Source organism: Lynx rufus, unplaced genomic scaffold, assembly GCF_022079265.1.
Source record: "Lynx rufus isolate CCGP_SWC_20201006 ecotype Redwood Valley unplaced genomic scaffold, mLynRuf1.p SCAF_8, whole genome shotgun sequence".
Classification (NCBI taxonomy): Eukaryota; Metazoa; Chordata; class Mammalia; order Carnivora; family Felidae; genus Lynx; species Lynx rufus.
In genome coordinates this window covers 31,862,803-31,934,891 of record NW_025814896.1, presented here as the reverse complement: position 1 = coordinate 31,934,891, position 72,089 = coordinate 31,862,803, and the positions used below count along the sequence as shown (strand labels likewise).

General features: G+C 38.2%; 1 protein-coding gene across 3 annotated transcripts; it reads left to right on the top strand.

The window, feature by feature from the left end:
• The first annotated feature begins 15,647 nt into the window (after positions 1 to 15,647).
• GPCPD1 (glycerophosphocholine phosphodiesterase 1) lies at positions 15,648 to 66,076 on the top strand. 3 transcript variants are annotated; one of them, XM_047067875.1, is made up of 20 exons: positions 15,649 to 15,746; positions 20,682 to 20,758; positions 23,260 to 23,356; positions 27,369 to 27,453; positions 33,246 to 33,321; positions 35,197 to 35,238; positions 37,102 to 37,225; positions 41,278 to 41,509; positions 43,381 to 43,543; positions 43,860 to 43,992; positions 44,742 to 44,796; positions 47,207 to 47,299; positions 49,967 to 50,044; positions 50,770 to 50,809; positions 52,206 to 52,267; positions 53,961 to 54,026; positions 55,557 to 55,693; positions 56,199 to 56,334; positions 56,769 to 56,929; positions 62,633 to 66,076. In XM_047067875.1, the coding sequence occupies exons 2-20, from the start codon at positions 20,710 to 20,712 to the stop codon at positions 62,820 to 62,822; spliced, it is 2,019 nt and encodes a 672-aa protein (XP_046923831.1). In that variant the 5' UTR covers positions 15,649 to 15,746; positions 20,682 to 20,709; the 3' UTR covers positions 62,823 to 66,076. The 3 variants fall into 3 exon arrangements, with proteins under 3 accessions (XP_046923832.1, XP_046923831.1, XP_046923830.1); XM_047067874.1 differs by having other exon boundaries at positions 23,242 to 23,356; XM_047067876.1 differs by lacking the exon at positions 53,961 to 54,026 and having other exon boundaries at positions 15,648 to 15,746; positions 23,242 to 23,356.
• The last annotated feature ends 6,013 nt before the right edge of the window (positions 66,077 to 72,089 follow it).

Sequence of the window (72,089 nt, the reverse complement as noted above, 5' to 3'; positions counted from 1 at the left end):
TCTCTCTCTGTCTCAAAAATAAATAAAAACATTAAGAAAAAAATTTTAAAAAAAAGAAAATTGCAAAAAATAATGCAAAGAACTTCTGTATATTCTTTATCCAGATTCTTTTTTTTTTTAAAGTAAACTCTATGCCCAACATGCAGCTTGAACTCACAACCCCAAGATTAAGAATCACATGCTCTAGTGACTGAGCCAGCTGGGTGCCCCCAGATTCACCATTTTTAACATTTTACTATATTTTGCCCTGCTCCCTCTCATTCTCTCTGTACACACACACACACACACACACACACTCACACGAATTATTATCTCAGTAAGCTGTATCCATTATGCCCCTTACTCTTATCCCCATTTTTTTAATGTGGAGCAGACAAGGATCATACCATATTTTCACAAACTTGTGATTTGAATTTTATGATTTGGGAGATTATCCTGATTGTTTAGTAGGAAAAAAGAAATTCAAAGTTCTCAACATTAAAAAGCTTGCCTTGTCCATGAATTCCACTCTTAGATTAATTAGGCTTTTGTTTTGTTTTTCCTCTATGCCTGTTTACATACTCTATCATCCTTGAGAACAAATAGCCATGTTTAAGCTGTCTTTCTAATCATTTTTATATGTATTTTTTTGATATGTCTGTAGGGAAAACTAGCAAGAGCTAACCACATTTTGCATTTGAGTGTGTGTGGGTTTTTTTTTCCCCAGCTTATTGAGATAACTGGCATACAACATTGTATACCTTTAAGGTATACACATTGTTGATTTGATACACTTCTATATTGCAAAATGATTGTCACCATAGCATTAGCTAAAACCTCCATCCTATCACATAATTACTATTCCTTTTTTGTGGTCAGATCTACTCTCTTAAAAACTTTTTTTTTCAACATTTATTTATTTTTGAGAGAGAGCGGGAGCGGGAGCAGGAGAGGGGCAGAGAGAGAGGGAGACACGGAATCCGAAGCAGGCTCCAGGTCCTGAGCTGTCAGCACAGAACCAACATGGGGCTTGAACTCACTAACCGTGAGATCATGGCCTGAGTTGAAATCAGACGCTTAACCGACTGAGCCACCCAGGCACCCCACTCTCTTAACTTTCAAGTACACAATACAGTGTTATTAGTTTTAATCACCATGCTGTACATTAGGTCCCCATGTACATCAGATCTCATAACTGGGAGTATGTTCCCTTTGACTAATATTTCCCCATCTCCCACATCCCCCAGCCCCTGGTAAACACCACTCAATTCTGTTTCTCTACTCCTAATACTTTAGTGTGTATTTCCTAAAAACAAGAATATTCTCTTACGAAATTAAAGTATAAGTTATCAAATTCAGAAATTCAACATTGATAGGATACTATTACCTAATCTATAGTCCATATTCCAGTTTTATTAATTGTCCCCAAATGTCCTTTATAGAAATTTTTTTTCTGGAACAGGATACAGTCCGGGAGCACATGTTATGTTAGATGGTCATGTCTCTGTAGCGTTGTTTAATTTGGAACAGTTCCTCAGCTTTTAGACAAAGAAAGATGGGGTGACATTTTAGAACAGTATAGACCAATCATTACTTTTACATTATTAGACTCAGATTATACATTTTTGGCTTGAATACTCCACATGCTATTATGCCCTTCTGCCTGTGTTTATTCTAAATGACAATCGGGAAGTTTTAGAAAGCTCACACAAGAGATGTTTTAACAACTTTGAGTCTAAGGTTTCAGTATAAAAATTTCAGATTCTCCATATCAATACTCCTTTCCCTGTAGGCTAAAATATTTTCCATGCCCAGGTTGGAACAACCACAAAGTTCTGTGCAATAGTGGAAATGGTCTGCCTTTTAGATATCAGCATGGACTTGGGAAATGCAGAAAACTTGTGGGGCCAGACTCTTAACAGACATGACTCGGCAAGGCCATGGCCAGGCACTGGCCTCTTAGGAGGTGTCTTGGGGAAGGGAATATGAAGATTAATCAGAAAGGGTAGGCCCTGGTAGTAGTTAATATTCTTCAGGCTACTAATAACAAAAACCTGACTCTTCTTATCTTGTAAGAAAGGGAATATATTGGAGTATACTAACGAATATATTAGAGCCTCACTACTTAAAAGTGTGGTCCCTGCACCAAGAGCATCACCATCACCCGGGAGCTCGTCAGAACTGCAGAGCCTCAAGCCCCACCTTGGAACCACTAAATGGCAGTCTGCCGTTTAACAGGATACCCAGGTGATTCACCTGCATGTTCAAGTGAGAAGCACTGACATGGGTGGGGCAGGGGTCTCAAGGAGATGGAAATAGCTGCAAACCAAGCGCTAAGAGGCAAGAGCCAAGGCAATTCTGGAGCTGTAGGGGCACATGACTCTCCTGTTGGAGTTCACTGTCAGGAAGACTTAACACAAAGTCACGGAGATGAAAAGCACAGCATAGGGAATATAGTCAACGATATTGCAATGATGTCGTATGGCGACAGATGGTGACTACACTTGTCGTGGTGAGCAGTAATATACAGAGAGCTGTGAAATCGTTATGTTGTACACCTGAAACTAATATAACATTGTATGTCAACTACACTTCAATAATACGGTTTTTTTTTTTAATTAAAAAAAAAAAAAAAAAGACTCAGCCCAAGTACTCCCTAGCTCTGGTCTCTGTGTTCAAAACTCCCAGTTCCCAGTGAAGTAGTTTCTGTTGATAGCCTAACCATGGTCCTCAGCTTCTCCCAGAGATCACCTGCACACCATTCCCCATGTTCATGGCTTCCAGTGCCTTCTCTTTGTCCGGAGGTGTTCTCTGGCCACCTGCTTCAAGTGTGGCAGGCCAGCAGGTATGCAAAGCTCATGCTCCCAGAAGCAGCCCTCAGAATGAGAGATGGGATAAATGAGAGTCATGAGGCTGGGGATAAAAGCCTCAGCCTCCTCACCCCTCAGCAGGACAGGGTGGTCTTCTACACAGCCTCTGTGCACCCCAGGAGGATTGAGCCCTGGTTGCCCACAGCGGTCACTCCCTCTCATGTAATGGGCTGGAGACATGTTCTACTGGCCCTTGAGAGCGAATTGTTAAATTTTCAGAAATGTGGCAAGCTTAGAACCATGATTAAAATAAATTATATTAAAAACAAAGGTAATACATACTCAAACTCACTTCCTAATTGCTTTTGAGGTTATTTACACCTATTATATTTGTATGACGGAAATGCTGTATAAGGGCATGCAATTGTGCATTTCATCCCAGCTTAACATTCAGTGATGTTAAGTTGGTAGGTGAAAATGGCCATGGTGGGGGTATTGATACTATGGAAATTGGCAGAAGCTGTAAATTAGATTTTTTTTTTCCTTCTGGGGGGTCAATACCATGAACTTACACATTCTTTACTGGCTCTTCTCCATTCCTTGTCCCCTTCCTCACTCCCTCTTAATACTTTCTGAGATCACTATGCAAACAAACTACTTGCATACAAATCTTGGTCCCAGAGTTTGCTTTTGGAGAAATGCAAACTCAAACAACAGGAGAGAGGGGCGCCTAGGTGGCTCAGTCAGTTAAGCGTCCAACTTCAGCTTAGGTCATGATCTCAAGCTTAGGTTCGTGAGCTCAAGACCCACATCCAGCTCTGTGCTCACAGCTCAGAGCCTGGAGCCTGCTTCGGATTCTGTGTCTCCCTCTTTCTCTGCCCCTCTCCCACTCCCCCTCTGTCTTTTTCTCTCTCTCAAAAATAAAAATAAACATTAAAAATAATTTTAAGCAACAGGAGAGAAAAAATTTTTCCAAGCTGACACCGCTGCTCACGTCTGGATCAATTAGCTATAGCCAGGGAGGCTGGGTCTCTTAACACAAAGCTGCGGCCATGTATCCACCCTTACAGTTTCCAAGCAATGAAGAATCAATGTGAGCCCTGTAGTCACTGCAAAGGAGGCCTGACGGAACTCTCAGCCTGGTGAAAATGTATTTCAAATGGGGCATTAAGGGGAAAAGGAGCTGATGTGGGCTTCATTAGAGAAAGGAACTGAATTCCCTACTCGGCAAAGCTTGTGGGTGTTATGTGTATGGAATTCATGGGTTTTAGCACAGGTCAGTGGCTATCAGATTTTAGAAATTTTAATCCAACAAGGTCAATTTAAAATAAAATTCTGGATCTAGACATAGGATTGCCAGCTTTTAATATTGCCAAATAGAGCATTATGAAACATCTGCCTTTTACTATCCATGTGACCTCAACCTCCTTATGCCTCAATTTCCACAGTATTATATGGTAGTAACAATCTACCATTGGTAAAAGAAAAAAAAAATTATAAAACAAAACAAACTACTGTCATTTCAATTTTAATGCTATTTTAACGTTTAAAAAGTAGAATAAATAGTATTTATTACAGGATATATTTTTGTGGGATAAATTCAGCTTCATGGAGAATTAATGACACTTCCTTTGGATTTCTCATTTTTCTTCTGACTAGTGAACGTGCCTCCAAGGAATCATTGCTTGGGGAAATCATTCTTCTGATCAGAGTTCCAATGGTTTTACAATATACAAAGAGACAGTCTCTGAAGTGAACAAACATAAAGAAGGAAATGAATGGTTTAATGGCAAGGATGCAGTGGAGATCACATGGTCCATATTTCAGACATTGTTCCCTCTGCTTCCTTCTGTACATCTATCCTGCCTGTCTGTTCTTTCTACTGCCTTCCCCTGTTGACTCATCTTGGACTCGGCCTGAGTATTTACAACCTCCTGGCCTAAATGTACAGCACTTGCTGAGGACTTCCTCCTCAGTGTCTGTTATGGAATGAACTGTGTCCCACAAAAAGATGAGTTCAAGTCCAACCCCCACATCTGTGAATGTGACCTTCTTTGGAAATGGGGTCTTTGCAGATAAAATCGAGTTAGGATGAGGTCGTTAAGGTTGGTATGAATCCAATATAACCCGTGTCCTTAGAAAAAGAGGAGAAGAAACACAGACAGACACACAGGGGAGCATGCTGTGTGAGGACAGAGGCAGAGACGAGAATGAACCACCTACAAGTCCACAATGTCGAGGATTGCTGGCAACACCAGAAGCTAAGAGAAAAACATGGAACAGATTCTCCTAGTGCCTTCAGAGACAGCATGGTTCTTCTGCTGGCTCTTCTGGCTTTCGGAACTGTGACAGAATAAATTTCTCTCGTTTTAAGTCACTAAGAGTGCAGTACTTTGTTACAGGAGTCCTAGGAAACTATTACAGTCTCCTAGCTGAAGTTGCTGAGAGAAGCCTCTCGGGTGTCTAACTCTGGTCCACTCAGAGGCTAGCTTTGCTTCCCAGCCTGAGTAACTCTGAGTGGGGCAGTTTGACCTACGTGTCTAATATAGGAAGGCTGACAGTCTAGGACCCACTGGAGAAAGACCAGTGAGTGTGGCCAGTGGCTTGAAGACATACGGGAAAGCAGGACTCTTACCCTCAATCTTCATTGACTTGCAACTTGGCTTTTAGAAGGGGACAATGAACCCCAAAGTCTCTCATTTCTTCAGCCATAATGAGAAACTCTCAATATTTTATCATGGGAGAAAGGGAAGCTTTCCAGGGTTGAATACCAAGCGCTAAAATAATGCTGACCAATACTGCCTTATTTTGATAAAATACCTTAATTTCTCCATGCCAGGCATTCTTGCAAGATATGGTTCCACAGGAGAAGAAACACAGCCTGGTTAATGAACTAGCTGTTCCAAGGCACAAATATGCCAAACAAAATGGACTATTCATAAAATTATTAATCTGGGCCCTTTCTGGCACCAATAAGCAGGGTAGAGAGTCAAAAGAAAAAGAAGAAAAAAAGCTCACATCAACACCCAAAGATACTGTATGTGGTGTATTGTTTCTCTAATCAGATTGAAGCAGCTGAAATGGGAAAAATCTTTTTCTGGGGCTTTTTTGCCATTCTTGAAATTCCTCCACATTGCACTGGGAAAATAGACCTCATGACATGCAGAGCCAAGTGATGAATCATTTGCCATAAATAAATAAATAAAACCTGAATTTGAGCCAAACCAGTAAATCCATTATCTTTCAATCTAGGAGCTGTGGTGTGTTGGTAAATATCCAACAACCAAGTCTCCAGAGGGAAAGGCTCTGGTTTGTAGCCCTTGCTGGTTTCTTACTCCCACCATGACTTCATTTCCAGTCACCACCCTAAAGACAGTGAACTTGAAGTTGGGAAGAGGTGTCTACAACTGACTTGTGAGCTAGCTCCTGCATGCTATTGCTTAGGAGTTTATTTTAATAGTTGTACTTGACATCTGTAGAGAACCTAAAAAAAGATGTTTTCTTTATATGGGGTGTTTCACAGAAGAACTCCTTCACAGTTGACGTCCTTTTTTAATCCTTATACTTGATGAGGTCGATGCTATCTTAGGTTTATAGGCCATAAAATTGAAAGCCTCAGAGAATGAGGGGTTTAGATGAAGCCAGGTAGCAGAGCTGAACCAGGCAAGTTATTTAATCTCAATGCCGTTTGTTTCCTTTGCTGCAAAGTGGTTTAATAAGAGCATCTCAAAGATGGTGGGGAGAGTTTAATAAAATAATGCGTGTAAAATTCTTAGCACATTGCCTGGTATGCAGTTCTTCTCTATTTCAAATGTGATAAATATTCATTGTAGAACATTAGAAAGTACCAATAGGCAAAAAAAGGAGAAAACTTAAAATATAAAAATTCCCATTTAAAATATTATAACAACGTTGGTGCAGAATTCTGGTTCTGGCTTCATACGACTTAGGAAGGGCAGGCTGAGCATATGAAATATTTTTTCAGTGATGAAGTATCTGAACAATCGTTGAGTGCAATTCTGTTTGGTTCATCATGGGAGCTTAGGTCGCATACCGATGTATGCAAATTACTTTTTAAAATAAATTAGAGCTGGAATAATAATGTCGTTGTCACTGGAGTGTGCTATGATGTCCTCTCTGGAGTGGGAATCCTAAGGAAGGAGATGTAGCTGGGGCCACGGGCTGGGACATGGGGACACATGGTGGTTGTAAACTATACCTCCCATGAATGTTGCAAGAGAGATGGGGAGAGAACAGAGTCAGCTAAATTCATAGTTAGGGGGAGCTAATGTGTTTCTTCCAAGCCTACTCATTGGTAAATGCTCTGTATGCTGTGTGCTATGTTGCAAAGGACAGCAAGGCCTATCCTCTGAGGGGGGCAGCAGGCTGTGTGTACGTCAAGCTTACCATGGAGAGGAGGGGGAGCGGTGGTTTGCATGCCAAGGACATGCTATTTTTGGTAGGTGGCAGTTCTCTCTCTGAGTTGACTGAGGATTTTCAGTGGAAACACGAAGTGATACTTTTCTTTTGTTCCCCAAATTTTACATTCTCTTGTCTCGCTTTTGTTTCCTTTGTTACCGTAACTCAGTATTTAGAAGATGGGCTGGTAGTTTAGTGTGCTTGTGTATGAAAGAATCTTTCCTGTCGTTCTCAGGCATGATAAAAAAATTAACACATATTCACATCTAATATTTGAAAAACTGAGAAAAATGAAAAAAAAAAGCAACAATGTCACATAGCCTCACTGCCTTTTTGTGCATTTCTTCAGCCTTTTAAAAAGTGCTGTAGCCACCAGGAGGAATTTATCTAAGGGATACAGGAGTGCTGATTCATAGGGGCACATGCATCCCAATGTTTATAGCAGTGCTATCAACAATAGCCAAATTATGGAAAGAGCCCAAATGTCCATCAACTGATGAATGGATAAAGAAGATGTGGTTTATATATACAATGGAATACTACTTGGCAGTGAGAAAGAATGAAATTCTGTCATTTACAACGATGTAGATAGAACGGGAGGGTATTATGCTAAGTGAAATAAGTCAGTCAGAGAAAGACAGATATCATATGTTTTCACTCATATGTGGAATTTGAGAACCTTAACAGAAGACCATGGGGGAAGGGAGGGGAAAAAAATAGTTACAAACAGAGAGGGAGGGAGGCAAACCATAAGAGACTCTTAAATACAGAGAACAAACTGAGGGTTGATGGGGGGTGGAGGAGAGGGGAAAATGGGTGATGGACAATGAGGAGGGCACTTGTTGGGATGAGCACAGGGTGTTGTATGTAAGCGATGAATCACAGGAATCTACCCCCGAAGCCAAGAGCACACTGTATACACTATATGTTAGCTAACTTGACAATAAATTATATTTTTTGAAAAAGTGCTATAGCAACATCTATCTCTGTAGATATACATATATCAACATATACTTCTCAAAAAGCGGGATCATACTATGCACCTACCATTTGCTTTCTTTTACTTAAAAATAGACTGAACATCTTTCCAAGTCAGTTCGTAAGGAGTAATCACATTCGTTTGCTTATGTATCACTTATATATCCATTATCATACTTCCAACTGAAGGGTGTTTACATTGGTTTACTTTTTTTTTCTGAAAATTTTTAAATATTTATTTATTTTTGAGAGAGAGAGATACAGAGAGCGAGTGGGGGAGAGGCAGAGAGAGAGGGGGGGCACAGAATCCGAAGCAGGCTCCAGGCTCTCAGCTGTCAGCCCAGACCCCAATGTGGGGCTCAAACCCATGAACCAAGAGATCATGACCTGAGCCAAAGTCGGATGTTTAACAGACTGAGCCACCCAGGTGCCCCGATTTACTTTTTTTTTTTTTTAATGTTTATTTATTTTGAGAGAGAGAAAGAGAGAAAGAAAGAGCATGAGCAGGGGAGGGGTGGAGAGAGAGAGAGAGAGAGAGAGAGAGAGAGAGAGAATCCTAAGCAGGCTCCATGCTGTCAGCACAGAGCCCACATGGGGTTCAATCCCACAAACCATGAGATCATGACCTGAGATGAAATAAAGAGCCAGATGCTTAACCAACTGAGTTACTCAAGTGCCTCTACATTGTTTTACTTTTTACTTTTGTTTTTCATTTCTGTGTGTGTGTGTGTGTGTGTGTGTGTGTGTGTGTGGAGTTTTTTCTTTTTGGCAATTTCAAGCTATGCTACATGAATATTCTTGGTATATCTTTATGTGCCTGTATTAGTATTTTTGTAAATATATATTTCTAGAAGTACAATTTGTGGGTTGAAAGCTATGCACACTTAAATTATTCATAGCTATGATCCAAATATTCTCCAAAAAAGGGTTATCAATGAATCTGATAAGGATTAATGTGCCAGAACACTCATTTCCTCACATCCTTCCAACAATGGGTATTACAAACCCTTATCACAGAAACAGGTAAGTTTCCATGATTTCCTCCTTATTAAGGATTCTTGGAAACTGAGGAGGTTGAAGGCCACAGAACTACAGATGGGATGGAACAGATTGCTCCATGGGCTGCTAGGAGAGGTCTTTCGACCTAGAGTCAAAGGGGGCCATCCTGGGATCTGGGACTCACGCTTGCCCTCAAACCTCAAGGACTAAAGCACTACACACAGTGTAGGCCTGTGGTGGCAGTAGGGTGGCATGGTAAGATGGTAGGTGCCAGCATTTGGCTCAGGGCAGCATCTCTTGTACGAGAAACAGGATGGGGAACTAATGTGTACTGGAAACAGGATAGGAGGAGTTTAGTGCTCAGTCCCGTGCCAAATTTAAGTAGTCCTGTGAGATTAAAGATCTGTGATTCTGAAATCCCTTTAAGCTCTATTAAAGATTAGATGATCCTTTAGGTGACTGAGTCTAAGTACAAGATAGGGTGGGCTGGGCTTTAGAAGGCAATCTTTTATTTCCTCAGGCAACATAATTCATCAACACTATCTTATAGGCATTGTTCTAGGTACTGGGACTTCAAAATAGAAATAAGATAAGGTTCCTGACTCCAAGGAGTTTCTACTCTAGCTGGGGAGTGCAGAGGAGATTGAAAACCAGAAACCAGTACCTTCCCTGGAGTTCAATCCAGGCGTGAGGAACATTTGCTTATGTAAACTTCTCCCATATAAATTTTTGTCACACCCACAGAGGAAGAACTAAGGAGGTAGGAGGATGTTTGGAAGGATAATGCTTCCAAGATGAGTAGCATATCACTCGATTGCTTCTTGGAGCTAATTTTACATTGGTTCAAGTAGGTGGGTGGGTGGCCAGTGAAGAAGGTCTTGTAAGATATTTTCTCAAACTTTGTACACGTGAATCCCTGGAGTTCTTGTTAAAATGTAGGTTCTGAATCAGCAGGTCTGGGGTGAGGCCCGAGAACATTTCTAACAAGCTCCCAGTGAATGTCAATGCTCCTGGCTCAAGAATCACACTTTGAATGGCAAAGTTCTAGACTGAGGAGGCTCTGAATCCTTTAGTATGACTGGGAAGGAAAGAAGTGGCTTGGGTCAGAAATAAAGCTTGAGAGGTAGGTGGGAGATAGCTGAAGAATAGCTATCTAATTGTGGGGAGCCATTGGGACACTAAAAAGAGGAGTGATGAGTTGGGGAAGGTCGTGGAATCTAATTCAGAGAAGCAGACTATGGAGAATAAATCTCCTGCTTCCTCCCTTTCTCCTTCTCTAAGAATTGTTCTTCCTCTCCTCCTCCTTATCTTCCTCCCTTCTCATTATCATCATCATCATCTTGACTGAGGCCATAAAAGTGGAGAATTACTTGAAGCAGGCAAAGGAGATTTCTAAAACTATAGATTCAACTTGGCCGATAGAACACAGACGACATATGCCAGCAGTATTTACAAAGAGGTGAATAGATACCCTGGAGGGAATCTTGGTTTGGTTGAGTTTGGCACACAGTGAAATCAGCACTATTGTGAAGACAAAAAAGAGATCTTTGGCTATTACAGGATTCTTAGGTCTCTGAATTCCTTAAAATTTCCAAGGTGAGTTTTTACCTATAAAACAATTTTGGGCTATTTGCCTTACACACTGGGTGTCTGCTTTGACTGTAATTCAATGATTTGAATAGTGAATTAGTGAGTCGACAGTGGCTTCTCTGGACTGTGATCTGATACCTGAAATAATCACTGATTTTACTGACAAGTTTTCTCAGACTCTGAGTCCATTTTCCTATAGAACTTTTCTGTAGTAAACTCTCTACCTGGAACTTCTCTCCCCAAACTCAGTAAAATCAACATCTGTACAACCAAATAGTTGAATTTATCAATGCTCAATTTCTGTAGTTGGCTGGGCAATACAATAATTCGGGAGACAATTTCCATTTCTGATGGTCTTTGGTTGACACACTATAAATTAGTCCTCTAACCATGAATCATAGATATGATGTTTGTATTAAATAAAGGAAGGCCACTTATTCAGATTAAACAACAAAAAAATGCCTAGTAGTTTGTTAAATCTGGAGGAAAAAGATGGCCTCAAAATTCTAGCTTCCATCACTTTCATAGGTCTTTAGAGTTTTCTTTCTTTCCTTTAGGAAACTATTTTGATTACTTTAATCTTTGATGGCTTAGCATTTTTACGTACAGTCACATTAATTGATTGCATGGTGAAGCTAATGAATCCCAAGTGGTTTGAATGATTCTTACCCTCTATACTCCTTGGGCTGGGACTTATAATTGCTTTTTTTTTTTTTTTAAAGGAAAATGCAATAAGGAACACAGCCATAGCATGCACTTATTTCCATGAAAGGAAGACAAGGTTCTCTTGAGCCCCACTGGACTAGGATAATCCAGCTGGGTTGCCTTGGAATCCAAACTCAGAGGGCTGTCTGGGCCAGGAAAGACAGAAGTTGTAGGATGAGGACAATGGATAAGTAATAGGGAATGGCGGGGCCTGTGTCGGGCTGGGGTGTGCATTCAAAATTTAAAAAACCAAAAAACCAAAAAGCCAACACTGTGTGAGCCATATATCCATGGCTGTAGGTCAGAATGTCATCTAACTAAATGTCAGTGTTGATACTCAGAGCAGTAATCCTGTAAGACAAGTGAGTGAGTGATGTGAGTGCAAGGAGAGGCCATACAACGGAACCCATAGCAACTGAATCCTTGCTTCTCCGGTGGGTATACACAACATTGCTCATCATTAAATACTGACTTCTAGAACTGATAAACTTACTTAACACTTTTTCCTAAAATTTTCAGTGATTTTTACAAGCGTGTTTATACCTGCTATGTGCCAAGCACTGTGCTGGGATATGAAGGTCGATAACACGTAATCCTGGCCCTCGAGAGCCTGATTACAGGAGGGCAGAATAGCACTATCACAGATAAAAGCAATCAAGTCGAAGTTCTCACTCTCATTTTCGTTTTATAGGAAAAATAACAATGGTATGGTGTAAGCCAACAAGTCAAGAGTAAGACAAAGGGCAGAATCATTGCCTCTAATCTCCCCCATCTAAATCATTCACATAATAAATGCACCACTATTGCCAAGAACCTCTGCCTTCCTGACTTAATCCCGGCTCTCTGGCGTGTTGCCAGCCTCGAGTGAGCAGCTGGGATTTTGAGGCTGCTGTGTGGTAGCAGTGCTGTTAGAGTCCTTTTGTTCAAAGTAAGGATATGCCCTGAAAACAACAGCTCATTCTGTGGACAGTCATCAGTATTTTCACTAAAATGATAAAATGATAGCCAGTCGACTGCTGAACAATTTGAGCAGTAAAGGGAATTCCCTTGGGGAATCCATTCTGATGCAGAATGCACAAGACCGAGAGGCATTTAGAAAGACAAAAAATAATGAGAAGAAGAGGCTAAAAACAAAATGGCTCAGTTCAGCGTTTTCTGAAATAACTTGTGCTTTTTAGTTTTACGAGGTCTTGTCTCCTAGAGTCCATAAGATAGATGCCTTCTAGAGTTGTAATCATGTTAAATTACGTTACATGTAGTAATTTTTCTTTAGACACTGATGATATCCAGTTTTACCAATGTACATTTACAAATGGTATTCTACTCTCCTAAATATGAAAATTAGAGCTAACATTTATATGGGGTTGGTAAATGACCCCAAATGGGGCCCACACATGACTTATTTATAGATGAAAAGCTACTTTAGTCAAAATTGAATTGAAGATGTCCTCAATTACTTATGAAAAATGGTTATTTATATTCAATGATTTATACTCAAAATGTCAGATGGTGAGGGGTAGGTTTCAAGTTGAAGTCTGGCCCCTAAATCTAGAGCTTTTCCATCAATATCATTACCTTAACCCAGCAAACGTGAGTTGGCTCCTTGGTGAGTCACAGAAACTACACCGGTTGAGTTGATACACAAAGAAAAAAACCCTTTATTTGCAGCAAATAAGACGATCACTTGGAATAGCTTGCAAAGCCATGACTCCCCGAGAGAGGGTGAATGGGTACCTTCTGTGTAGGATTATGATGAATATTTCCATAGGGAAGCCTTGTCATCAAATGTAGAGGCGGACATAAGGTCAAGCATGTGCCTTAAGGAAACATCATATACATACATTGTATGTTACATAAATGAGGCTGGGGCTCATTCCTTGGGAGGAGATTTACCTTTAATGAGTTAAAGGTCATGGTAGATCGTTCCAGAGGTCACTCCATGGCCCATCTGTGCAGGCTGGAGTTGGGGTTTAGCTCAAAGGGTGCAGGTGGTCTGGGCCAGTGGGAGGTCTTGTCAAGGCAGTTGCTATCACCTGAGGGGTGGTTTTGAGTTTCACTGGCCTGAGATAAGAGGTAAGTTGAAAGAAGAGCTTAAGGAAAAATGCAAGACTATGTTTTGTGAGTACAAGCAAGTGGGCAGTAAAGGTCAGGTGTTGGGATCTAGCTGATGACATCACCACCTTTAAAAAAATTATAGTATAAAGTGAGATCATGCAGTGTTGATTTTAGACAAATGAGGTACCGTATTTCATTATGTAATCAAATAAGATGTTAATAGTTTGTAATATTCAATATATATGGAGCTCTTCTGGAAATAATGAGTAAATCAATCTCATTAATGATGTTTTTTAAAAATAATAACATTCCACAGAAGTGGCAGGAGGAAAGAATGTTTTATATTCTACCTGAATATCTCAATCAGAATGGGGCATATATGATGTAATCTAAAATATCTTGCACTATTAAAGAGTTTTTAAGCAAGGTTTTGTAATATGGCATCTCCAGGAGTACCTTCTTCCCCTGTGTGGGTCCAGGTTTTTCTGTCCTTATTCTTCTTCCAATCATCTAATGCTATTGGCTTGTTTTAGATCTTGTAGAAATTCCTCAACTTCCAGCCCACTGATGGCATCTTTCGAATCTATGTAATGCTTCTATAATTTCAACAGGATTTAGGGAAGGAACACAGACTGGGTCCATCAACTTGAACCATGAACATCAGCCAATAATAACTTGACTAAGTGGTGATTACAGGAAAACAAAGATCTATTACACACATTTAAAGGAAGCAAACTTGGGGTGAAGAAATCCATCGCTCAAGTATGACTAACAACAGAAAGAAATGATATAAACTCCAAGCTATTAAGAAATGTACAATAGCAGACTTCAGCAGATAATGGTACATAATTGGGAGGAAATTTTAAGTCTTTAAGAAATTTGGGATTAAAACGAGCACTATCAAAAAACCACTGCATCCTGTGCCTAACACAAAGCAGGCACTTGATAATTATTTATTAACTGAATGGGTGACATTGTCATTAGAGCCCTGGGATCTCATCCAAGCTCAAACATCAAATGTGGTCGTGAGCAATTTGATTTATAAAACTAGAAACTTTCTAAAGCTAGCGTTTATCCGGTACAAACGCTTTTTTTCAACCAACTTGCGACTCGGAGCTATGTCTTAACTGCAAGAGTCCTTCAACATTCACTAAAAAGGTAGTTCTTTAATTGTCAGCACCTCACTTGATTTAAATGAAATCTGCTAACGTAATTTTGTATTAGAGGTTAACCAGAGGTTAACTTTGATGCCGGACAGGTAACAGTTTAAGTTAGGTAAGTGGCAAATGCTGATTAATATTTCTGGGACAATCAAAGGAGAGAAAAAACTTCACTTTTTTTTTTTTTTTCTTGTAGGGTCGGTTTTTCAGAAAACAAAAAAGTACTACGTTTGCTGAGAGGGTCTTTCTTGCTCTAGGAAAAGTTCCTTTAAACTTTAATTTGCCTACAAATAACCTGGGGATCTCGTTAAACGCAAATTAGATGAGGGCTGAAAAGGTCCTGAGAATGCGAATTTGACAGCTCCCAGGTGACGCTGCTGGCTCTGTAATATAAACGCTCTAACATCTTAGGTCACCTAATTCTCGTTTTCAACTTTAAAGATTTGGTCCAAATGTGCTTGCTGTTTTGTAACGAAAGAAAGTTTCCAGAAAACCTTAGGCCTGCTAATTTCCATCACTTTTGAATGGCAAAAAATGCAACTCAAAACTGCGATTCCGGCCTCCACATTCGGTCGTCCTAAGGCGGCTTCGGGAACCGACTAAGGAACGCGTCTAAGTCCCGAGCCCGGGTGTCTGCGCGGCATCCCGCCTCGGCTCGAGGTCTGCGGAAAACGCTCACGGCGGGAACTCCGGGGATGCCCGGCCGCCCCCGGCCGCCGATTCCCTTTCCAGGAACGCGCGAGCCCGCCCCCCGCGCGCGGCCGCCGATTGGCCAGGACGGCGCCGGCGTGACGTCACGCCCCGCCCCGCCCCGCCGCCCCTCCGGCCCCGCCCCGCGGGGTGGCCTGGCGGTTTGGTCTGGAGCAGCTGAAACCGGTTTGAGCGGATCCGCTTCCTGCCGCTCGGCGCCGCCGCGGGCTGCCTGGGGGAGCGCTGGCGAGGCGCTGACGGCGGGCGCCGGGCATCTCGGCCCGCGGCCCTCGCTCTCGGGCGCAGCGGTAGCGGCGGCGGCGGCGGCGACGGCGACGGCGCGGACCCGCGGACCTGACAGGTGAGGCGGGCCGCCAGAGGCCTGGCCCGGCGCTCGGTACGGGGGCCGCGGCGGCAGCTCACGTGGCGGTGGAGCTGTCAGGGCGGCCCGGCCGGGGACGTGGCGGGGCGAGGGGTGGGCAGGGTGCCCCGGCCCCGGCGGGCGCTGCCCACCCCCCTCCCGGGGGTGTGTGTGTGTGTGCAAACAGCGGCCTGGACCTTGGCGCCCGCACTTCGGTGGGCAGTTTCTGTTTATTCGACTTGTATTGTTTGCTGCCACGATTCCGCTGGCCTGCCTGGTGCTTAGTTCCCCTCTGAAAAATGTGTGAAGTCTCTTCCATGCAGCAGAAGGCATTGAGCGTAAGACCACCACGAGGAGACGAACTTAAGGAACGAAGAAACACAAATTGGCGCTGAAGTCGTTTGCGTACCCCTAACCCGCAGCGTGTCCCTCGCCGACCACCTCTCGATCCGTCCATAAGTAATTCCCGGTGTTTTGGCGGCTGCTTGTTTTCTGAAATTGCCCAACCGCATAGTGGAAGGCATGCTTGTGTAATTCAGCTGTATTCCAAAAAAAAAACCCCAAAGTGCCTTCCTGTCCTGGGAAGAGGTTCCAGGAATAGACATCTGCTGTCCATGCAGTTTTGGGAGAGCTGCACCTTGTCGCCAAAGCTGTACTTTTCCCAGAGCTGTTCGGATTGCCTTGATGACTTCTGCGCCAAAGCCCCCCCTCCTACCCCACTGCCCGCTTATAAAGGGAATCATGCATGCGTTCAGTCATGAATCGTAGAGAATTGTTTCATTTTGAGGCCGCCGTGCCGTGCCGGCTGATGCGGTGATAACGTAGAACAAGATCCAACCAAGCAGGATGTTTCGACCTGATGATGTTTTCTTCATACTGTGCTGTGGGGCTCCCTGTGTGTCCCCAGCAGCTCCCCCCTCCGCTGCCCCTGCATGTGTCTCCATCTTGCTACATTTCTGACAGTTGTGACTTAGCTAAGAAGTGAATACAAGCTATCGGTCCTCTGTCAACTCCTGATGTTCTGGAGACGAGGAGTAAGTCAGGATGAAGCAAACAGGTCAACCTGCACATGGCCTCATCTGTTCTGGACCTAAGGACTAGGGAGAACCAGTATTCTGGACAAAGTAAGATTTAGGAAAAAGTTGTGTTCAGAAAAATAGTGACCACGAAAGAAGTCTTACAGCGGCAGAGTGGGTAAAATTTGATACTTACAGAATGTAGGTTGATGAATCAAATCTTCTTGTATGTAACTTCGCCAGGAAAAGAATGTGGGTTATACGTGAAATAATACCAAGACCAAGTGAGATGGAAAACATTTGGAAGAGTTTTACTGCATTGTTTACAAAGTTGAACAAGGAATTAACCTGAGTGAAATCTCCAGAAACGCTTTCCTTTATAAAAGTCCATTCATGTCTGCATACGTTTGATTAAAATATTGGCTCAACTGTACTGGGGTCAGAATAGTGGGGGGATCCTACGACAGAGTGAACAGAAATGAGCTCTGAAAAACCTAGGCATTTCATATATTCCTTATGGCCGGTTATGAGGACCAGAGCTGCTGGCATCTAAGAAGGAGCAAGACTTGGAAATGGCTTTTTTTTCTTTTTGAAGGAAAACAGAGATGTTCTTTTTGGCCAGGAAAACACACTTTAGCTAAAAATATCTATGACCTCAATTTAGCTCTAAACTAAATGTCCCTGTACCTTTGGTTTGCTTAACTATCCCTTTTGTTCCCCAAGCTGGTAAACCAGTAAGATCATGTGTTGGGATAGTTTATTTGACAAAAAGAATAGAGTAGAATTTATTTTGGCAGATAGTGTAAACTCTGAAATATTTCTTGAATGTAAATTGAATGTCATATTTACTAATTGCTTGTGTCTTTAAAAAACTATTAAAATAGTGTTAAATGCTACTCAAAATCTCAGATAAGAATACTGTTTTATATTTGTCTTCAAAAAGCGCAAAATGGGAGTTATATATAAAACATTGAGTTGGTTAAATAACATTTACAGTCAGCTCATACACATAAAAAGGACTAGGATTTTTCATCTTGTTTTGTGTATGTCTGGAAGACCTACCCCCTCCAAGTTGGGGTGGTTTTTTTGTTTTGGTTTGGTTTGGTTTAGGGTTTTTTGGCTTGTATGGAAGAAGAGTTGGTGAGTGTGTAAATTTTGCGTTCCATGACAGGACAGTATTTTACTTTGTCACTGTTTTGGTGGTAACTGGGTGTCAAAATTGTACATGCCAGTCCTGCACCAGAATTTTGGCCTCTGTCCACGATCAAGTAAACTGGTGTAGGAGCAGCTCCCCAGGCTTTTATTTGGTATGATATTAAATTGTGGGAGGAAGGGAAGTGGAAATTAAACCAGACTATAGGACTTTTGGCAATACAAGTGGAAAATGATGCTTTGTTGATGTCCAGGGAGGTTTTTTTGGGTGGTATTTTTGTGGTTGTGTATGTAGGTTTGTGTAGTACCTTTACTGCAGCTGTTTACAGACAAGTTACTATGGCCACTCTTACAAGCAGCCTTAAGATTGAAAGTCAGTTTTAATAATCAGTTGAATTCTTTTATTAAATTTATTGTGTAAGTTCCCCATTTAACGCAGTAGAAATTTAGAGGTAATTTTGTACTAGTTGTTGATTTTAATATATAGGAATAATTATATTTGATTTCCCTAAAATTGGCTGAAGTAGATATTTAAAAGTGATCAAAAATAGTTAAGTACCACCTATGTAATTATGTAGACGAGATGATGTAGTCTTAGTTGAAAATTGTGACAGTAAACACTGGGTGAAAGTAACAATTCTAGGTAGAGATTGAGGTTGGTTATTCAGCAGTTTTGCTGGATGATGGGGCTTTTTGCTGTGTCTTTAAATTAATTCAGTTACGTAAAAGCCAAGCTCTTTTGCTAGCCTTGAAGTTTCTTTATATTACATGAATAATTAAATGTAAGATGGCAGTGTTTCAGTCAACTATTTAATTATTAGAAAAGGATTATTCCTACTCTTAGAGTTATACTCAGATTGATATGTCATGTTAAAGGAGAGCTAATAAGATGTTTGGATTGGTTGATGAGGGGGTAACAATGTAGAGCTATTTTTAGATTTAGAACATTCTTTGCTAGAACTGGATGTATATGCTTTAAATAGATCTTGTTTATTCTTAGACACAGAAAGTGGATTAAGGCATCTTAGAAATTATTTTGATCAAGGACAGGTTTTTCTCCAGTGCACGGTCTTGGGTTTTCTAGCTGAAATAGTAGAGTTATCTATCAAATAGGGAATTCTGTATATAGGTGATATGACACTGACGGGTGGTCTTGCTTAATACACTTAACATTTGCGTCTTATAATTGATGAAAGTGGGATGATAAATAATACGTAGCTAACATTGAGCCTGGATTCTTGACCTTCATAGCAGCCCCCAATAGATCAGCTTTCTCAAACTCAGCTATATTAATATTTGGAGCTGGGTAATGATCTGTGGAGAGCTCTTCCGTGCACTGCATGTGTTTAGCAGCACTATTGGCCTCTACTGACTAGATGCCAGCAGTATTGCCCCTAGTGAGAACTGCTGCTATAGATCCACCTTGACTTTGAAGTGTAGTTACTGGAGTAGCAGTGTTCATTAAATGCCCATCGCATAGTTGTGCATGTATTCATGGTGGGGGGGGGTACAGAAAAATGAATAGCTGTGAAAATTACCTTATGATTTTTTAAATAATGTATAAATGCAAATAACATTTATGCTGGTAAATTAATGAAATGATGCAGAGTAGAGCCATTGAAATTCTTTTAGGAACACATTGGTTCACAATGGTGAAATTCAGAGGGAGTTGGAGAAATTATGTGGAATATGATCTACCTTTGTGTAGAGTATGGGTTTTTTCTATATATAAATTGTGTAACCCATTTTAGAATTGATACTGTATATATTTTTAAAAATCTATTTGTCATCTTCCCTCAGGTACTTAAATTAGGGCATAGTAAACAGACTGGTTTGGGTGGGGAAAACAACCAAGTAATGAAAAATCAACTAAAGAGAAAATGTAGATAGGACATTTAGGCTTAGGGGTTTAGATTTCTATAAGTAATCAAGCTAATTTCAAGCCAGGGACATGAGGAAGAATATTCTAACTGACATAAATATATTATTGGGAAGACATTTAGAAACCAAAACACAGGTTATAACGGATACTTAGGAGTTTGAATGAAGTTCAGACTGTAGACAGATAGGCATGGATGTAAGAATCAACAGGATTTGGTAATAGATTGCAGAGTTGAGACTCTAAATTCCAGTCTATAGAACTAGAGTAATGACAGTCCTATGGTTAATACAAAGAAAATCTGAAAAGAATGATTTATGGGGGAGGGTTGTGTTTCATTTTAAGTTATTAGTTACATTACTTAGAAGCAGAATCTCCCTCTTGTAGCAGAACATAACTAGTTTGTTTCAGTGAATGGTACTTAAGTTCTTCAGTTGTTTCCTTGTTATTAAAGTTGAAGCGTTACTGAAGTAGAAATCTTTTCTTGAGCCAAGTTTTTTTCTATCTGTAGTTTTTTTGTTTTTGTTTTGCTTTTTTTTTCTTCTTCATAACATGAGCCTGGTCTGGAAAGATAGGCTGAGTTCAGACCAGCTGCTTATCAGAAGAGAAAGTTTGTAACGAGAATCTTGAATCCTTAAAAAAAATGTTTGGACACACCTGTTTTGCAGTCTTTCTGGCCCATACACACAGACTAGGTTTTAACATTAGGCCCTAAAAATTGCTAGGTACTTCTTAAAAAGTCTTTATATGTAAGTTTCTGAAACCTTTTGCTCACAATTGAGATGTATTTTGGGTTTTTTGTTTGTTTTTAATTTGTTTCTTGGAGGTAGCTATCTAGAGCTAAGATTTTTATATACTGTAAATGACGTTTTCTCTTCTTCTTTCTAGCACAACATTCTAAAATAAATCCATCAGAATGACACCTTCTCAGGTCACCTTTGAAATAAGAGGAACTCTTTTACCAGGTATTGTAAAGTTTTATTTTAAAACAAAATTTTAAGTTAAATGAGCATTTTTCTTATCTGGAATGTCTTAAATATAGAGTTTGTTAATACAATGGGCCTAATTTTTAGATGAAGATACCTTTAGGGCTTGCCTGATGTCAGAAATGTGCTTGGAGTATAGTAAACTCATGAAAAAAACCCATACTTCCCCAAATAGTAAATATCTTAGTCTCATGTTTTCCAAGAAAACTGTGAATGTATTTAATTTTCCATAGACAGTTGGACTATGATTTTTAAGTACTATGAAAATGAGGGAAGTTTTGCTAGTGCAAGAAGTTGGTGAAATAAAATTAGTTGGCTAAGATAACTTTGTTCCTTTTTTTTTTTTTTTTTTTTTTTGGCTACTTGTATTTCTTGCTGTCTATTAAAGCAGTGTGAAATAATTTTAGTGTAAGCCAGCAAATCAAAACAGTATCATGCCTGGGATATGGATCTCCTTATTTGATATACTCTGGCTAAACTGACCATTTCTCAAATCTGTTACATTCCTTCCCTCTTTTGGGGGCTTTTTCAGATTATTACCTCTGTCTGTATCTTTGACCTCCCTTCTCCCCTTTAACTCTCCTTACTCTAACCCCACATTTAGCTAGGTTAGGATCCCTGTGAAATTCAGAATTTTAGTACCTTTAAGATTTTATTTGAGGAGCGCCTGGGTGGCTCAGTTGGTTAAGCGTCCGATTTCGGTTCAGGTTATGATCTCACGATTCATGAGTTCGAGCCCCGCATCGGGCTCTGTGCTGGCAGCTCAGAGCCTGGAGCCTGCTTCAGATTCTGTGTCTCCTTCTCTCTCTGCCCCTCCCCCACTTGTGCTCTGTCTCTGTCTCTCAAAAATAAATAAATGTAAAAAAAAAGATTTTATTTGAGATTGATAGATTGTAACCACTGTGAAAATTTGACCTTGTGTTCATGCTGAGTGCCTGCACTTAACACAGTACCTGGCTCAGAGCTGGTGTAAAATATGTGTTCAAAGAATGAATGAGTGGTTCACTTGTGTATATCCAGCATCTTTGGTATAGCAGCCATCAGAGCAGTTGACAGAATGTGTGTTTGTCCAAGTTCAAAGTCTTAGCCAAGAAGATCTGGTAAAGCTCCATCTCTGGGCAGGATTCTGCAGATTGAAGATTGCTAGTCAGCTGATAGGTTGGCTCCTTTGGGTCAAGAGCTCACCTCTAGTCCAGTTTGGAGCCTTCTCTATGGGTAGAAGACTGCAGAAGTGTATTGTACTCTCTCAGGGAATTGTTCACAGGCAGCTTAAACTAGGAGGAGGAGCTTGGCTCTACCAGGCAAATGGACCAAGCCCAGAATTAGCCACAGAAGGGTCAGCTTGATGAGGGTCTCAATCTTAATGACTAGAGGAAAGATCGTGGCAGATGTGAATGTAGATGAATCTGTAGGTGCAAAAGAGAATATTTGTATTTAGCAACAGTGTTTGTCTTTTCTTTTTGTATCAGGGAGGGTAGTGATAACCTAAGTTTACTGCAAAACAAAATCTGGTTACCCTAAAGGATTGGTAAGTATTTTGATGTGAAATCTCTATATGTAACCGCTCTGTGCTTGACAAACATGTATTTAGAACCCCGAAAACTCCTGAAGGACTATCGCACTTGAAACTTCAGTTAAGTTTAAGACAGTCCAAGCTTACAGAGTACTCATGCAGGTGGCTGAACCCAACTATAGTTCTCGTTTTACTAGAGTAGTGCCTAGAAATTACTCAGAATGTGGAGGAGTTTGTCTTGAACTTTGTTCACTTGGGCTCAGTTCATCTTTTTCTTTTATGAATTTTAATTGTAGTAATTCAGAATGTATTGATACATAAGTCAAAGACTTCTTCATACTTCTATCCAAGAAGTTGTAGACTTTTACCGAATATACAAAATTCAGCAAATGTAGGCAATAGCTGTATTTTGGTTTGTCTCTTGATGGTAAGTGTTCAGGTAAAGCAGTAGTCATTATTTTAGTAAGGAAAATTAGATTTGTCACACTCTGAGTCTGTTTTGAGTAGTTTTTGTTATTGTTGTTACATCGCTGCTTTCCCATTGATCATTTTCTTGACGTTTAGTGTGTTAATAGCCACTGTTTGTTCCTGGAAAATACTGGTTACTATTTCTCTAGAATACTTAACATGCATTTAGTGTTTGCCTTTTTAAATTGGAAGCTGCCTTGAAGGTAGGAACTGATCACTCTGTCTTCTTGGTGCTTGTTATTGGCTCAGTTAAGGAGTTGAACAAACGAAGGATAGTTCATCCCTACACATCCCTCCTTTTCTTTGGCTTTGGTTCTGTAGAGGTAGGTCAAGTTAAGAACGCAGGGTCCAACACATGTCTCTGGTAAGGTTCCTCTATCTGCTAAAGGGGACTCTGTATCTAGGTGATCTAGTGCAACGGACTGTTCTTTTCTTCTTTAAACTGAAATTTGAAACTTTCTTACTTATCCCACTGTAACAGGTTGTTCTGTTTCTTCAGGAGAAGTTTTTGCCATATGTGGAAGCTGTGATGCTTTGGGAAACTGGAGTCCTCAAAATGCTGTGGCTCTTCTTCCAGAAAATGAGACAGGTGAAAGGTAAGCAGGAAGACAACAGTTGACAGAGTACTTGTGACATTCACATTATAAACTTAGGGGGTTTATAAGATACCTTCATATAGTTTCCTCTTCTAGTTTTAATTTTTATCAGTTCTCACATGTGCCAAAGAGTGAGGTAGTTGTACAAGGTTGGTGGTAAACAAACAAGTTTCTCTGTTTCTCAATTTCTACCTCTCAACCATTTTCAGCTTTTGGCTGGTTCTTTTGGTAGTGACTACCATTTTTCTAAATAACTGGCTTATATTGCTATTTCTTTCTTTTTTTTTTTTTAACTTTTTTTAGGTATTATCTTTTGGCTCTCAGTACATATTCTTTTTTTTATATTTTTATTTTATTTTTTAATGTTTATTTTTGAGAGAGAGAGCAAGAGTGAGCATGAGCAGCGGAGGGGCAGAGAGAGTGAGTGAGAGAATCCCAAGCAGGTGCTGAGCTGTAAGCACAGAGCCCGACATGAGATCATGATCTGAACCGAAGTCAGATGCTTAATTGTCTGAGCCACCTAGGTGCCCCTCTCAGTACATGTTCTTGATAAAAGATCTTATTTTTGCTTTAGCCTATAAAATAATTTTCTGTAGCAGAGAGTGGAACAAGTATGTTAGCTAATGTACTGAAATGAATTCACAACCAATATTAAATACAACACTAAACTTAGCATGGGTGTATTGGTGCATTGCCCTAGGGAAAGGAGGGTCTGGGTACTGGTTTCAGTTCTGTAGTTAACTGTGATCTTGGGCAGATCTGATTTCTCTAGGCCTAGGTCACATCATCTACACAGTAAAGAATCATGAATGTCGATAAAGGTGGGACTTGTTCAGTTGGGGATATTTGGAAGTGTTATGGGTTGTCGAGATGTTATGTGTGGGAGGTAAGGAGATATGAAATCTTAAATAGTATACAAACACATACAATGGCCTAAGGGAGAAGCACCAGATTGTGTGATTATTAGGCTCAAATTCTGTTTTCCTGTCGAGCAGTGCTACTGAAAATGTGGCCTGTGGGCCAGTGCTAGAGAAAAAACTTTATTGTCAGTGCATTATGGGAGAAATACAGAAATTAAGAGCAAGCAATGTTTATAGCAATTTGACATTGCTGGGACATTCGTGCATGTCACTGTGGATTCATCTCTTGTACTGTATACATAGACCAGAAGTATTGGTTGCAGGACAGGCAAGCAAACAAAAATTGGTCCTTCGCAGCAAATAGTTTGAGGAGCACCAATGGCGAAGCAAAGGAAAATAACAATACAGTATCATAATGTAAGCTAAGAAAAAGAAAAAACATCTATAAAACACTCTTCCCTATTTGTCATTAGTGTAATACATTTTTCAGCCAATTCTCAGCTTTTTTTTTTTAATGTTTATTTTTGAGAGAGAGAGAGAAATAGTGCAAGTTGGGGAGGGGCAGAGAGGAAGACAGAGAATCCAAAGCAAGTGAAGTTTTATTGGTAAATACTGGGATCACAGAGGAATGAGATGTTCGTTCCTGTTTAGTGGCTGGTTTTTCCTCCAGTTTCAGATCAGCCATTCTGATCTGAAGTAAAACCTCATGTCTTTCTGAACTTGTTCCTAAAACACAACTCTGCTCTGGATGCTTGAGCTGCCCTGTCACCTGTCTTAAGTCCCTTTCCGCCAACCTGGCCAAAATTATGTGAACAGATAACACTTAACTACATAACTTCAAGGGACCAGCCACTTTTGCCTTACTGAAGTACACTGAAATGTAATTGATTCATATATGTACATAAACAGTGTTTCACATGAAGGAAAGAAGATGATGATACAAGATGATAGAAAAGACATTTGCCTTGGACACCATTCTTGTATTTTAGAAGAGTGTTTGGTGTGCTCTGCATTTTTTTTTTTTTTTTTTTTTTTTTTTTTTTAAGTAAGCTTCAGCCTAGCGTGGAGCCTAATGCAGGGCTTGAACTCATGACCCTGAGATTAAGAGTTGGCCGCTGAACCCACTGAGCCACCCAGGTACCCCCTCAGTGTGGTCTGCATCTAAGCCCTCTGTACCTCTTTTTTTAGAATCTCTTAAGCCTCTCCATACCTACAGGCTATTAGGATTTTTTTTTTTCAACTTAAAGATAATTTGAAGGTTGTAGTATTGTTTTCTAATAATGCAGAAAATGTGGGTCACTTGTGGTTTTATTTGCTCTTGTAGATTTTATAGTATTTTGGGGCAGGATATGAGGGGGCTATTCAAAATCAGGCAGGTATACTAGACCTCATTGTCCCTGTGTCCTCCCTTTTCTTGAATTTCATCAGATTATGTTCATTTTTGATGTCACTGAACAGTTCTGGTTCATTTTTAACTTTGCAACCTTTAGGGGAAATGGAGTAAAAAAATTCATTGCTTTGTTCTCCCCATCTCTTTTCATTCAGTGGTTCTTAACCAAGGGTGCACATTAGACCCACTTGTGAGGGCTTTAAAAAATACACGTCTAGATCCTACCCCTGGGCAATGAGGAATAAATAATGCTTGAGAGAGGGGCCCAGCACATTTTTCAAAGCTTCCCACTAATTTTATTGTACACATGGGGCTAGTTTCACATAGTCTGGCTGACTATGAATGAAATAGTATTAGAGATTTGCTATTTTTTTTGGAGCAGAGGTGAGAGAGAATTTCACCTCAGAGTTGGTAGAGTCTGCCTGGGGTGCTGTGTTGAAAAGATTCTGAGGCTTACCAGGGAAAAGTAGTGGGGCACGTATGCCAAGCATTTGCTATTCTTGTTTTATAGCAGTGCTTCTCGGCCAACCTTACGTGTTCAGATACTCTGTGAAGCTTGATCAGACGCCACATGACCAGGCTCCACCCAGACCTATGAAATCAGAGTCTCCTAGGGTGGAGCCAAGGCATATGTATTTTATTTCTACCAGATGAATCTAATTGTTGGCCATGGGTGACAGCTGGTTGTGGAGATTTTGTTAGGAACCAGGATTGAGTCAGAGTGAGGATAATGCCCTAAAGCCTGTCTTGGCAGAGCCAGGTGGGGAGCCGTGCTAGCCATCTGGTGTCATGGAAGAACGTTTGGAGCTGCTGTTTATTCACCGAACTATTCATGCTGAATTAAGGTTTGGGTAACGGCCTGTGACGGTGGCTCTCAAACTTAAGTGTTCATCATCAGAGTCACCTGGAGGCTTGTTAAATTACAGATTGTTGGACCCTCCTCCAGAGTTTCTAATTCAGTAGCTCTAGGTGTGGCCTGAAAATTTGGATTTCTAACAAGCTCCAAGGTGATATTGATGGCCCTTGGATCACACTTTGGATACCACTGGTCTATGACTGGAAGGTAAAAGTCAGTTATCATCATGAATTGTAGTGATTTCTTTCACCGTTAAGTCAAAACTTTAGAACAGCAATAGACTATGTTAGCGTAGCATTGTTCGGAGGAAGACGTTGAGTTGAGACAAGTAAGATACAGATACTGATTGCTTGACTAGGGGAATGAATAGCCAGAGGCTGGGCGGGACAGTCAGAACAAGGGACAGTTGGGAACATGAGTATAGCTTGCCTGCCTCAGCCCTAAAGCCTCTTAGGCCTGTAACATCTCTGAATAGGTGGCAAGTCAGAGAAGATTCTGACTCTGGCTTCCACCTTTGGGCTACTTTTTCTGTTTGGAACACTCTGGCTCTTTTATGGCTGATTCCTTCTCATCACGTAGGACTCCTGTCAGACAATTCTTCCTCATTGAGGCTTCTCCTCCAAAACCTCCTGTCATGTCAGAAAGGCCAACCAGCCTTACTGTGTGTGTTTGGTTATTTGTCTACCTTCGCCAGAAAGCAGTCTGCTTGAAGATAGGGCTCTTTCTGCCTTACTCATCACTGTGTTCCCAGTGCCTGGTGCAGGGTAGGCCTGGAGTAAAATTTTGTGTGGGAATAAATAAATGCTGTTGGTCACAGACCTTGCTTGAGGGATTTTATGAATTGTGAAGTTTCTGTGCACTTTAGCTTCATCTTAATGCTGCTGCTCTAATTCTTTTTTGTCACAGCATGTTATGGAAAGCAACCATTGTACTCACTAGAGGAGTGTCAGTTCAGTACCGCTACTTCAGAGGGTGCTTTTTAGAACCAAAGGTATGTTTTCTTTATCTAGTTTCCAGTTTCGTTAACAAACTTACTTCTTTCAAAAGCAACTAATTTAAGTTTGGAAACATTCAAAGTAATATGAGTTTGGATCAAATAAGGAAAACAGAACTCTAGCTTAATAATATTTTAGTACTAAAAATCAAGGAAGTAGCCACTTCAGAGGCAGACGATGTCTGCAGTGGAGTTTTAAAAGACTAATAGTAAGTATCTTCTGCAGTATTCTTGTTATGAAATTGGTTTTAATGATAAGTGAATGTTGTCAGTAGCTGTACATTTTCTGTTACTTTTGTAAACCTGTTAGTAACCAGTTACGAGGGTTTTCTTTTTGTTTCATTTTTTTAATCCTTATGTGGTATGAATACATTTGGAGGAATATATAGCCAGCTTTGAGTAATTCTTTAAAAAAATTATTTCATAACAGCCATCTCTCAGTGGCTGCGTTGTTTTAACTCCTATCAAAACTGAAGTCATTCCTCTTTAGATTTTTTTCAACAATGGTGTTGATAGATTAGGATCTTTTCTGAAGGCTTTTGGAATATCTGTTAAACCTAATCTGCTTGCTCACAATGATTTATTATTTGGGGATTGTTTTCATATTTGGAAAAGAAAAAAAAATTGATTCTTCCCTCTTATTTTAAAGATGCTTATTTCCTGAAAGGATTCTTTTCCTTCAGATTTTTATCTTTGAGCACACTTGGGCTGCATGTGAACAGGGGTTTAGGCAGGAGTCTAGGAAGCAAAACATGGAATAACCTTTTTAAAAGTTTTATTTCCCTTTGGGATCATTTAATACTTGTTACATGTGAAAAAATGCAAGCAGCCACTGTTAGCTCATTCTCTTAGCCACCATTACAGAAAAGAAAACTGACAAAGCCACTTCAGCTGTCTTTTGCACCTATTACGTTTCTTACTCCAAGAATATATTGTAAATACTCAGTAATTAAAACTACATTATGGTTGATCATTGTGTTGGCTTATCTTGACAATAGTCTCATTTTAATGACTTAAGAAAAGATCATTTATTTGGCATAGGGGTTATGCATTGTGGCAAAGTTTTTTGGTATAAATTGAACAGTTGTGCAGGGACAGTAGGTCATAACACTCGTATCATCGAAGGTTTATTTGAGGATCCTGGTATGTGAAATTTGTAATATGTGAAATCAACTAAATTTTACTTACAGGGGTATTTGGACAAGAAAAATCATGAGTCTTTTGGGTGTAGTTTTCTAAAGTAAGACTATTGTCAACATGGATCAAATTAAGCCAACCTACAGTATTTTTCCTCTTCATTAAAAATGTAACCAAAAGCAGCAAATCAGTCCAAATTGCCTTTCTGAAAAAATTGGCAAGAAGTCTGCTTACAGTAAAAAACAAGTTTTTCCCCTTGTAATACTTGCAAAAGTTCACAGTATGTGTTGGTGAGTGTGTTTCTTTAAGTAGGTGCTCTGTATCGTGTACACATGTACCGTGTGATGCAGGGGCTGCCATGGTAAGTATGTTTTTCATGGACTAGAGTAAATAGCTACATAAAATCCCATGCATATAGCTACAGGGTTTTTTTCCCCACATGCCAGCTTAAAGTGACACTTCCTTTCTTTTAAAAGTTGGTGGCGCTTTTTAAGTGAAACATTTTTAATAGAAATAATTACGAAACTTTGTCTCCATTGTGCATTGTCAAATGATAAAACTAATGTGCAAAGAGCCTTAAACTGTAAAATGACACAAGCTATTGGGATATATATTTTATGAATATAAAGGATGATAGGAAAGCAAAGTAATTATGAAACATTGAAAATCTGAAATGAGTAATGAGATTAATTTTGCTGAGTCACAAGTTTTAGGAGGTAGTCTACCCAAGCATTTGTAGAGCCTAAGCTAGAAATCTTGTGATCTTGCCACTTGACCTTCATATTTCAGTTTCCTTATTTATAAAACGAAAGGCTTGAACTATAGATTTCCTGGGTCCCTTCCATTGCTAAAATTTTATTGCAAATAAATAAAATTTTACCATTCATGCTTTTTTGTCCATTTTTGCTCTTTGTAGCATATTCCTTTTAGATTAGAGGTTAAGAGTCTTGAAATCCCTTTTCTCTCAATTTTTCATGGCTAGCTATTCTCTTTTACTTTGTAGAATTCTAATAACATGTTAATAATGTTGAATTTTAAAATAATGTCATAAGTGACAAATCAAAATATTATCTTAAACGTAGCATACAAAGGTGGTAGATATTCCTGGAATAAAAACACGGGTGTGAGTCTGCAGATGGTCCATTAATTTCACATCTTCACCTAAGATGATTTTTCAGTGAACATGTAACATTTTTTTATCCATGTCTGTCCCTCTATATTTGTGGCTGGAATTAGGAATGTAACCTTATACTGAAATGTTACCCAATTTTTTATTATATTGTCTTAGAGATTTTTCCTTCATTTCAGTGGAAATAGCTATTTTTCAGCAACTCATCTGCTTCTGATTTTTATAGGTGTTAATGTTTACTCATAATTAGGTCGTTATAATCTCTTACTTTGTTCTTAATCTCCCTTGATTTTTGTTTAAATCCTGTAACAAAAGAATCATCTGTGATAGGCACCCGATTGTTTATTTTTACAGTAGCCCAGATTCTTGTTTTGTATAGTAGTTTTCTTAATAAAATTTTCTTGGATGTGAAATACCTTCACCTGTTAACCTCAAATTTGAACCATCTCAGAAATGTCTGTCTGCCTCGCTTTCTTCACTTCATGCTTACTTACCCATAGGTGACCATTTTCCTATTGGTCTTATTAAAAATAATTATTAAATAGCTATAGGTCTAGCCTCTGCCATCATAGATAGAAATTGCTCAGAACCCCTTTTTATATGCATCTTTTTTTTTTGATTTTTCAAAATGTGGAAAAACAATAGTCAATAAAGTTTTAGAAGTTTACATTTGCATTTTTCATATTTGAAAGCAGCGATATTGCATGACTAGTTGATAATTTTGCTACATGGTTTGTTCAGAACAAAACAGACCAAAAACCTCAGTCTGCATGTTGTTTCTTCTCCATGCTTTTGATATTGCTGACTGGTGTCAGTCACTGTTTAAGAAAGCAGTCATTATACTTTTTTCTTTCTTTTCAGAAATAGATTATTGGTGTTTTTGTTAATATGTATGTTTGGAAACATTTCAGCAACTATTTGATTTAATATATGCTAAATTGTGAAACAACTATCAGTAATGGAATACTGTCTTGGACTGATGATGTTATTTTTTCCTTCAAAGATCCACGTACACTTGACTCCAAAGTACTTAAAATTGTGGCAGCCTTTTACAGAATGGAACTGTTCTTTTTTTTTTTTTCAGATCTTGAAGAATGAGTTTATTACAGTTAGCATATTAAAAAAGATTGCATGTTTTGGGGTCATTACTGAGATTTTTAATTTCCCAGTGCTTAAGTCTTAAATTTCTTAAGAATTTCAGTAAGCTAAAATTTAAGATTACCTTCTAAAGTTTAATAAAGTAGTCACAACAATTTTGAAAGTTCAGTGTATTTTGGAACTTGGTGGATTTTTTTCTATATTGTAACATTTTATTGTACCAACCAACATGGATTTGTAGTGTGAACACTTGTATACACAATAAGTCACCTGTTGAATGAGCTCTTTGGACTGCTCCTCAAATGGTCCATTCTGTCAAGCCTAGGTTATTTTTATGCTGGGAGTAGTGGTTTGCTACTAAAGCAGATGAGGGTGGAGTTATTAACATATTATTAAAATATGTTCTTTATCATACATATTTTATCCATAGGGCTATTCTTACGTGATTAAATGTAGATATTGTAGCTAACACTTTGTAAAGTTCCCCCCCACACCTGAATTAATACAAAAACAAACTCTTCTATCCACTTCTTATCCCTGCTGATATTTAATATTATGTTCCTGGCACCCTTTGAAGTCACCTGTGGTTTAGTAACTTCTATAAGACTGTAGATTGCACCATCTTTGTAGCAAAGAGGGTATTTTCTGGGAAGGAGGGCATGCAGGGGAACTGAGAAGAATGGAGGAAGGGAATACATTAGATCTTTCTGGCTGCTGTTTATTGCTAAGAAACATTGTTCCTTTTTTGATATATACATTTGCATCATCTTTTGAGGATTAGAAAGTTTGACGTTTAAAACACAAATACAGAAAAATGTGATAGGAAAAAGTTGTAGTAAAAAATGTCTAGCGGATGTAGGGTTAAATGTATCTCCTTTTTTTTTATTTTTTATTTTTTTAGTGGAAATGAAATTCACCATATTTAAGATGAATAGTTTCACATTAAAAAAAAAAAATTCACGAACATCTGCCCAGTCTACCAGTTCATAAGTGAACCCTTAAAACAGGGAAGTATTCAGCTAGAGAAAATAAGGATTTGCTATATTATCCCAGCATTAATGATTTGAATGAATACCTAATGCTATTTTAGTTTTCAAGTTCAAAGGTTTGTAAGTTTTAAAAAAGATTTCAACCTCTGGTTATTTTTAAGTGGCAGAATTATCTCTTGTGTTTAATTATTTTCTGTGCCTAATTTGTCTCATGCTCATTTGTTCTCATTTGGCACATTTAATACTCATCAATATTGAAATTCTGTAAAATGATATAGAAGAGTATTTAATGTTATCTAAAAGTGTACAGTATATAGAGAGAAACTTCTGTGTTCTGTGCTTTTTAAGAGTATGCTTAGGAAAGGGCTTGAAGATTATGTATGACAACATTGACAGTGATTATCCCTAAGTGGTATGATAATGAATGATTTGTTTTTTCTTTTTGCTTCTTTATATTTTATTAAATGTCTTCTGAAGATGTGAAAAGAAGAGAAATGTAAAATACCTTATAAAGTTACAGTTTGAAATTTTGCTTCTAAAATGTGTACTTAAGGGTTTTGGCACATAAGTTTAGTCAATTTTTTTTAATTAAAGGGAAATTAGGAAACAGTACTTCAGGCCTTTAGGTGTTGATAGTTTTTTTTTTTAATTGCTGTAGATATTAACACATAAAGCTTTATTTTCTTTTTTTAGTAAGAGAGCTTGATAACAGAAGACAATATTAGTTGTCACACTGTATGAGTTTATAAACTCTAAGGCATAGAGTAAAACTAGATGTTAGTTCCCCTTTTATCAAACTTACTCTTCAAAGTTACTCATGTACATGTCTTCTATTTTAGGGTTTTCTGTGCTTTTAGAAACACTGGTTTCTATGAGAAATCTTATGTTCTTCTTGCTATTTACTTACTATAATAAAGCACTTTATTATGCCCTCTAGTTCCTTGAGTAACTTGTGATCATTGATCCTGAAGTACTTGTACCTACTGTTCCTACTATCACAGAGTTTAGGCTTTTTCCAAACACTTGGAGAGTTTCTTAAGATGAGCTACTTTATTCCTTGACTGCTGACATAACCAAGCCTAAATTATATTTGGTGTTAGTTTAACTTAAGACAGAACATCAGCTAAAGATGAAAATTTCTTTTAAAATATTTTGAATATTGTAGGCAGATTTAAGAATAAGGTTAAGATGGTTTTATGTGCCAGTTTCATCTCATTTTTCTCTGTTTACTGCCTCACCCTCATTTTCTTCCAGCACTCATCATGTTTTGTGACCTGGTACATTCCTGATTTCTGGCATATAACATTGATAAATAACAAGATGAATCTCTTGGTTTCATATTTAGTATAAGACTTAGGCCACAAACATCTAATGGAGTCATGGGTAGAAAATAAGATCTAAGAAATTATTGCAGACGTTTAACTTTTAAATTGCAGACTATCGGTGGTCCATGCCAAGTCATAGTTCACAAGTGGGAGACTCATCTACAACCACGATCAATAACCCCTTTAGGTATGGGCATTAACTGCATCTGTTTGAGGCATATGCATTAAAGTTACTAATATGCTGCACAATGGCTTAGTGGGATTTAATAAATTTTTATTCTAAAGTTTAAGGTCAATGCATTGTCAGTACTGCAAATTTCACTTAGCATATCATGGATCTTTTAAAACTAAACAGTTCTTAATTGCCTTTCTTTATAAACTTTGTTAGAAATGCTTGCCAAGTTATTTGGGGGGTGGTTAGATTGATTTATTGTGGAATATTTATTTTCATTTGGAGTAGTTACAGAGTTTGTAAAATACCATTCTTCTTGACTGAGCATCCATGGCTTTGATTATTTGCTCAGAGAGCTTCAGAGAACATTTGAGGAAAGAATTAATCCAAAGCAAAGATTCTTAAATTTTTAACTTTGAGTAGTAAGAGCAGTAGAATAAGTTATCCTATTTATTGTGTTTTGTTTTGTTTTGTTTTTAACTAGTAAGTACTTGAATAAGCTTGTATGAACGCATTCAGATTTCTTCGTGGTAGCAGACGTATTTTCCTCCTAATTTACTTAAATACCTGCTGGCTATGTTTAAATGGATAATCAGTTTTGTTTTGTTTTTTAAACATCATTCAGTTTTCTTGTGCCTAAAAATGGCATTTCTCTTCATACAAGTATTTTTGAATTTCCTTTTCCATACTGAGATTATAAAATTTGAAGTTCATTTCACATACGTAAATTCCCCACTTGGATTCATCTGTAAATTGACTCAGTGCTGAAAACTGTTTCTTTTAGTTTCTAGAGAGAATTAGCATTTAAAGATAATAAATGGCTTGCTAGTAGCTATCTTAGATTAGAAAGTAGTGAGAGATCCTGCTTTAGCCTGTGGCAAGGGCACATCTTTGTTTAAACAGATATTTCATTCCATCCTCTTTATTGGATTTTCTTTTTTTGTTGTAATACATTTTTGATAGTATATTTAGAATTTTCGTGATAGTGTACTTTAGAATTATAATAGTCCCATACTGAGGTTGGAAAATAATTAGTATTAAAGATTAAAAAATAATTTGCGTTTGGAAGCATCTTGCCGTTAAATATATATTTACTTATTGTGAGAAGTGAGATGTTTGTTTCTGGTCTTCTAAAAATTAATGTTATACTTTTAGAAAACATAACTTCTAAACTTAAGAGCTGCGTGAAGTCTACCAAAAATCTTTATTGGAAACTATCACACTTACTTTAAGGAATATATCAGACTTATGTTTATCGTAAAACTGGGTAAGGAAGTAGAAGGGGAGATAGCGTTTTACTCAAGAGGGTGGGGCTTACCAGCTTTTCTTACTTAGCTGAAATTTCTGTTAGAAGGGAATGTGCTAGCACTTATTCTTTTGGTAGTTCCTCACAGCTCTGTATACGCAGGTAAGTTTGTGCTGTTTGTAAAGCTTGTAGCCGGCTATAGAGAATAGTTGGGGTTTGAGGAGAATTACCTTTTAGATAAGTTCAGAATATGCACTACATAAGAATAAGCATTTTAATTGTGCCAAGACCTTTGGTTTAAACAATCAGCCGGGAGATACTGTTGTCCAGCAGCCTGTCTCATAAATTGGTGGGTGCAGAGGTTTGCCCCAGAGCCTCCAGAGCACCTCTCTGAGGAGTTTTCTTTCTCGTCTTGTAACACCACGAATCATCACCAAGTTTGTAAGCACTTTTACCGTTTGAGAGTCTCCTTAAAAGGGAATTCTTTATTGAGGGCTACAATAAATATGCTTATTCACTTTGGGCTGCTTGTAAATTTTAGATTTAATATTTTTAAAAATCCTTAAGGTGGGTGATTTCTCAGTTGTTCAATCTGTATACATCATGAATTTTAACTAAGTGTTTTTATTTTCCTTCAATTCTAGAAAGTGAAATTATTATTGACGATGGACAATTTGGAATCCACAGTAAGTGAGACTGAGTTTTGAAGATCTTTACTACTGATAATTGAGATGTTACTTTACATTTCATTAGAAACAGCACAGGGAACTATGACAGAGCATGATATTGAAAACAGAGACTAGATCCACGAAACAAGTACATTCTGTTAAGTAATAGTTTCCAATATAATTCTTAAACTTTAAAATTTTATCCTTTCGGTTTTTATTTGACTGGTGACTTTGGGTATATGAATTAATGTACTTAACTTGAAAGTATTATACCTAACTGTTAATATATCATCACTTTTTGACATTTATGTTTGATATTGTTTCTAAACATTCTAAACTCTTCAGCTAAGCTTGTGCATTTTGTGTATGTGTATATGCATTTACAGTAAGATCCAGATTAAACAAAATGTTCCAGTAATTCTCCTGAGATTTTTAACAATTAACTTACAGTATAGTAGACAACGCTTTTTCTTCTGAATATGTTGAAAATGTTACCCATTCATATATTTTTTTGCTTCAGTAAATACTTCATCCTGAGGGTTTAAGTTGTCTTCAATGACTGGAATTCTCACAGTATAATAGCATTATCATGCTAAACTGCATTTTTATTTTAGAACCTATACTGTAGAAGTCAAAGATAGAAGGGGGGGTGGTGAGCAGAATGTGTGCTTGCAGTGACTGTGAACCAGAGATAAATTGCTGATCCTAGATACTTGTGTTTATGCATTTCAAAAATATACATGCTTTGACAGTATTTGGATAGGAATTTAACTTCTTTTCCTTAATTTTATTTGGGATTACAGTATTTATGTTACATTGTAAGGTAGCCTAAAATACTTGAATAGCTTTAGCATGTAGTGTTTTAGAGTCTTGTCTTCTTTATATACGAAAGATTATAGTTTTATGTCGCATGTTTTAGAGAGCTTGGTTTATGGAGTAGTTTTCTCATGTCCTTAACTATAGTGCATGACATTACATCCCTCTATTGTATGTTAGTTACTATGTGTAGTTATAAATGCATGGCATTTCTTTCCTCCTTTGTAGTTGTTATTCTCTTAAAACTCAGCTTAAGTTAGCTTTCAGGATGAAAAGCCATTTCTCCAACTTTGTCCATTTCTGAGAAGAGTTTAAAATTAAAAAGGATAATGGTTTCTCTTTATTTTTAAGATTTGAAAATTATTAAACCTTTTAAAGTTATACCTAAAGGAAAAGGCTTCTTCTTTTTTTCAAATCCTGTTGATAAAAAAAAAAAAACAAAAACAATTCACGTTCAGAACAGTTGGTAACTCTCTGGTATTTATGAAACTTTCATTACATATGTTAGCAAGAAATTTCAAGTTAAATAATGCTAACACAGTGTTACCATGATCATGCAATTTATTTATGGCAGAAAATATAAATGTGAGAATACATAATTCACTCACAGTTTTGTCCTTACCTTCTCATGTTTGAAGCTTCAGCTGTAGTGATATGAGTAGTTTCACCTGCATAGCTCATGTGAAGCTTTGCAAGTGTGATCCCCAGTGAAACAGCTGCTAGGTTAGAGATATTTGGAACATATATTCTTCCAGAAATAGATTTGTATAACTTCGATAATGGATTCAGTGAGAATTTACTTAAGTTTAAATTTAATTTACGTAAGTTGTTACATATAGTTAGTTGTTAATATTCATTTAACTTTTTTCCCCTTAATATAAAAGTGTTTTTCAGTGATAAATTTAAGACTATCTCTATGTTTGCTTTGGAGAGAACTTCCAGTGATATATAACTTGAGTGTATTAAAATGTGAACATGAACTAGAATTATCAACGTGTGTTGTACTTAACAGATTGCTTCAAAACATATGTATAATAATTACTGTTTTCATATTTACTCTGCCAGATGGTGTTGAAACTCTGGATTCTGGATGGCTGACATGTCAGACTGAAATAAGATTACGTTTGCATTATTCTGAAAAACCTCCTGTCTCAATAACAAAGAAAAAATTAAAGAAATCTAGATTTAGGTATTGCAATGTGTATATGTTACTTAGACCATTTGTTTTTACTAATGCTGTAGATTTCTTTTCTTTTTTTTTTTTAATGTTTATTTTTGAGAGAGAGAGTGCACGCACATGAGAGGGGGACGGGTAGAGAGACACACACAGAATCCAAAGCAGACTCCAGGCTCTGAGCTGTCCAGCACAGACCCCGACATGGGGCTCAAACTCTTGAGCCAGAGATCATGACCTGAGACAAAGGTGGACACTTAACTGACTGAGCCACCCAGGTGCCCCTGACCCATTTGATTTTAGCCTTTAAGTGTATAAACTAAGAACATAACACACTTATAGATAATGTTACATTTTCTAATTGAAGGGTCTTGTAAGAGTGAACTGCCTCCCTGACTCAGATTGTTACAGTTAAACATACTAGTCTTTTTTTTTTTTTTTTTAATGTTTATTTATTTTTTGAGAGAGAGAGAGAGAGAGACCAAGCATGAGCAGGGAAGAGGCAGAGAGAGAGGGAGACACAGAATCCAAAGCAGGCTCCAGGCTCCAAGCTGTCAGCACAGAGCCCGACATGGGGCTTGAACCCACAAACCATGAGATCATGACCTGAGCCAAAGTTGGACACTTAATCAACTGAGCCACTCAGGTGCCCCACTTCTCTTAGTCTTAACTGCTAAATTTGAAACCAGAAAATTTTGGTTTTATATAGATAAGTGATTTCCAAGTGTATGTATCTTTGTAGTTTCTACTATTTAAAATTTCTTAGTGTTGCAGTATTTAAACTTGCCATTTGAGCCCTGCGTTGGGCTCTGTGCTGACAGCTTGGAGCCTGGAGTCTGTTTCAGAGTCTGTGTTTCCCCCTCTCTCTGCCCCTCCCCTGCTCGAGCTCACTTGCTCTCTCAAAAACATTAAAAAAAAAAAAATTGTGTTGTTTTTTTTTTAAAGAAATTAGTAGATAATTAATGGTTGGGGTTCTGCTTGGATTGCAAATGCATACGGAGTCCTATACCATTCTTGTTTATGTAGAAGTTACTTTGAGTATTTGTATATATTATTGTGTTACTCAGGCTTATATTGGAATCTTTTTGTATAACCATACTTTGGTGGGCTCTACTAATTAAGTAACTGATTCCTGTTGAAATAATTGTGTATGGGACACCTGGCTGACTCAGTTGGAAAAGTACGTGACTCTTGATCTCAGGGTCCTGAGTTAGAGCCCCATGCTGGGTGTAGAGATTACTAAAAAAAAGAAACTTAAAAAAATTCTGCATAACTAGAAATTTGTGTTTGTTCTGACCACCTTTCCCCCACCCCCCAATTCATATTAGTGATAGACTAAACCCTCATGGCATAGGAAATAAATTTACCTGCAAGAATATCAGGACTTTAAAAATCTAGCAAAGGTTATACATTTTAACACTTTTTTTTTAATGTTTATTTGTTTTTGAGAGAGAGACAGACAGACAGAGCGGGAGTGGGGGAGGGGCAGAGAGAGAGGGAGACACAGAATCTGAAGCAGGCTCCAGGCTCTGAGCTGTCAGCACAGAGCCCCCACACAGGGCTTGAACTCACGAACCATGAGATCATGACCTGAGCCAAAGTTGGACACTCCACTGACTGAGCCACCCAGACACCCCAAAAGCTTGTACATTTTAAGTAAAACACTAGACATGTTGTTCTGTCTCATTATCACTAAGTTTTAAATGCAAGTTTCTCTTTTATTTGACTTCATCAATAAGGGGAAAGCAGTGTCTCTTCATGATAGATTATAACCTTCATATAGCTACTTAAAGAAGACCTTTAACATAAATGACTAAAATTCTTTCATGGATCCCTTTAAACTTGAAATTTTTTATTTTATTAAAACTTTTTTTTTTTTTTGCTAAAACACATTGCTGTTAGCAAAATTGTCATTTTTTATTTTTATTTTATTTTTTTTAATGTTTATTTATGAAAGGGGAGAGACAGAAAGTGAGCAGGAGAGGGGCAGAGAGAGGGAGACACAGAATCTGAAGCAGGCTCCAGGCTCTGAGCGGTTAGCACAGAGGCTGACGTGAGGCTTGAACTGACAGTCTGTGAGATCATGACCTGAGTGAAGTCGGTCACCCAACTGACTGAGCCACCCAGGTGCCCTAATAGTCATTTTTTAAAAAATCTTTATGCCTTTCTTGCCCACTTATTACTATGCAGTTGTGATCTCTTTTCATATATCCTGGTAGAGAATGTTTGTTCCTTCAGGCTAACTAATAGAGTCAGTTGTCCAAAACTCTTAAGAGTTAGACTTCTGAGAAAAGATGATTTTTGTTTCTATTAAAATACTACTCTTGATTTTACTGTGTGATTATAGAACAGTATTGCTAATTGAGTTGTGTAGATATACCCTCTGAGAGACCTTGGGCCTCAGCAGTGGTTGGAGGCAGTAGGTTATGTAGAGAGAGCAGGCCCCACTAATACAGTTCCATTATTTGTGTTATCAGATCTCATTTAAATCTAGAGTGAAAAGTTTTCATACCTTAACTGTTACTCTATACAGCAGGTAACATCACTTCTATGTTCATAGTTTATAATTGTTTAATCTATGTACACTTTTTTCTTTTGTAATGTTTATTTTTGAGAGAGAGAATGAGAACGAGTGGGGGAGGGGTGCAGAGAGAGAGAGGGAGGGAGAGACAGTATCTGAAGCAGGCTCCAGGCTCCAAGCTGTCTGCATAGAGCCCGATGTGGGGCTTGAACTTGTGAGATCATGACCTGAGCTGAAGTTGGACGCTTAACCAGCTGAGACACCCAGGCGCTCCTAATCTATGTACATTTCAATTGGTGCAAGAAATATTCTAGAATTGAGTTGACTCTTTGGCATTACAAGTATGCTATGCAAGTAATTGTTTCTCATTGGGAGGAGACTGGTTTTTGTGGCTCTGTGGCTTAGACAGTTTGGTCTTTGTTTTCATTGCTTGAAGCCTATAAAAAGTTTTAGACTCTTGGTCTGTTTTTTGTTCATTTGTTTCATTTAGAAAGCACATAAATATAAATACATAACACATGTAAAAAGTATGCATACACACAAATAGATTTAATACAATATTTTTCCTTAATAATGTACTTTTCCCAGAGTACCTGGACTCACTGTGGATAAGGTAGAAGAAAAGAGAAAAGTTTTAATTTACAGCCTCCAACTCTAGTCTTTTAATGTACACTAACAATATGGTTCAATTTTATGCTTGTTTTATACGTATGTTCTTTAGTAAGACATTTCAGAAGAATTTGACATGGCCAGTTATAAATGAGATAATAGTAAATGCCTCTGTAGATTCAGTTTTTTAAAAAACAATGAAAACAACTTCAGGCATAATGAGCATGTATCTTGTTTTTTTTTAATACTTTGCAGAAATATATGTAGATAAAAACATTAGTATTTTTTTTTTTTTAATTTTTTTTCAACGTTTATTTATTTTTGGGACAGAGAGAGACAGAGCATGAACAGGGGAGGGGCAGAGAGAGAGGGAGACACAGAATCGGAAACAGGCTCCAGGCTCTGAGCCATCAGCCCAGAGCCCGACGCGGGGCTCGAACTCCCGGACCGCGAGATCGTGACCTGGCTGAAGTCGGACGCTTAACCGACTGCGCCACCCAGGCGCCCCAAAAACATTAGTATTTTATGAAACAACTAATGCCATAACCTGTAGTATGATGCAGTCTTATATAATATGGTATTTGTGTTATTTAAAGAATTAGCATTTTCAAGGAAAACTTGTTTTTTAATTAAAAAAAATTTTTTTAACATTCATTTTTGAGAAACAGAGTGTGAGTGGGGGAGGGGCAGAGAGAGAGGGGGACACAGAATCTGAAGCAGGCTCCAGGCTCTGAGCTGTCAGCACAGAGCCCGATGCGGGGCTCGAACTCACAGACCGCGAGATCATGACCCGAGCCGAAGTCAGGGGCTTAATCAATTGAGCCACCCAGGTGCCCCCAGGGAACACTTTTGAATTTAGCATTTAGGTAACATTTGTATGAGTTTTCCTCTTCCATTTTTGTTTTTTGCATTTCATTATTTTTTTCCTTTCATGTAGGGTAAAGTTGACACTAGAGGGCTTGGAAGAAGATGACGATGATAGGGTGTCTCCTACTGTTCTTCACAAAATGTCCAACAGCCTGGAGATATCCTTAATAAGCGACAATGAATTCAAGTGCAGGCATTCGCAGCCAGAGTGTGGGTATGGCTTACAGCCTGATCGTTGGACAGAGTACAGCATACAGACAATGGAACCAGATAACCTGGAACTAATATTTGATTTTTTTGAGGTAAGTGATTATTTCACTGAGGGGATTGAGAAAGAATGCAAGCATGGGCTTATTTTTATATGTTTTAATTTTTGTAGTCTGATTTGTGTAAACCCATGATCATACATCTTTTTAGATGTTTATTCTGTACATTTTAGCAGGCTTAAAAAACTTGGAGTTGATAGACTCAAGTACTATAAAAAGAATTTCAGCTGAATTGATGTTTTACATCAATGTAAGTGCCTGTTTTTTTGTTTTTCTTTTTAAGATTTTTAACGTTTTATTTTTTTCTTTTTTGTTTTGTTTTGTTTTATTTATTTTGAGAGAGAGAGCAAGGGAGAGGGGCAGAGAGGGAGTGAGAGAGTCCCAAGCAGGCTCTGCACTGTCAGCACAGAGCCTGATGCAGGGCTCCATCTCACAGACTATGAGGTCATGACCTGAGCTGAAATCAAGAGTCACTCAACCCACTGATCTACCCAGGCGCCCCAAAGAATTTTTTATTTTTAAGTAATCTCTGCACCCAACATGGCGCTTGAACTCACAACCCTGAGATCAAGAGTCACGTGCTCTTCCAATGGAGCCAACCAGGTGCCCCTGTGCCTGTTCTAAATGTAAATGAATAATATCCAAAGGAGCCGCTAAGGGTAAATAGAGGGACAAGCAGACTGTATAACTATTGGTGGGCAACCCAGTGTAACCAGCATGATTGTGTCCTCTTTATGACTGAAGTCTGTGGTTTATTGAGGCATTTTATTATAAGAATGCATCATAACAGTGAACTCATTTTTGCAACTTTACTTGATATTATAAATATGTAGTAAAACATAGTTACTGTGAAAATTGCGCCAGGTTGTTTAGAATCTGCTACCAGCTTTCTAGAGCTGCTTGTGACTCTCAACATTAGAGCTCTCTGGCTTGCTGGCTGTACAGGTGCTCTCCTCTCCACAAGTCATGCGGGGTCCTCCACTGAGGTCCTTGTTTATTGTGCCTGGCTAGTAGTTATGTGTACTGCTTTCCTGACACTCTTGCTCTTTGTCACTTGCACTCCCATTTCCATTAGATTAGAGCACCTAACCACAGTTTTGTGAAAATAGCAGAATACAGAATGGATTTAAGCTCGCAGGTAGCGCCTGTTACCCATAATTAAAATCATTATAGTCTTCAAGTTTTAATAGTCTTTATGCATAGCTGTTGCAACTGGCATTTTGGCTACCTTGCATTGTATGGGATTTAAAGTGTTCCTTTCAAAAAACTACAATAAAGAATTCTATTTTTAAAAAAAATCTCTGATTCAGTGTTCCCTAAGTAATAAGATCTGTGGGACTTTATTATAAAAATGTGAGGTTTTGGTTGACTGTTTCCTTATTTCTTCAGGACCTACCTTTTAATACTCTCTTGAACATCCTAACTTCCTTTTCATTTGGTGAGCAGTTTTGGAAATACTATTTCTTTCATAGATTAGGCTGATAAAATATCCAGTGTAATCTCAAAGTGAGTATTCAGTTTCCTAGAGAGTTAACTATCCCTTTATGTCACCTGTGTGGATTCATTTTTAGAGAATATAATACACATTAACAGCCCACTACAGATACTTATTAGTCTTTGAATGTAAAAGTACTTAGAAACTTCATCAGTGTTTTAAATTCATCTAATACATGTTAGAGGATCAGAAGTGCAAATCAACAGTTACAACTAATCAAGTACCATATAAAATCTTAAAATATTATATATTAAAAGAAAATGTATCTTTTATATTACAAAGAAGCTATCTGAATTACTTGAATATAAGTTCGATTCATATTTTATGGATCTTCCTCCATAGGTTCTGAATTAATGGAAAATATTGAAGTAGAAGAAATTGAATTCATACCTCTTTTTTTTTTTTTTTCCAGGAAGATCTCAGTGAACACGTAGTTCAGGGTGATGCTCTTCCTGGACACGTGGGGACAGCATGTCTCTTATCATCCACCATTGCTGAGAGTGGGAAGAGTGCTGGAATTCTCACTCTTCCCATCATGAGCAGAAATTCCAGAAAAACAATAGGCAAAGTGAGAGGTAAGCCTGGAGAAGTAGAGGGTCCCTTTACAAATGAGCAAAGATTAAGTTCAAATTTTAGCTAGGGTCAAATTGAGCTTTTGCTAATGGTGGTGATTAAATTAATAATTTGTTTTAGAATATTTACTACTATAGTAACAAGGGGCATCAGTTACATTTTCTGGAAGCTTTATTTGAATCAGTTTTGACTTGTTATTTTCTATTTGATAGAGATAAAGTTGGTTTGATTGGTATTGAAATGTAGTGCCATTTAAATGTTCATCGTGGCCTTTTTAATCATCTTTGTCTTTGTTTCTCCCCTTTTTTTCTATGAAAGTTGACTATATAATTATTAAGCCATTACCAGGATACAGTTGTGATATGAAATCTTCATTTTCCAAGTATTGGAAGCCAAGAACACCATTGGATGTTGGACATCGTGGTGCAGGGAATTCTACAACAACTGCTCAGTAGGTTGACTATTTGAGTGGTATTAGCATTTGGTAGCTTATGCATGGTAAGGTTCCATTAGTTTGGCCCACTAAAGGTCAAATGAGCCTTTTATTATTACCTGGGATTTAATGTAATTTGGTGATTAGGGTTCCCAATTCAAATTAATTGGAGACTCTCTCCTAAGACTATCTGGTTAATCTAATGTCTGCTGAACTGATGTCGAGAGGGACATTAACAAGAGAAATCCAGGAAAGCTTGATGCGGGGAGGCAGCCCAAACCTCAGTCTGTGTGTTGTGATCCCAGCTTTTGGCATGTTTCCCTTTCTGGGGCTCAGTTTCCTCACCTATTCTCAGTATCATTTACATACTTCTGCCCTGCTGGGTGTCAGCCTTTCCCCACTCCCCTGGTCTGCCAATATTTAAGTCTTCTGAGGCACCATTGCAAGGAGCAAGTATCTGCGTCTCTCATACTTCATGTCGCTGCAAGATTGTTTTCCTTGATAGGTCAACTCACTTGGGGAGGTATGCGTGGGTGTGGGATATGTTTATATTAAGCTTGTAAATACCTATAATCATTAGAGCTCGCATTTATGGAATAAATGCATACACCAACTAAGTGATGGTCACAATCTTAATTTGGTGGTGGCAGAAGTAGCCTCAAAACAGGATAAGAACTGTTTCCATTGTTGAAGATAGAGTTGGCTTATCACATTTGTTTTGTCTTTTCTATAGTGGATGATAACTATATATAGTTCTTCTCTTTCAGGCTTGCTAAAGTTCAAGAGAATACTATTGCTTCTTTGAGAAATGCTGCTAGTCATGTAAGTGACCCTCTCTTCTTTTAAACAACTTGGGAATATTGGTCCAAAGGTAGGAAAGTAGAGAAATGTGGGCCTGGGGAGTCTCTTCCATTAGTAGCTTAAAAAAGTTAAGTAGGTTGAAACTGTATGCTTCTTCTGAATGTATATCTAAGTGAAGATAAAGTATCTCTAAGCATTTGTTTTTAGATTCTTGGTGAAGATTGGCATGAAAACAATGGACTCATTAGCATCTCTGTTTGAGGTTACAAGTTTTGAGTGATGGGGGCAAGGAAAACATTCCCCAGTAAGCATTTGTTTTCATTAACTCAGTAATGTGCTCATTCAGATACTTTGGAAATAATGCTTATAGAAGGATTTGATAGTGGTTTTATGTTAACATTTAAGTCTGTCAGTTTATATCCTGCATACCATCTTGATTAGTTAAATTATGTTAAATTAAGAAATTTATCCAGTTATAAAGTGTCCATTTTTTAGCTTGTAGTTTTTTCCAGCAACTGCAACTTGACATATTTAATCAAGAACCTGAGATTCCCCTGTGGCTCCCTGCTGCCCTGTACCTGACTAAAAGGCCTCATGCTCCCAAGTTAGGCTAAGGTGAAAACCATCTTATGCTCTTATTATCATTTTTTTCCCCGCAGTGTCCTCCACATGCCTTAAACTTTGCCTTTTAAAAAAGAGTTCAGCAAGTAAACTTGATTAGAGAGATGTTTAACTTTATCACTTATATGAGCACACTTATTCTAAGACATACTTTTTCATATTTTAGCATCTCTAAAATGGGTATGGGTTTTACAACTTTCTTAACCTTGCATCATGGTTTGGCACCATTTTTTCCCCTTTTAGTTGTATATAAATGTTGCATTTTATAGTTCATTACATCTTACATTAATTATTTTAATGTTTAAAAATATTAATAGTGGACACTTCTATCTTTGTGTTGAAAGGATTATATAAAATCTATGAGTATGTTGGGCTCTAGTTCATCATTTGGAACCAGTTTTAGTTCATTGTAGCTAACTGTTCTAAACATTGGTTTATTAGCTGTAAGTACGTGAAGATCCCTGTTAAGGAACTTTAGCTGTCTCCATGCTTTTTGAGAGAGGATGTCATTAACTTCCATGTTCTGATGAGATCCTTTGTAATTCATGCTGATCACATTTCAGAATGCCATATGCAAGTTATTAATGGCTTATTTGTTTTAATGTTACAAATATCCCTGTAGAGGTTCTGGTACGTTATTGGCTTATTTCTTAGAGCTCACTCACACATGGATTTTGGGATCAAGTTTTATCACTTGGTAAAATTATCTTCCTGAAGGATGGTGATCCTGTAAAGTTAAACATTTAAACTAAAGAGCTACATAATTCGTTTAATTTTTGTAATTATTTAAGGGTGCTTGGGTTTGTTCTCTTCGGTAGAAAAGCTTTGTGTTATTGTCTTGTTTACAGTACTAGAAGAAGGTAAACTTATTTCCTGCTTCAGAAGTCATTAAGGAAATGGGCTCCTTCGATTCTAGTCTGGGATCCACGTGTGCTCACAAGTTGAATACCCTCCGTGACCTAAAGCTCGGGGAGGGGTGCAAGTGTATCATCCGTCCCCACACAGGACTTCTCTGGGCTGCAATATCGAACAGAATTCTCAGACCTTGTTTCCTTTGATCCCAACTGGCTTTCTTTCAGTGAACTCACACCTTTGTGGGTCAGTTTATGTTCTCAGCTTTATTTGAATTAATTCTTATGTCAGAGTGGGTCCGACTTGGAAAAATGCATCCTTAACTCATTCTTGTCGTCCTCCATCCTGTTGCGGCTCTGTCCGGAGATTGGGCTTGTGCGGTGCAGTTCTTGACCCCATTGCTGCTCTCTGTGTTTTCAGCAGCACCGTCCTTTCCTCTTGACGCTGCTTCTGGGGTTTTGCCTGGAAGGGCTGGAAGGTGTGCTGCTCATGTTCAGCAGGGAGCAGAGCTAAGGCACGGCAGTTTACTCCTTTCCCTCCTCATCTCCAAGGGCCAGCTGTCCAGCTCTGGGACCTAGGGGCAAGAAGGCACCAGCTGGCCCTGTACTCCTGGCTCTTGGTGGACTCCATTTCTGCTAATAGCAGTGGTGGAGGTGACAGGCCGGCCGTTGCCACAGAGTGGCCCTGGGATGTGTTCAAGAAGATCAGTGCCCATATTTTTGCCAGGAAAAAATTGCTGTGCTATCACAATGAAGTAAATACTTAAAATTGTTTTCAGAGAAGAAATTAGTTTTTAGAAAAAGCTTGAAGTGTAACATTAATTCATGAGGAGTTTTTTTGTTTTTATGTACAAGTCTGTAAGTTTATAGTGAACAGTAAATTTTTTACGTCCTTGTAGTTTTGGATGTATTGTGGGCCAGGTAGTGTTTTTCAAATCCCTGTTTCCTTTATTTGTTAGGGTGCAGCCTTTGTAGAATTTGATGTACATCTTTCAAAAGATTTTGTGCCTGTGGTGTATCATGATCTCACCTGTTGTTTGACAATGAAAAAGGTATGTTGAAATTCCTTCATTTTTAACTCTTAGAGTTACTTAGGTTTGAACACTAGAAAGTTGGTTTTATGTATATGTATATAGTTATTAAGTAGAGTTGATCAGTTCATTTTCTTAGTTGATTACTACCAATTCTTTCCTCTGTCAAGCTTTTGCAACATCAAGAGAGTGAGGAGACAGGAATAATAATTCCCTAGAGCAGGATCTCTGTACTGCTCAATTTGCTTTTTTCTGTTATCTAACAAAAGGACGTTCCAGGTGCCTTTTATGTCAGTCTGCCACTGTTCCTGTATTGAAGCAAGAGAGGAAGCTTTTATAGTGTCTATTTTCTAGGCTCCCTTCTGTTTCTGCCTCCAGCTTTTTCTCAAATTAATATGCTAATATGATTTGGCAAAATGAGAAGAGCCACAGTGGAAAAATGCTTTGGAGCCAGATAGTGGAGGACCTCAGTAATGGGGTGTAGACCTAAGAGCTGGGGAGATGTGACAGACTTTTGAGCCAGGAAGGGAAATGTTCAGAACTAAACTTCCCGGTGTAAGTACTTGATATAAGGGGAATTTAAGAGGACAGAAATGAGAGACAGGGAGAGTGGTAATGTGGCCAGAGGTACAGTATGCCTGGACTGGAGTGGAGATAGAATGGAGAATGGCATGGTGGAGGATAGAGTCCAGAAGATTTGAAAATCCATATAGTTTCTTAAAAATTGTAATTGTTGTGTAAATGTAATTGATAATTACATAGTGCTTAAACTTTAGTATACCAATTAAGTGATTTCTTTTTTTTTTTTTTAATTTTTTTTTTTCAACATTTATTTATTTTTGGGACAGAGAGAGACAGAGCATGAACGGGGGAGGGGCAGAGAGAGAGGGAGACACAGAATCGGAAACAGGCTCCAGGCTCTGAGCCATCAGCCCAGAGCCTGACGCGGGGCTCGAACTCACGGACCGCGAGATCGTGACCTGGCTGAAGTCGGACGCTTAACCGACTGCGCCACCCAGGCGCCCCTAAGTGATTTCTTAAGGACTTAAACTAGGAGGGATCATTTGCCATTTTCTTTAAAATTGTTGAGTATCATTTTCTGTTGAGATGATTTAAAGTTCAGGCTAATTTGCTATCATGTATGATGTTCTACCAGACACTATTGTTGTGGTATATGTGGATATGGCAAGGCACCTGGCTCTGCCTACTCATGAATTCGAATCAGTCATGGGGATTTGGATTAGTATGATGTATAGAAAAGCATGGTTTTGTTTCTGTGAAATGGTATTAGAAGAAGGAGGGGAGGATATATATGCACCTGTTTAGATGATAGAGATAAAATATAACTTAGTAGAAAAGGAGCAGATGGTTTTGCCATAGGGGAAAAAATCAGTGCAAAATAGAAAAAGAAGGAATGGAGCACTAAAGATCTTAGTAACCAAGATGGAGGTTAATGAATCCAGCTGTAATTTCTAAAAATCTGTGAGAGTTACCTGAAGAGTATTACTGATCCTATTGTTAATCAGATTTTGTCTTGCTCTTCAGTTGAACCTGGATGATGAGTTAGGGAATGAAAGTATCAAATTGTATATATTTTTAGTTTTAATTTTTAAGCAAGTATTTTAAGCAAGTACTTTAAGCAAGTTTTATTTCATAAAATAAATTCATGTTCATTATAAAACAGCAGAAGGGGCGCTTGGGTGGTTTAGTTGGTTAAGTGTCCGACTCTTTATTTCAGCTAAGGTCGTGATCTCATGGTTTGTGAGTTTGAGCCCTGCTTTGGGCTCTGTGCTGACAGTGCAGAGCCTGCTTTGTGTTCCCTCCCTCCCTCCCTCCCTCCCTCCCTCTCTCTCTCTCTCTCTCTCTCTCTCTCTCTCTCTTCCCCCCCCCTTTCAAAATAAATAAACTTTTAAAAAAACTGCAAAAGATTATGAAGAGTAAGCCTTCCTTTTTCCCCTTTTTCCTTGGTCACACTCTCTTACTCTTAATAGTTTATTTTGTATCCTTCTAGAAAAGCTTTATGCATACATGGCTTCATACCATATGTACATGAATGAATATACATGTAAAGGATTTAGCATATTTGTTGAAGATTTATTGGTGGTCCATTAACTCATGCCTGAACAATGTGATATATGATATGGTATTAAAATATAAAACATTTGCTCATGGGGAAAACATAATAGATTAGAGTTCATATTACTGCTTAGCGCTAATCAGACATTTGTTTCCCGTGACCATTGATTTCTGTGGCTATTTTTAACCAACTTAAGTATGAAAGATTGAGAAAAGTTTAGAAATTTACTGACAGAAATTAATCCTTACATAGTACTTGTACATGTTGATTGTGTAGTCATGTAACATGGATATATAGGTCAAATAAAATGTGAACAGAATGACAGGAAGTAGGGGAAAATAACTGATTTCTGGCTTTGTTCTCTGTGTCTTCAGGGCCCTATCCTCCCCCCAGCTGTTATTTTCTTCCAGGCACTCCCACCTACATCAAAAACAAAAGCCAGAATTTAAGAGCTAGAAGGTGGTGCTAAAAGAGAGGAGCTCCCCTACATGGGCTCACTGTGGCCACTGAACAATTATTCTCATCATTCACTAAGTTGGGATGTTAGGTCTGACTATGGTCAACATTAAGTAATAATTTGAGGCTTATTTTTCTCTTTATTTTCTTTTTAGAAATTTGATGCTGATCCAGTTGAATTATTTGAAATTCCAGTAAAGGAATTAACATTTGACCAACTCCAGTTGTTAAAGGTAGTCACAATAGCATACAGTGTAAATGATCTTTCAGTTTTAGAATGATTTATACTTATTTGTTTATGGTAGTGTTCTCTTTGTGCATGGAGATGACTATATATTCAGCATGTATAGAGCGTATGCTTTGATTTTCTGTTCTGTTAGGAAAAATGGGTTTGTGCTAATCCATTTGTCTTCTCTAACAGTTTCCATGGACCCCACTGTTTCTGCATATGTGAAGGGGCTTGGCTCTAATCCTTTGTAGGTAGACCATAAGGGCTAGCCCTCTTTCTCATTCGTAGTCTCAGGTCGCCTCTGGTCGGCATTAGCCCTTCTTTATCTAACTGTCTTTATTTTACAGTTGGCCTTTTATGCTGTCCTTGGTTTTTATATTTCTGTTACTATCTAAGCTTTGTGTATCTTTTATACCATGTAATTTTATATGATGACTCTTCCTGTTCTCGTTAGATACCTAAATAAATGGTTGATTGAATATAAACACTTTCTTAAGAATTTTTATTTATATTCTTCTCCCCTACTTGGGTATTTGATCATGATCTTGTGTGTATGTATGCACATATGAAATATATACAGTTGTTAGTGATTATTCTTACTAATAATTCTACATTTTACAGTTTTCTTTAACTTGCTAGCTTTTCAAGTTACAGTTCTGTTAACCATACACCTTCATAAACTAAGACTTTTTTCCAATTGCATTTTGTGTGTGTGTGTGTGTTTTCTAGCTCGCTCATGTGACTGCACTGAAATCTAAAGATCTGAAAGGTATGTACCGATATGGAAGCGCTGTTTTCATTTCATAGTTAACATATATATGGTATTTCCTTATTCTTTTTAATTACTGTTGGTCATTTTAATGTGTATAATACTGGGCTATCTAAATAGTTTTATAGACATGAGGTCTTTACGTATATTTTCAAATGCATTTATGTCGTGTGTATAGTAATTACATGTTTTTACTGTTACGAGTTTTCTTAGCTTGATCATCAAAGTTCTTTATGATTTTGTACCTATCATTCTTTCTAAACATTCTTTTTCTTTTCTCTTTCCAAACATTTGTAACCATGACAAAATAGAGGAAAAATCAAGTATAGAAGCTGGCTCCAGAACCAGGAGTCTGAATCCAGTTCTAATATTTACCTACTGTAACCTTGGGCAGGTTACTTTAACCACTCTGTGCCTCAGTTTCCCCAAAGCTTGTCCTGCCTGTGGAATCCCTTTGTAACTCCACTTTTTACTCTCATAGAACTTTATAGTTTGTGTCATTCATTTGAGATTTAGTGGATCCTTTTTTTAACCCTTTATTCTGTACATGTCCTGTCTCTTCAACTAGAATGTAAACCTCTCTAGGGTGGGAAAAATGTTTTTGTATTTCCTGAGACACTTACAGTGCTCTGTATATAGTAGGTGCTCGTTAGATGTTTACTTGCAGTGGTGATAACAGGATAGTTGGAATGCCTTTATGAAGAAATTGTGAAGTGCTAAAGACCAAAGTGTATCCCTAGAGCATAGATAGGACTTTCTAAGCTTTGTAGCTATTTCATGACTGTTAAAAATAAAATATATTTTATTCATTTAATTTATTAGTATTACTTAATATTTACGTGGAAAATATTATATGACTTTAGTCTTTGTAATACACTTTTGTTTTTTTTAAGAAAGGAAAAGTTGAAAAGTTTGATATTAAATTTTTTTGCCCTCTTGGAAAAAAATTCTTACATGTTTTGAGATAAAATTTGAATTAAATGGTAGTGGTAACAAAAGCACAATGGTAGCTTTAGATTCTCTTAATTTCTAGCTTCTAAACTGATTTTGATATTTCAAATAGAAGCCTTAGCAAGAGGACCCTGCTCTTTAATTCCATTGAGAAATAACTAATCACTGCTGGTGACTACTTTGTAAAAGTAGTAAGAAATAATCACTGTTGGACTCTCAAACTTGGTGTTTCTATGAAATGTTGCAAACTAGTCTTCATAAAGGATGCTTATTTCAAAATGGAGGTTTTATAAACATAATAAATATACGAGCTTTCAAAAAATACTGCATAAAAAGGATCTCCTAATTACCTCTACATCTCTTTCTTTGTCCTAAGAGTTTAGGAAAAGATCTTAGTGATAAAATGGTATTTTATCTACTGAGTTTTTATAATTTAAAATTTCAGAATCTGTGGTTGAGGAAGAAAATTCTTTTTCTGAAAATCAGCCATTTCCTTCTCTTAAGATGGTAAGTTTCTTAGGAAAACTAGCATAAGACTTACTTCATTCATTCTGTTATAACTTGAATAATTTATTTTGGGCACTAACAAGGCTGTGTCAAAGACAACATTTATAAAAACTTGTTATTCTTTTTAGAGAAGATACATTTTTGGTTTGTGTACCTATCCTACTTTTCTTTTTTTTTTTTTTTTTTAAGAATAATTCACCTGCTCAAATGAATAAAAATGCTCACCTCAATGGGTTAATTTGGTAAGAATAGGAAATTCACACATTTCTGTATATAAACAAGAAATAGAAGGCACAGAAAAGGGTGAGAGGGACATGTGATGGTGGGAGAGGTATTTTTACAATGTTTAAAACTGTTCCTGGGGCATCTGGCTGGCTCACTTGGAGGAGCCTGCAATTCTTGATCTTGGGGTCGTGAGTTCTAGCCCCACGTTGGGTGTAGAGATTATTTAAATAAATAAAAACTTGAAAAAAAACCAAACTGTTCCTTAGCATTTGGAGAGAAATGAGATTGCCCAACCAAAGAAAATGAGTACCCTGGTTACATAAAATGAGACACAAATTTTGAGAACTCCCCTGAAAAAACATAACAAATACTAGCATGAGGCTTTAAAAACTAGACACAATTCATACAGGAATCCCTTTAATATTATCAGGCAAGCCTATATGGATGCCAGGCACTCCTCGGTCATGCTGGCTCTGCTTTTTTTCCCACTGGCTCCATTTCCTAACTTCTGCTTTTCTCCATTGTCTTTTTCTGGTGATGTCAGGTACAGTAGATATATCTTAGGCAACAGTATATCATTTCAGTTTATCATGATTATTCACCCTACAGAGGAAGCTACCAGAGAGCTCCTAAAGTGGACATTGTTGTAGTGTGTTTAAAACCTGATTTGGAGTAATTTTTCAGTTATTTATGAAGCCCAGTTAAGTTACATCATTTCTTCTAGTTCAGAATTCTGAAATCATTTGGTTCTGAGAAATCACATGATTCCTAGACTTGTGATTAAATACAATTATTAAAAAATTGTGTATTAACAGTTTAACATTTATTTAACCAGATAAATTAAACACACATTTATTCACTCTGTCACCGTCGCTGTAATTTAATTACAGATGTTTTAAAACCGAAAAAGGCTAATAAATACAATCCTAATTTAAAGGAGAAACTTTGATGTTTAGGAGTCTTAACACGAATATACAGTATTTTCCTTATTTTTCTAATTTTGTATTAGCTCGGTAACAATGTGATAGGTACATTAAATAAAATAAGGCTAAAGATACCAGAGAAGAAGGTCAAACAGCCACACATGAAATTGTTTACAAACTGTTTAAGGTACTTGTCATGCAGCTGGTTAGGGCAGACCCAAGATCCCTGATGGCGAAAGGACTTTAGGTTAAGGATGTGTCTTTTGTAGTGGTAGTGTATCTGCCCTCCCAGATCTTGCCATAGACCACTGCTTTTGCTGCTTAATCTCTTGTTTAACTTAATCACCAACCATGTTGTAATTCGGGGTATGGGAAAAGATAGTGGTTTATGCCGAAGGCACAAAACATTTTATCCTTACTTAGTGATATGTTTTACTATCAGTTGCTTTTTGTAGTAATTCTGTTTTCCTTTTTTTCTTCTCTTATTCTACCATTCATCTCACCAAAAACAAAACAAAATTCACCTCCAACAAACAAAACTCTAGGTTTTAGAGTCTTTGCCAGAAGATGTAGGGTTTAACATAGAAATAAAATGGATCTGCCAACAAAGGGTAAGTAATCCTTGACGTAACACATTCTTCTTCCTCTTTCTCCCCATTTCTTCAAATGCATTTGTTCCTCTCTCCTTGTTTTAGTGGAAAGGTAAGACTGAAATCTTACTCTGGCTTCTTGCGGCAAGCACAGTGCTTGTTGGACCTTTTTAATAAAAGCATACTTTATCCTTATATGTGAGTACTTGAAAGGAGTGATGAATGTATTGTAGTATAAATTTCAGTTTAAACATGTCCCATGTGGATATTAATATGGTGGTTTCTGGACATACTTATAAAATGAACAGTGGAAACTAAGAACTTTATATAACTGATGAGTTTTTGTTTTCTTATCCTCCATTTAAACATATATTTTCAGTAATTTCCTAAGCAGTTTTCTGTTAAGTGGCAATAGTAGCTAGTAATAGTTAATCAAGAAAAGAAATTTTCTGCAGGTGTGTTTTAGATCAGTCACAGATTTAGACTTTTTGCTGTTGTTCCACAGTTATATATTGAAAAGCTGCTATGGGTGAGCATTTTGTTGGTGCTGGGTTCAAGTACTGAGCAAAACAGAATAAAACTTGCCTTCTTGGAATAGTGTAGTTGAGGAAAATAATTCACTATTGAATATATCAGATGGAGATGTGTGTAAATGGTTGGGATGTGTGGTAAGAGGGTTGTTGGGGTGGGGAGGGCACTGAAAGCGGTTAATTCAGGTATGATTGGGCAATCAGAGCAATATCCTAGAATTTGTTTTGATCAGAATAATCTACAACTGCCCTCAAATCATGCCTTCTAAGTAGCTGTTTATGATAAGCTGGTCCTGGTTAACATAGTGATTTTTCTTAATAAGTGATTTTTAGTTTTCTGAGCTCTTAGGGTTATTTTATTTTATTATCATTTTTTTTTCAATATATGAAATTTATTGTCAAATTGGTTTCCATACAACACCCAGTGCTCATCCCAAAAGGTGCCCTCCTCAATACCCATCACCCATCTTAGGGTTATTTTAATGACTAATATATAAAATGCCTAATATTTGAATATCAACAGGACTCTTGGTATCTTAGCTATATTTAGAGACTATTTTTATTACGTGTTGAGGGTACTTGATATGCCTTAGAGCCAAAGAATGAGATTTTTAACTAGTAATTCATAATTACCTGGACTTTTTGTAATGAGTTAGCAAGTGAAGTAGAGTCCTTTTGTCTTACAGTTCATGAAGATTATATAAAAATATTTTAAAGTTAGTAAGGTGCAGATTTCCAGAGTTCTGGTTTTTATTCTGTTAAACTTATTAAAGCAAAAGTTTATTGATGATATAATCACTTTGCATATAAGTGTCTCTACCTGAAATATGACAGCTGCACCATCACTAAGCAGCTGTGTGGTCTTGGGCAAATCACTCAGTCTTTTCAAGCCTTAGCTTTCCCCATGTAAAATAAGAGTTGGGTTAGATGTTCCCAAGATTTTTTTTTTTTTTTTTTTTTTGGCACTGTGATCCTAGGATATTTAATGGCCTTTGTTTTTCTGTTTATTTTTTCCATATAGGATGGAATGTGGGATGGTAACTTATCAACGTATTTTGACATGAATCTGTTTTTGGACATAATTTTAAAAACTGTCTTAGAAAATTCTGGGAAGAGGAGAATAGTGTTTTCTTCATTCGATGCAGATATTTGCACTATGTGAGTAATATTAAATTGTTTTCACCTAGACTCTTAAACCGTAGCTGGGATTTAGGGACAGAGGTTGTGATTGCAGGTGGGGAAGTTGCCCAGACTTCACCCTTGACTTGTCCTCTCAGTTAGGTTCTATATATTCTCACACCTCTTCAGAACTACCCTCTACTCCAGCAAACCTCACACCCACAGGGTCCTAGTACCTCACACTCTGTGTTCATTTTATAGGCAGGTAACATCCTCCTTACCAAATATAAACCCTCGAGGGCTTTCTTGTTGGCCATTTCTGAAAATATTTTAGCTTTTTTATAGAATAATTAAAAAGTTTTCTTTTATTGATTGAAAGATGCAATACACGTTAATGGTGATTATAGCTCAGTAATGGGATTATGCTCTTTTGGTGGGGGGGGCAGGGGCGGTTTCTTTATATAGTCACAGTTTCCTAAAATTCTAAAATGATATATAAGAATTATCTCCCTGATGAAAAGTACTTTCTTATTGTCTTCTTTAGGGTTCGGCAAAAGCAGAACAAATACCCCATATTATTTTTGACTCAAGGAAAATCAGATATTTACCCTGAACTCATGGACCTCAGATCTAGGACAACCCCCATTGCAATGAGCTTTGCACAGTTTGAAAACCTACTGGTAAGTTACATTTGAATTTTTTAGATTTTAATTTTTTAAGAAATGTCTTAGAGCAGTAGTGAATAAGTTTTTGTGTTGTTTTACACATCTGATTGGTTAGTTTTGACCCATGTGTAGCAAGCTGATAGCTCTACTTAAAAATGAGGATATTAGATCTCAAAATAAAAAGCAGTTAAATGAACATTAAAGTATTTTCTTCCAGGCCTAGGTTAAGTAAGTTCTTGTAGTTTAGTTTTCTGAGTGGATTTTATGAATCATCTAAAATGGCTAGACCGTAGACTTCTTTGATAAATAAATTATAATTGTAAGAAAAAGTCCTAACAGTTTTTTCCCTGTGCATTCTACTTTGGAGAACACTGATGTAGAGTACGACCAATTAGTATTTGCAGTTAATAAGTTACTTTCTCATGAGTAAATTATTTTTCTTCTTTTAGGGAATAAATGCACATACTGAAGACCTGCTAAGAAACCCATCCTATATTCAAGAGGCAAAAGCTAAGGGACTAGTCATATTCTGCTGGGGTGATGATACCAATGATCCCGAAAACAGAAAGAAATTGAAGGAGTTTGGAGTTAATGGTCTAATTTATGATAGGTATTTGTCTTTCATGAAAAGTTTTCATGTATTGTTAGGAAAAAAATAGTTATAAAATTAAAAATAATATTAAACTTAGTTAAAATTCTGTAGTTCAGCCTGAGTTTTAACATTTATTTGTAGAGTTTTTCAAACTTTGGAGTATAGCACAACCACTTGGGAAGCTTGTTAAACATTCAGATCACTGGGCTCCATACCAGATGTACTCTTGTCTTGGTTGGGGGGCTCTCTCCCCCAGATGCTTCTCTCTCTCCACCAACTTTCTTGGGGGTCTCATCCAGTTCTGTGGCTTTTCATACCTTTATTCTTTTAAGTTTTATGTCTCCAACCTTTACATCTCAGACGTTTCCCCTAACTGCTTAAACTTTTGTATCCAGCTAGCAACACCTGTTCTTTCTGTAGACTTCCTGATTTCAGTATGACAACTCTGTCTTTCCAGTTTCTCAGGCCAAATCATTGGAGTCTTTCGTGACTGTACTTAAACTCATACCCCAAAACCAGTCAGACAGAATCTTGTTGATTCTGTCTTCAAAATCTACCCTGAATGTATCCACTCGCCACACTTGCTATATAGTCAGTCTCCACTGAGAAGGACACCTCATTTCTCACGTGGATTATTGAAGTTGTCTGCTCACTGGCCACTGCCTTTACTCATGCCTCCCTGCTATCTGTTCTTAGCACAGCAGCCAGAGGGAGCCTGTTCTAATTAAAGTCAGATCCTATGACTGCTTATAACTTGCACAGTTTTCTGTGTCACCTAGAGTGAAATCACAGGCCCTTCCAAGGCCCCGTGTGAGCGGATTCCATCTCTTTTCCCCCCTCCCCCACCCCAACACGCCCACACAAACAAGCTCCATGAGGACAGGCTCTTTGCCTGTTTTGTTCACTATTCTATCTCTAAAAATTAGAATAATGTGTGATACACAGTAGGGGTTCAAGTATTTGTTGAACTTTTTTTTTTCTTTTTTTTTTTTAAGCTCCCTAGGTGTTTCTGATGTAAGTTTGAGAGCCACCAATCTGATAGATGAAAAGATTGCTTAATATAAAGAAATTTGGGGTTAGAAGGGATGTCATTTAGTCCACTGAGGGGTGGGCAATCTTACTAATACTTGAGGAACATCGTACAAAGAGTAAGTGATGAAATTCTTACCAGGCTTGTTTTAAAAAATACTTTCCTTGGGGCGCCTGGATGGCTCGGTCAATTAAGTGTCCGACTTCAGCTCAGGTCATGATCACCATCGCCACGTTGGGCTCTGTGCTGACAGCTCAGAGCCTGGAGCCGGCTTCAGATTCTGTATCTCCCTCTCTCTCTCTCTCTGCCACTCCCCTGCTCATGCTGTCTCTCAAAAATAAATAAACGTTAAAAAAAAATACTTTCCTTGATTTTAGTTCACTTTACCGTTTGTCCTGTATAGTTGTATCACTTATAGTAGACCTTTCCAACTAGTTCAATGAAGATAAAAATTTTACATCACTTATATGAGACATTTCCAACTAATTAAAGGAAGATAAAATGTTTACATTAATCATTTGAAAGAAGTGCTGGCTTAAGCAAAATTTTGGAGAATATTTCTTTCTTTGAGGAGAAGGAAGGGATGATTGCAAATATTTTCAGGCAAGGAAATGTATTGTGAGACATACCGTGTATAATAACTTCCCTTCATCTGAAGGGCCTTACTTAGAGCCAAATTGTGACATGTAATGGAGAACAGGAATATACTTTGTGATAAAAAGCCCCCAAGAAAGAGAGTTCTTCCTGGCTAAGGATCAATAAGAGTACCTTTTTTTAAAGTTTATTCATTTATTTTGAGAGAGTGAGAGAATCCAAAACAGACTCTGTGTTGGGGCTCGAACTCATGAACTGTGAGATCACCACCTGAGCTGAAATCAAGACGCTTAACTGACTGAGCCACCCAGGTGCCCCAATAAGAATGCTTTCAAAGAGGAAGTGTTGAGTTGGTTTTTGGGAGTGGCTAAGTTTGCTTTGACAGGATTTGAGTTTCAGGCAGAAGCAATAGCATGACTCAGGGCAGGACTATGTTGAAGACATTGAGGAGATAGCTCAGGGTGGGGCTCCTGCTAGGATCTGTTAGAGTTGGTGTTTACCCTTGAACTTTTTTTTTTTTTTTTAACACTTTAATCTGAGAACTACATATATAAGTATGTATGTGTGTTTTGTATGTGTATACAAGATTTACAGTGAAAACCAGCAGTCCCCTGTGCCTGTTATCCCTTTCATTGTTTTTAGCTGAGTTCCTGTGCCCTGATGTTTTTTTTTTTTTTTTTTTTTTTTTTTTTTTTTTTTAAATTTTTTTTTTCAACGTTTATTCATTTTTGGGACAGAGAGAGACAGAGCATGAACGGGGGAGGGGCAGAGAGAGAGGGAGACACAGCATCGGAAACAGGCTCCAGGCTCCGAGCCATCAGCCCAGAGCCCGACGCGGGGCTCGAACTCACGGACCGCGAGATCGTGACCTGGCTGAAGTCGGACGCTTAACCGACTGCGCCACCCAGGCGCCCCTGCCCTGATGTTTTTTAAGCTATTTTGTTCTGGTATGTAATGTGCTTATGTTACTATTTTTTTTTTTTTTAATCATCAAATTTAGACATTGTGGAGAAGTTTTTGAACGATTAGTGATTTGGGAGCCTTTGATTTATTTTACATTGGGGGAATTATTGATAAGATGAGGTGTTTTAGTGGGTCAAAAACCTATTTAGTCTCCTTTTACAAAGGTATTAACACACCGTAGATTTTACATTTAATCATGTTTTTGCAGTACGTTATGGCATATAAAGAGCTGTGTTCGATTTGGTGATATTTGGAGTTTTTGCATTTGTGATAAGATGACCTTTAATTTACCTTTCTCAACTGGTGGTTTCTCATTTTGGTATGGGGCAAATACCTGCCAAATAGAGTAATTAGGCAATGTTCCTTTTTTATAAAATAATTACTGTACCTGCTCAAATGGTTAAAAAATTAAAATATAAATTCAGTAACAGACACGCATGTTAAAGAATATTAGCATTAGATTTGAAGTCTGCCGTTTGCCTCTCCCTAATTCAATTCCCTTATCTCCTCTCTCAGATACAACTTTATCAAATTATTATTCTCTTTTTAAAAATTTTAAATTCTTACTTTGATCACTAAATAGTATCATTTAGTTTCTCATGGCTTTAGACTTTATTTGTACTTTTTTCCCACTTGTTATAATGTTCTTAAAGTCAATCTGTTTATTGTATGTAATTATAATTTATTCATCTTCGTGACTGTGTAGTATTCATGGCTATGTCTCTACCACTGTTTATTCTACTTGAGAACATTTAGGTAATTGCCAAGTTTGCTTTTGCAAAACTTTTGCTTTTGCTTCCTGTCATCCTGAGTGAAGACTGCTCCCTGACCCTTCCTGTGTCTGAGCTTCCATTTCCTGTGGTCCAGATATTTTTTGCTTTATGGTTATTTTTATGGAACACACCCTTCAGTAACTTCTTAAGAAAGGAAGACATGGAAACTAAATATGTGGTCTTGCATGCTTGGAAGTATTGTGGCTGGGCATAAATTTTCATGTTAGAAACCATTTTGTTTCAGAATTTTAAAAGCATTTCTCTGTCAGCTTCACAGTTTTCAGTGTTACTGTTGAGGAGTGTGAAACGATGTTGAATCTTGTTTCTGCACGAGTGGTTTCTTTGTTTCCTGTCTGGAAGCTTGGAGAGTCTTCTTTTTGTCACCAGTGTGGTAAAATTTCATAGAGATGGGTCTTGTTGTGGGTCTGGTTTCATCCCTTGTGGTGGGCACATGGCAGCCCATTTAATCTGTTGATGCGTGTCCTTGAAGATGCCGAAAATTTTGTAAATTATTCTTTGATTTTTGTCTCCCATTTTTCTGGGTTTTTTTTCCCCCCCTTTATAAAAGAAATCCTTTAGTTTACATATGACACACTCTTGGACCAGGCTTCTAATTCTTATTTTTTCTTCTATTTTCTATCTTTGTCTTTTTGCTCCACTTTGAAAGATTTTGCCAACCTTATCATCCACCCATTCTCTTGACTTTTTTGTGTCTTTAATTTCTAAGAACTGTCTTTATTCTCTGAATGCGCTTTTTTTTCTCTATATATAACATTCTGTTTGGGCTTAATGAACTATTTGTAGGAAGGCATCAAGGACTTGTGTGTGTGTGTGTGTGTGTGTGTGTGTGTTTGGAATTTTCTTCTCTTTGGCTCATTATCTTACATGTTAGAAGCTTTCGTCAAGTTGCTTAGAAACCCTTGACTGCTTCTCGTGATAAGAAATAGGGATCTAAAAAGCTTGTTGGAGGCTCTGTGTGCATGGGGCGTGTTCACTTGGATTTCACTGTGGGATGATGTGAGTGGCCTGTTTGGTCATACTTCTGATGTCAGTAGATTCAGAACTTTACTTTTTGACTGACCAGATTCCTCACAGAAGAATCTATATAAACTACCTAGAGGATCCAGATCTGGCTCCCAGGGTTCTTGGGAATCAGGTAAGGGACGAGATCTGGGGAAGGGAAGGCATGTCTCTGAATTTTGCATGTGTGATGATGTGTGGACTGTCTCCTGGTGCTGGTGGCTTTTGTAAAATGCCCAAACCCTTACCTGGTTGTCTTGTCCTCCATTCCAAGACATTTCCTGTTAAATTCTTGAAATACCAACCTCAGGGGTGTGGGGCAGCCTCCATGGCAGGAAGTTAGGAGGAAGGGAGATGCTCACTGCTGCTCAGGCCCTCACCTCATCTGCCCTGTTTTAGTCTCCCCTCCCCCTAGTTCTAAGGGGAAACGGGTGCTGCTTTTAACTCTGCCTTCTCATGGTTTCCACTACTGGCTTGTGATTTGGTGATTTGGCCTTTTCCGCTCGGCTAACTAAAATACTTTGTTATTACTTACGCATCTGTTTCCCAGCTCCCAAAACTGTGTTACTGTGTCTCTTTGTTTCTGTTTTTCCCTGTATGCATGGATTCTTTTTTAATCCCTTTATTTTCTTTTTAATGGGATATACAGGGAAAGTAAACATAGATGCTTCAGTTCAGTCTTCTGTCTTGACCCAGAGGTCACTTCTCATTTTCTTGGAAATTGTTTCCTGCTCTGATACCACAGCGACCTCTGTCATCGCACCTCACGTGAGCTGCCCGGCCCTCACGTTTAGGCCTGAGAGGCTGTCCTCTCTCTGCTGATGGGCAGTGCAGTGCTGGCATTGTCACATGGGCTTTTTCTGGGCTCTCAACTGTGAGTGCGTGTGCCTGTGCCACACAACTTCAGGACAGTTCTCAGTGCACATCTTCAGTGCTTTGAAGTCACAACTGGGTATGGATTCCAGCTCTGCCTCTTTCTAGCTTCCCGTCATAAAATAAGGCCTTGTTGATTGATTCGCTTGGAGAGAAGATAACTGAAGAATCAGTCACTCAGTAAACTACAGATTTATTTCATTTTCTGTTTCAGTTGCTTTATAATCAGGCTTTTTCATCACGGGCCCAAAAAGAAATGCTGTTATTCCGCATTATTAGAAAGATGGAGAAGTATTTTTAAACAGAGCTGATAACTTCCATCTTGTAAAAAGTTGGGGGAGGGTGTGCTCCTGTACTATGAATGTTCCAGGCGTTCTGTAATCAAATTCTCCTGAAAAGGTTAAGTCAGGTCTTAAGGGAACCATGAAATTACACTATTTTATGTGTTTGTTGTTTGTTTCATCATAGGATATATGATTGGATGCCTGAACAGCCAAATATATTCCAAGTGGAGCAGTTGGAACGCCTGAAGCAAGAATTGCCAGAGCTTAAGAGCTGTTTGTGTCCCACTGTTAGCCGCTTTGTTCCCTCATCTTTGTGCGGGGAGCCTGATATCCATGTGGATGCCAACGGCATTGATAACGTGGGGAGTGCTTAGTTTTTACTGGGCAGAGGCCCCTTTGGGGCACGCACCACTGTTGTGGGGATTCACTTTTCATCACTGAGCATTGTTTATCTATGCCTTCTAGGTTTCTCAGTCCAATGAAGCAATAATGAAGTATTTTACTATTTCACTACAATTCTTGCTAGGATTTCAAGTATGCTATTTAAATCATTTGGCCAGGTATAATTACCAGTCAGTCTCTTTACAATGAGAAAATTTATTGGTTGGCAAACATTTTAAACTAAATATGTAAGCATATAATGTTAAACGTCCATTAAAACCATAGTGCTTGGAAATTAACTATATAAATATCTTATATTTACAGTTCTTACAACTTTCATTTGATCAGGTCTGAAATATTTAGCACTTGAGGAACATGACTATGCATAATTATACCTGACCATGGAAAAAATAAGTACCTCAAATGCATGCATTTGCACTGGTGATTCCAACTGCACAAATCTTTGTGCCATCTATGTATATATGTATTTTTTACATGGATTGACATGCACACACACCATTTTCATTCAGTATGAACCTTGAGGCTGCTGCCATTCTCCCACTTAACCAAACCAATGCCTGTGTAAACAGCCTGGAGGTGATCCTTGAAAACTTGTCTCATAAGTCTTTCAAAAGTTGTTTTGCATAAATGTTAAAGTTTCAAAATGCTGCAGGGTAATTTAATGTATAAAATATTAGAAGTATGTAGTGCATACTTAATAGAGTAGGCCATAATGTGTAAATTCTATTCCATGCATGCTTTAGGTTTTAAGCATGAGATTGTACATGTTTACTGTAAGTCCTTGCATCTGTGGTGCTAGGTGAGTGTGAGAAGGTGTCAAGGACTGAAAATATTTTGTTGCCTAAAAAAAAAAAAAAAAAAAAAAAGCCTGTTTGTAGGCATTTTAAATATGCTTATTTTAAGTGTCTCTCACTACCTATTACACACCGTTGCTCTGTGGGTTTGTTGTGTGTGCGTGTGTGTTGTACAGCAGTTAAATCTCCATGCAGAAAAATAAATGTCCTGAATTCTCACATTGGTATTTTTTATTGGTTAATGTATATCAGGCATGTAACTTATTTAGGAAATGTAGACGATCCTTCTAAATGTATGTGCATGTATTTAGGATTATACTAAGGTTTCTTTCCTTAGAAGCTGATTGTTCTGGCATTAACTGTAACTTCAGAATGAATGTTGAATAAAATACACGGATTTATTTTCCTCCTTTTAAAACAAAATTTCAGGAAGGTATTACTTTTATAGACTTGGTTCTCTTACTACGAGACATTGGACTCCTGCCCTAAAGTAATGCCCTACTTGCATCTGCCTTTTACTGCATGTTCTTCACTTAGGCAATTTAGTCATGCATTGACACATTTTAGTACTAGCTGAGAATCCTAGCTGAGAACCTAAGACTTGGAATTACACGGTGTATCTTTTTTATCTTTTAAGCCAAACAATGCAGTTTTGGTTCAGTCTTAATCGTGTGAGGATAGGCTTTGAAATCCTGTGTTATGGTGGTGTGCTGTAACACTGATATTTAATGGAAAAGAGTTTAGGAAATGCAGTCTTCTACAAGTGTTCTATATACTTTTCCCACACTGAAAGATTTTCCAACACTTTGGTGTGACTTTGGTGTGAATTAGGCAGTTTTAGAAAACTCCTGAAAAAATTCATTTTGTCTGCAGACCTGTGTACAGTACAGTGACCATTACCTTATGGTAACTCGGTTAGCTGTAGGTGTGCGTTTTCGGTCCTGTTCACTTGCCCTCCTCCCCTGTGCCTTTCCAGTCCCATGGCAGTGCAGCTCCATGTTGAAGACTCAAGATCGTAAAGGGAAAGGAGAGGTGGGAGGGGCGGGGGGGGGGCGGTTCCTGAACAATGTAATTTGCAAAGAGCTCGCAAGGACTGCTTATGACGCAGAAAGAGCCTCACTGCTCACTTCCTTTGCATCCCTTCCTGACCTTATAAACCAGGGTTAGTAGAAAATTAAAGCATAGCAAGCAGTAGCTCCCCCACTTTTCTAAGACTAAGTCCAGGCGTCCATACCACTAGCCGTTGCCCTGTGCAGTGCTCTGGCCACACTGTACCCACTGTGCCCACCATTCCCCTGGCCACGCCATGCTCCTACGCTATTCCCTGTCTGTAGCCATGCGCCCTGTGCCTGGAAGCCCTCTCCTCCCCACAGACATTTTCGCCCTGCCAGACTCCTTGCTCCTTGAGCCATCGGCCTCTCCTCTGAGTCCTTGCTGAAACTTGTTCAGAAGGGATGAGTCCATCTTTTACTCCATAGCCATGTCCATACCTGGATCATGCCGTGCATTCTAGGTAGGCATGGTGGTTTGTCTCACCAGGCTGCAGTCTCTTCGAGGGCAGGGACCTTGGCTTTTTATTTCCACAGTGCATGGAACATAGTAGAAAAATGTTGGAATTATTGGGATAATAATTTGTATCAAATGTCCTTTTGAATTAAGAGATTTAATTATGTTTACTAAGAATGTAAACTTTGGTTTACATTTTGACAGTGGGAACAGTTTGTTGACGTCAATTTTCAATGTAGAGGTATAATGTTAAAATCGTTTTATATTTTCTGGAAATTGCAATGTTTGATAAAATGCCGCCATTGTTCTCTGGTGTTTTCTACTCTCTGGAACTCTGTACTGTAACTGACTGGATGTGAATGTGAGGAATACAGTTCATTCCTGTGTCGGTAGTGCCTCAGGGCTACCACAGCCGCTCATTACCTCACTGCCATTGTTCCTTGTGTCTCCTCTCCTCCCAACCCCCCCCTCCCCTTAGGCCTACCTCAGTACCTTAGTACCCCTTTCCTTGTCTGAAATGCCTTCTCTGTCTTCCTTCAGTGTCCAGCTCAGGTACCGCCTCTTCCATAAAACTTTGCTCAGCTTCTGATTGGAATTATGATGCAAACAAATGCGTGCAGCCTCTAAATCTCACTGCTTCGTTTTGTAGCTGGGCCAGTAAACCCAGAGAAGTGAACTGACTTTTTTACCAGGTTGGGACTAGAACTGGGTTTTGTGACTCCTAATCCCGTGTTCTTGAACTATGCTGCCTTCTGAATTCTCGTGGCGTTTGTTAGCATGTGCTTTCTTACAGTCTCTCTATGTGCCTGTTCTATTTCCCTAAGATTGTAAGCCCCTTAAGGGCAGGGACCTCTTTGCATTTCTAGCACTACTATAGTGTTCCATACTTAGTCATGAACTAGACAAATAAATGGCGGTGGCAACGATCCTAGTTTCCTAACTCAGATTGTTTCACAGTATACATATGGTTTTGTATGGCATGCTTGGCTATGTTGTCTGGAGTGTGTGTGCTCGTGTGCATGTGTGTGCATGTGTGTTTGCATGTGTACTCTGCCCCAGTTGCTTGGGGTCACAGGTGGGTTACTGTAAACCAATTTTCTACTTCATGCTAAGTGAGGACAATTATGAGACTGAGTGGAAGATGAGGTACAGGTTTCCCCCCAGGCCCGGCTGCCCCTTCCTGGGGAATACACCTAAATCCTGCAGCTGGTGGCCTGATAGGGCAGGGTACGCGGCCTTGGATAGGACTTGGGTGACCTGCGGAGTGGCTGTCTCATTAGTCCCGGTGGAGTGTCATTGTCTTTTGTGCCTTGGCTCTTTCTCTTCACAGCTGGACCGCATTTCTGTCTTTCACGTTATCACTGGCTTGGTATTCTAGGTTGGCAGTGGAGTCCTGTTCATTTAGATTTGGCTACAGCCGACTCCTTTGCATTTTCGGTTTGGATTGTGTGGTGTTGGGGTAGGAAGCAAAGTAAACACAGGAGGAACACTGCATTATTTTGGTGTTCATGAGTGGAAATTTCCTCAAATATCTCAGTGGGTTTGCATAGTTTGAGAAATAGATTCGAAATGTTGAAAATGCAAGAGAGCATGTGATTAAGACCGTACAAGTATGTGTTAGAGATGAGAGAAAGAGGTTAAGTTGAAACAAAGCTCTCGAGCCCTTGCAGAATGGGGTAGAGATCAGGGGGGTTGTGAAGCCACTTTGGGGCATAATCATTGTAAACTACTCAGGCCAAGGTAGTATTTGTAGTATGTTTAGGGAGAATGAAGAAGCCATCCTGACAGTGTGGAGGATATTTTTTTTTACTGATTTTAAAGGGAAATGAGAGAAATGCATTTTAAAATAATGAGGAAAGTAGTATTAGTACAGGAGTAATAAAAGAAGTACAGAGATTAATTTATCTAATCTTGTATGAAATTGGTCCAAGCATACATCTACCTGTTTGCTCAGAAAACAAATGCAGACAGGATAAGTGAACTTCTGAAACTAAACTTGCAAAGCCAAACTATGTAATGTCACCAGAAGATAACTAAAAGTCTAGCAAATGTTCCACCCCATGGCTTCAAGTGTCTGTCTGCAGCCCAGACTTCTGTAAGCTCAGATTCACACATCCAACTGTCTGTGCACATCTCTAGTTGAAGGTTGAATGGGCACCTCACACGTCATGTGCCTCCAAAAAACTCTTCCTCCTTCCTTCTGCTAAAACTTCCCATTCTACCTCCCGCAATGATCCGAGTCTTAGTAAGTGACATCCAGGAGTATTACACTAATCACTCGTTACCAGGAAGAGAAAAATCATGGAAGTTTATATTATGGTATGTGATAGGTCAATTGCCCATTTGTTACTTTTTAATTAAAAAAAATCTTGCACATATTCTTTTAATTGCATAGAATTACCTTATCAAGTGCCAGAAAAGTCCCCTTGGGATTTTGATCAGTGTTGGGTTGATTTTCTGGATTAACATGTGGGAAGGATTTAATGTTTTACAAGTATGAAGTCTATCCAGAACACAGTGTGTGTCTCCATTTTTTTTCAAAATTTTTACATCTTCCAGTAAAATTAGTTTTTCACATAGGTGTTTTAAACTTTTTAAAGCTTATTCTTACATTAGAAAAACTTAATAAATTTGTTTTTTAATTCCTATTTTCCTTAAGTATGTTCTTCAGTAATCAGTTAATTTTGGTTTACTGCTCTCATCTGTAGCTACTCTGCTGAATCCGATTAGTCAAAACATTTTGTTATTTAACTGGGGTTTTCTAGTTGATCATATTATCAAATACGTTTTCTACTTTTTAATGACAGCTTTCTCTTTATCTTGTCTTACTTCAGTAGCTAATAACAATTGTAGGCGTCCTTATTTCTTTACCGTCATGGGAAATAATATGATGGCTGCTGGAGTTTCTAGTTATAGAGGTGACCCTTATGAAATTAAGGAAATTTCTTTTTCTTCTAGGTTAGCTAAAGGATCCCTTCCCCCCAGCCCCTACCCACCCCCAAGGAATAGGTGCTGAATTTATTCTGTGGGTTTTTGAAGAATTAGAAAACAATCATAGTTCTTATTTCATCTGTTAATATTAATGGAGTGAATGAGGCTAATATATTTTCTAATGTTGAATTACCCTTCAGTAATTGGTATAACACTTATTAATGTTCTTTTGACAGGTATTGACTGATTTGTTTAGGATTTATTATCTGTATTCATTAATGAGATTGACTTCGTTTTCTTTTGCTATTTTTGTCTAGTTTTGGAGACCATTAGGATAGCCTTATAAAGTCAGTTGAGTAGCTTTTCAGGTTTTTCTGTCTTTGGAACAGTTTATGTAATGTTAGTATAGTCTGTTCATTGGCACTTTGATAAGTGCTCCTATAAAACTATGTGCATATTTTGAAGTATTCCTACCCTTACGGTTACTTCTTTAGTTAGAACCTGTTAATGTTCTTTTTTTTTTTTTTTTTTTTTTTTTTTTTTACTTTTTTAAAAAAATATTTATCTTGAGAGAGAGCATGAGCAGAGGAGGGGCAGAGAGAGAGGGAGAGAGAGAATCCCAAGCAGGCTCTGTCCTGTCAGTGCAGAGCCTGATGGGGGCCTGATTGATTCCAGGAACCATGAGATCATGACCTGAGCTGAAACCAAGAGTTGGATGCTTAACTGAGCCACCCAGGTGCCCCTCTCCACTTTTTTTTTTTTTTATTAAATTTATATTTTTTGGGCACACCAGCTAGTTTTCCTGGATTAAAAAAAAATTACTTGTACATCCAGCTGTATAGTGTGTATATATTATACATTATATACATTATAATACATACTAAATACTGGATACCATAAGTGTATGTAAACATACGTATGTGTATGTATGTGTGTATATATATATATATATATATATATATATATATGTATGTATTTGTATATACTTCCAAGAAGTCTTCCAAGAAACAATCACTTTTTCTTAATATTTTCTTTGGTGTGAAGGGGTGAGTTATCCTTGATTAGATTGCTAAAGATCTACTTTTTAAACTAGGCTTTACTAGTATTGAGCAGTGTTTGTTTTTGTTTTTTTCATTAATTACTCTTAAATTTAGTGTGCAAAATTTTACCTAATGTAGATTTATTTGGTACCTTTTTTCGGGTTGAACCTCCCTCAATACTATAACAACATAATAGAGTTGGCCTTGGAAAAATACTGTTGTTGTTTTTAATGTTTTAATGTTTATTTCTGAAGAAGAGAGCCATGAGCTGGGGGTGGGAGTGGTGAGAGAGGGAGACACAGAATCCGAAGCAGGCTCCAGGCTCTGAGCTGTCAGCACAGAGCCCGACACATGACTCGAACCCATGAACTGTGCAATCATGACCTGAGCCAAAATCAGATACTTAACTAACTGAGCCACCCAGGCACCCTGGAAAACCATTGTTTTAATCAAAGGGGAACAAGAATTTTACTTTTTGAAAAAAAAGTCTATACAAGGAGCTATTGTTTCTATCATGATGGAAGTATGTATAAAGTGTGAACCTTATGTTTTAGTTTCTAGCTAGACTGAGGGCTTAGGAGAATAAAGTAGCTTCTGTCTTCAACATGCTTATTACTTAGTTGAGGTATAATGTATGTTTTAAGATTGTAAAGCAGTTGTCGAAGAGGGCAACAGAAGGAAAGTAAGCGTTAGCCTGATATTAGCTCATTTAATGACAGATAAGTCCTACCACACTTCAGCCACAGTGACTCTGTTCTGACCTGTTTTGGTTCTCCTAATAGAGATGTGATTTGAAGGTAGGGCTCCTTGGCTAAAAACACTTAAGATGCCTGTCAGACGTGTAAGTGGAAAGGTTGTGTGTGTGTGCACGTGTGTGAGTGAGATGGTTGATTTCCTCAGTGTTGTATTCCAATTGTTTGCTTCCACTGTATCTCATTTACACTTCTTACTGAATTTTTAAATATTAAACTATATTTTTCATTTCCAGGATTTCTAATCAATTCTTTATGTCCATCTGATTTTATTTCATTACTTTCCATTTTTATTGAATAATTTGCAGTTCTTTTTTTTTTTTTTTTTTTTAGTAGAAGTGTAACTTCCACTTATCTCTTTAAACATTCTCACCCTATTTCATTTTACCCTATACTTTTTAGGCCTTTCTGGAATGAATTCTTTTTCTGATTTTGTTGGCTATGTTTATTTGCATTGAGGTTTCTGGTGTGGTTTGGAGTTTTGGTGCACGAGCTCATGCTCTTGTTTCTTTCCTGCTTCCAGCTTCTCTGCTGGTCTTGTGGTTGGCTCCCTTAGGAGTTCTGGGACCTCAGTGTAAATCCAGGTATATGATTGCACCTGGTAATTACTACCCAAAAGGAGAGTGGGGACATTTGTACTCCATCCCAGAGTCGCTTGGTAGCATCATTTTGATTTCTTGTCCAAGGAGTTTTTTCTATTTTATTTTATACTTTTTTCCCCCCTCTTTTTGTGATTTGCCTATTTTTCCTGTGTATTTGTTTGGTGTTGTGTTTTGTTTTGGCACAAACTCACCAAATCATCATCCAGTGCTAAAAATTCCCACCATCCCAGAGGATTGTGGTCCAGGTTCCTCCTCTCCAGAGGGGACCAAAGTTCGTGTGTGTGGTGTATGTGGTGGAGGTTTTTGGGTGTCTAGCTGCCCAGCACCCACCTCCTATTTCCTGGGAGCAGTATTTTGGGGGGATGTTCTCTCTCCTGTTGGGTACAGTCTTTGGGGACCTGTAAAATAAAGCATTCTCCTTTAGCCAAGGGGCTAGGTGCATGAACAAAGGCAGACCAACTGGACCCTATCCTGCATCATTGTCTATTAATCAGAACAACCGTAGAACAAGTGTTTAGACTGTTTCCTTTCTAGAGCAACTCTAGTACCTACAGTGAAGCCCATAGAATCTTCCCGCTTGCCCCTTCTGACCTCTGCTAAGGCCTTCCCTTCAGTTATGTGAGATCACCTACATCCCTCTAGTGAATTCCTTCCTTCTAATATTAGAGGCAGGTTTTGTTGCTTTAACACCCAGGAAAACTTGACTGGTAGACCATGTACCCTTACACATGTATATGCACCTACAAGCATGTAAGTGCTCAAATATAATTTTTACATACTATGCTTTGCAGTACAGCAGCCTGCATTTTCCTCACACACGTCAGACACTCCATGTACTTGGCATTAAACAAGCAGTAAATAATTCGAGTAGGTTCTACTCTGACTTGGTGTAGGGATAAATGAACAACGGGTAGGTCATATCTCAGTTAACCAGGCAAGTGTCGTCTTGCTGCCATGAAAACAATGTGGCTAGAGTGGCTTTATCCAACCTCATGGATGCTCTCCTTCCCCTGCTGCCTCCCAGCCTTTTCTCTGGCCATCCTCAGCCCAGGCCCTCCTCTCCTGTCACATTTCTTTCCTCGCTGTCAGAAAGCTCTTATGTTCTCTCTTCTGGGTGTTTGCTTTTGCCGTATTTTATTATTTCACTTCTTCCTTCCTGCATGACCACCTCAAAGGCCTGAAGTGTTTTCTGAATTCTGAATAGCCTACAGGGCAGTGCCCTTTCCCCTGCCCTGAATTCCCCGAGTAGCTAACTGCTGTTCACTTCACAGTTGCTTGTCTTGTTACTTGTGTGCCTGAGTCCAGGATATAAAGAACACTCTGACGTTGCTTTGATGGCACGTCAGAGAGGCTTATCTCCATGCTTGGTACACATATACTTGCTTTCTGTCTTTTAAATGCCCATCATGGTGTTATATGTGCACTGTTTCATCCACTAAGCAGGACCCCACACACAGGAAATTTATTTCATTACCCAGCACCAAGGGTGAAGAAGCCCGCTGCCCCCAAAATGATTTGATTCTGCTTCTGCCTCAGAAACCTCGTGAAGCCAGTTTTTTCTATGGCTGGTTCTAGTTCTTAAGGAGCTGTCAGAAACTCTTGCGCGTTATGAAT

Excerpts from the sequence above, each read along its gene's own strand:
- GPCPD1 (XM_047067874.1), top strand. The coding sequence starts at position 20,710 with ATGACACCTTCTCAGGTCACCTTTGAAATAAGAGGAACTCTTTTACCA. Across the intron at positions 47,300-49,966 it reads GTTGTTTGACAATGAAAAAG|AAATTTGATGCTGATCCAGT; the intron begins GTATGTTGAAAT and ends TTTTCTTTTTAG. Across the intron at positions 50,045-50,769 it reads ACCAACTCCAGTTGTTAAAG|CTCGCTCATGTGACTGCACT; the intron begins GTAGTCACAATA and ends TGTGTTTTCTAG.